General features: G+C 37.5%; 2 protein-coding genes across 2 annotated transcripts in view; one reads left to right on the top strand and one right to left on the bottom strand.

Moving 5' to 3' along the window:
• Positions 1 to 25,291: 25,291 nt before the first annotated feature.
• On the bottom strand, positions 25,292 to 55,007 carry VTA1 (vesicle trafficking 1). The gene is made up of 8 exons (XM_042815922.1): positions 54,846 to 55,007; positions 43,401 to 43,495; positions 41,372 to 41,499; positions 40,670 to 40,745; positions 38,501 to 38,612; positions 33,732 to 33,908; positions 32,375 to 32,455; positions 25,292 to 26,386 (listed from the first exon to the last, which is right to left on the bottom strand). Exons 1-8 carry the CDS (start codon positions 54,952 to 54,954, stop codon positions 26,241 to 26,243), a joined length of 924 nt encoding a protein of 307 aa, XP_042671856.1. The 5' UTR covers positions 54,955 to 55,007; the 3' UTR covers positions 25,292 to 26,240.
• A 12,129-nt stretch (positions 55,008 to 67,136) lies between these two features.
• The window catches only part of NMBR (neuromedin B receptor), a 16,197-nt gene continuing 11,244 nt past the window's right edge, over positions 67,137 to 72,089 (top strand). The window contains exon 1 of the mRNA XM_042822489.1: positions 67,137 to 67,552. Coding sequence (XP_042678423.1) covers positions 67,137 to 67,552 — 416 coding nt within the window. The remainder of the gene's footprint in view (positions 67,553 to 72,089) is intronic.

Genomic DNA, 72,089 nt, shown 5'->3' with positions numbered 1-72,089 from the left:
CAGTTAGAGGTAGTGACTCAGCAGCTCAAATATGCCCCCAAAGCATTGATCTAACATACAGGTTCTCCTGTCTCCCAAGTTCCAGGAGCCCAGCTCTCAATGATTTGCTTTTACTATCAGCCTTCAGGACTTCAAATGTCACCTTTGAGACTTCTGTTTAAAGTGAGGTGAATGGACCCATGATGAGGGCTGACGTCTCTATTTTGATAGGTTCACACTTTTCAAGTTATACCAGACAAGACATGCTAGTTGAATGGCTTGGGACCGCAGCAAAATCTACCCCCAGCTCATCCTGTGAAAAGGAAGTCTGCAACACTAGGATCCTACTTACAAATAACAGCATTAAGACATCCAAATAGTACACTATTTAAATTCCAGTGTACTAGAAGTGTTATTTGTGTATCTTTAAACAATATTACAACAGAACTCTGCATCTGAATATTCAGATGTTCCTATGGGTGTTGTTCTTCCTCTCTTCTTGCAAAAAAGTCTCCCCTCACACCCCTGCTGCTGTTGTGTAATGCGTTTTTGGAGTGTGACAAAAAAGACCACAGACCACAGTAATGGCCCCCTACTCTTCTTTCTGTCCCTCAGGCATGCAACACTCCCTCCCCCCCTTCCACCTTTTCCTTGCTCAGTAATAAGCAGTTGGATCCACCCTGCTGTGGAATTTCACACATAATCTCAGCAAAGAGACAAGCAGACACAGGAGCATAAAACAAGAAGTCTCAGGAGGTAAGAAGTTCAGAAGAAAGATACTGGGAAAATGGTGTAAATATTGAAGGTGGTTTGGTAGAAGAACGCTTGATGAATAAACCAAAGTGGTGCTGATGAGGTATAGGACCATATAGCAGAGAGACAAGAAATAGAAGTAACACCATAGAATGAGGAAAAAAAAATGCAAGAAAAGTCATAGTAGTGAGAAAAAGAAAGAACTGAAGAGGACAAGAGATTTGGAAGGAAAACAATATGTTGAAGGGGAAAATTTGAAAAATGTGAAAGAATTAGATCAATTAAAATTATAATTATTAGATGAAAATAAAACTGGTGTGGAGAAGATGATGCAAAACAATGTGGAATTCAGACACTAAAACTATTGTAAACATTTAAAAAAGATAACAGGAAATTTACTTTCCAGAGATCTATTTTTATATATTACATTTACTGTGAGAAAAATGCATGAAGAGATAACGCCCTTTGTCTCACATTTTGTAAGGATGAGCAATCTAAATCAGTAAAAGCCATGAATACACAATCACTGCATTTCTTCTCCATCATTTTATTTATGGACTTGGCTGTAGATATTATGCTAATGAGGATGTAATCAGAAAGTCTAGGAAGAAAACTCTCTAACTCCAGTGTTTTAGAAAGCAGCATTCTTTCATTTCATGACACGTACCAGACAACTTGACAAATCAAGCATGTGCTTTCAGAGTTCACATTCTACGTTTAAACAGTGAAGGCATACCTATGCAATACATTTCCTGGAAAGGGCATACATATTCATTCTTTTTCCAAGAACTCACTCATATATATCCCTTTGGGCACAAGCGGTGCAGCTGTACAACCACCTACTTCATCCCCTTTATTACTATATCCCCTTTTTTCAAATTCCTCACAGTGATCTTTGGCCAACTTTCAGCTGTTCTTCCCCTATTTGGCAAATTTCTATTGCTTTCTATGTCATAATGAGCAACAATTTTTCTTGGTACACTATAGCTCAAAACAATTTATATGAAACTCAAGAAAAGCCCTTGCACTTGGTAGCTCCCCATACATACTACATAGATAAAGTGAGGTCTGTATTGGCATTGGTGAAGCATAACCAAAACTGTTAGGCCTTCACATACCAAGCAAAGCTAAACTGGAAAATTTTACTGCACTAGTACACATCAATTCCTTTTGCTAAACTAATGTACTGGTCCTTCAAATAATATATATAGATTCCTATTTCTAAACCAGCCTATATCAAGGAAGATGGAGCTGAATTTGCTCTAGACTATCTGGAATGGCTCCCAGTACTGCTTCGTTTGACTGACACTAGGATTGAAATCTGATTTCTGTAGAATTTCTATAAATAGCCAGCTCAGATTCAAAAAGATCCAAGTACTCCAAATTCCTACTGAAATCAGCAAGAACACAATCTGCTTTCCAAATTTTGTCTTAATTTCATTACAGAAGAAATCGTTCTACCGTTAAAGCCAATCCTCAAAAAAAAAACCTCTCCTTGTCTGAGTTGTAATGACAAAATTACCTTGAATTATTGACTAAGTTACCTTGAATTATTGACATAAACATTCAAAAGACAAAAAGAATCATTACAATGTCTCCAATGATGGTTATTAATGAAACAATATTTAGAAACTGTAGAGTTCCTAATCTCTTTACTCTCAGTAGAGAAGAAAAAGGTCACTTATCTATTGTTTTTCTGGCAACTGTCAACACTTAAAATTATTAAAGTACAAATAACAGAGTGTAATAGTAACTCAAGACAACATAAACTTAATTGAAGTGTTGGATCTTGGGACAGGTTACTTATTTCAGCCAGCACTTACGCTGAAATCGGCAGTGGAAATTATTTGAAACTGCTCTGCCTACACAAGCAGAGCTGACCTTCCTGAGGTCAAGGAAAAGGTTCCCATTGACTTAACAGGCTTTGGTTTAAGTTGTAAGCTACAAAGGGTAAATGCTAGTGACAGAACCTGGGGCTTTGCCAGATAAACACAGAAGGAGAAATCGGGAATTTAAGAATGTTAAATTCCTGGAAAATACGAGTCTTTCTATCCTTCGTTGTTTTTTTTTTTTTTTTTTTTTTTTAGCTATTAATAATAAAAAAAAACAAAAAAAAAAAAAAAAAAAAAAAGAGGAAAGGAAGAAAGGAGAAAAGACTTTTCTCTTTTGTTTTTCTGTTGTTTTCACATCTTCAACAGAATGTGAGTGCATTCATGACAAAGTAATCTGTTTTGAATATTCTTTAACACACTAACTGTGACAACAGCCAAAATACAAGAACGTACAATTAAGGAGAACTGTCAGTGGTTTCAGAACACATGAGCAATTCTTCCAAACGGGATTTTTTTTTTAAAATACCAGACCGAACACTGTAGAACTCCATTGCCGGCCCTCATTTTTGTGTGCTTGTTTGCAAATAGTTTGACAGTTAATATTGGGATATCCTCTTTGACATAATAGATAACACTACTCATCTATTTATTGAATTTGGAAATGGAGTATTAAGAGATAAGAAGCATTCTCTTTATTTAATTCTGTTTTCATTGAGCTTGTAGTAAGATACGCATATAATAAACATTTTCTTTTTTATTTACCAGTTCACTAGATTCGAACTAAGAGTGTCATAGGGAAGCAAGACTTTGAACTTCCAGTACTGAAGAAAGCATGTACTATTTTCTGAGCCAGAAAGCACATTCATCTTTCCCAGTGTCAGCTGTACAAGTATGTGCAATTTACACATAATTATCTAAACTTCTGAAAATAACGTGGCATTGCGACTTTGTTCTTTTGAAAATACAAAGTTAAGCTTCCCACCAACTTTTTTTTTTTTTTTTTTTTTCCTCTTGAAATCAAGTAAAATAATTTGAGAAATACAACTAAAAAATCCCTTGACTGTAACGTATTCACCACAAATTAAAACTTAGCATGTAAGTAGTATAGTGATACACTAGGGTTGCCTTGTTATGGTACAACTGTAAGAAGTCATTCTCCAAATAGATTACTACCGTGTGGCATCTAAATCAATGCTGTTTTAGTTAATGAGGCAGAAGTTCTTGCAGGCAAGCTGGAAGTAATATTTTATGTTTTACTTTTGTTAGTTGAGGCAGTAAGTATATGAACCTTAATGAGATTGCAGGTCTTCTCATTTGAGTCTCTTGACCTGCAATAAATTTTTACTTAAATGCACAATAGATCCAAATGCCTGAGGTTTTGGTTTTATTTTCTGTTGGGGTAATAACTCCTTGACAACTCACCCTTTTTATTTGGTTTGCATAAGAAACAACAGGACAGAATGAATACTTTGTACAAAAGACTCCCTCTTCAGAGAAAATATCATGTAGTACTAACAAGATACATTTTTATTTATCTTACATACATGCATTTATATATAGTTGGTTAATAACTAATTTATTATCTGCATGAGGATTAAATGAAACAAAGAACTCAGATGCACACTAAAAAGTGTTGTATTCAGAAAATAGCATGTAAAGAGAATCAGATTGCTAATATGCTTATTACTCAAGTGAAATATTATTTTTATAAAGGAGCTAAGAATCCACTTGTGGCTATATAAATGTAAATATATTATAATTTATTATGTTAACTCTAGATTATGCTACGATTACTTATTTAAATTACCAAAGTAATAAAAACTTTTGCACAGCCCAGTGAGTAAAATCACCTAGACAAAAGCTAAGATGCAGAATTCAAATGAGGGCAATACTGTCTAATCAAAAATAGATGTTTCCCCATCTAATGCTTTATCCATTTATTTCAGTTTATATCTGAAGAAGATTAAGCCAGGTCAGAGGCAGATTTTAAATAATTCATCTCAAAGCCATGAGAAACCTACCTTTCAAAATTGCCTTCTGAAGTGGCTGCCCTTGAAGGTAGTGTTCTAACAATATAAAGCAGACATTTATGACAACTTTGGTGTCTAAAATATGATCGTTCCTCCAACCTCACTTATTGCTTACTTCTTCACAAAGGCTCCTTCCTCTTCTGACGCTTCATCTTCCATCACATCCCAACTAACCTCAACAGTGTTGTGTGTGATCCCTGGGGAGATGTGAGAGGATGCCAGCCTTGAATCCTCTGCCCTGTCTGCCAGGGCTGCTGGCTTTCTTTCCTACTGTTATAAAGCAAACAATTTTTCTGTACTGTCTTTGAGCCATAGGGAAGGAAATAGAAGGGGATCATAAAATCACCAAAGCTGGAAAAGACCTCCAAGGTCATCCAGTCCAACTGCCCACCTATCACCAATATTTCCCCACTAAACTGTGTTCCTCAGTACAACAACTAAATGTTTCTTCAACAGCTCCAGGGTTGGTGACCCCACCGCGCCCACAGGCAGCCCAGTCCAGCCCTTGACCACTCCTTTGGAAATAATGTCTAACCTGAATCTCCCCTGGCACAACTTGAGGCCATTCCCTATAGTGCTATCACTAGCTATATGGGAGAACAGGCTGACCCCCACTTCATCGCAACCTCCCTTCAAGTAGTTGTACAGAATAATAAGGTCTCCCCTGAACCTCTTCTTCTTCAGACTAAACAATCCCAGCTCCATCAGCCACTCCACTGTACTTCAGATCCTTCATCCAGACCCCCAGGATATTGCTGCAGACAACCTCCTATTAGGCGGGGTTGCTCCTCTATGTTACCCACACCAAGACAGGAAGGGACACTCCGAAAAATTATGATCCAGTGATCCTTGAGTGACACATGGAAGGGCAAAGGACAACCAGTAAGAAGTGAAGAGTAGTGGAGGAAAAGGAATAATCAGAATGGCAGAAAGTAAAGCTTACGCACAAACCCCAATGGCATGCAGTATCCTGTAATAAAGGCATTAGAACAGTGTAACAGGTGATTCAAATGAGTGGAGCAGAGACTCAGAAAAGGGGAGACCAAATATATAATTGAAATTGACCTTGGGAACCAAGGAGAAAGTGTGTTTTTTTATGTATTTTTATAATAGCCTATGTTCTCTTTTTGTGAATCAACAATGCAGTTTTTGTTAACTTGCAGTGTTTTGTCCAAAACACTTTTGAAAACTTTTGGTATTTTTTCCTTCTTTTCCTGGCCATTCCTCTGTTATTATTGTGTCCAGGTGAACTACTTCTTAAGGAAAGACATTCTTTCATTTATTTCAAGATAGGTCTAAGTTTTTTCAAAAAGTTGCAGGTACAATTGTGACCTTACCTGACACCATTGAACAACACTTCAAGGAGGGGGTAACTAACTACTGATTTTGTTAACAGTGTAAATGTTATTAATTAACATGCTGAGTTTCACACACTAAGACCACAGCTAAAAGTCTTCACCTCTGACAATCTTCATTTTATTGTCATGAAAAGTCAGTATTAATTGTATATATATGTACTCTTACATATGTGTGTGCGCACACACACAAACACACATATATATATAAAACAAATTCGTACTGTGCATCTGGATATGTCATGTTTATTTTTTTGATAAAGTTGCTTCTCAAAATAATGGAAAGCATCTTAAATGGTATTGCACTTAAAATATAAGATGGTGAGATGTTAATTATTAAATTCAGTACTGAACAACATGATATATAACTCCAAACATATCCTGCTATAAACTTTAAAACAGGAAACTGCAATTTCCCAGAACAAACATTTACTTTAGGCTTATTCTAATCAGAAATCCTGTATATCAAAGATTCACAAGTTTTCTGTGCACTCCCTTATTACAGTATACACAACCATAGGAAAAACATAGCGTATAATGATACAGATTTATAAAGGGAGTCAAACTCCAAAATAATTTTTCCTTAGTCACATTTTTTTTTTTAATTCCAGAAGAAATTATTCTAAAATGCTTACCTATTTCAACAACAGCTTAGTTGATAGGAAAAGTATTTCTTTAGATGTTTTCAGCAGCTGAGGATGATTTATGCTGCATGTACAGAAATGAAGTGATAGTACTTCACTCAAATGACCATAAAATGAGAGGAAAATCCTTGTAATGGCTGCCATAACTATATTTGTTAATTTGTTATCCACTTGTAATTTTTTCCCTTACAGAAATTTTAAAAAGAGAATGGACCACAACTAAATTTAATCACAGCAAATTAAAGATGGAAACAGACAATGTTGCTGTATTTCACTCATAAGAATGATACTGGCATCTAAATACAGACAAACTGAAGAGAAGAAATCTCTTTCATCCTTGGGAAGTGTAATAGTAAACCAATGGTATGTTTATGGAAACAATCAATAACATATCCATCACCACAATGGCTTTGGCATTTGTCCTTCTGTCTCAGTTTCCCATGATACAGTGTTAATAGTTCAAGTTCAAAATTCTATCTTCACTAGGTCCGGTCTCTCTTCCCTCAGATCTTCCAGGAGGCTAATCCCTAAGAGTAGTGAAGCATGGACCAGATCAGCAACAAAGCTGTAAAGAGTTTGGAGCACAAGTCATATGAGGAGTGGCTGTGGAAACTGGGATTACTTAGTCTGGAGAAGAGGAGGCTCAAGGAGAGGCCTTATTACCCTCTACAGGTACCAGAAGGGAGGTTGTGGTGAGGTGGGGGTCAGACTCTTCCCCCATGTAACAGTGATAGAATGAGAGGAAATAGCCTCAAGTCGTGCCAGGGGAGATTCAGCTTGGATGTCAGTAAAAATTTATTCTTGGAAAGAGTGGTGATGCATTGGAACAGGCTGCACATAGAAGCAGTGGAGTCATTGCCCCTGGAGGTGAAGCATGCATAGATGTGGCACTGATGGATGTGGTTAGTGGCCATGGAGGTGAAGGGCTGGCAGTTAGACTAGAGGAGCTTAGAGTCTTTTTCAACTTTAAAGATTCTATGAATCTATAACTTTGTTAGGAGGCTGCTACATTCAAAAGTCTTCTGCATTTTGTCAGAATGACAAACATCAGCACATGGAAACAAAAATTTTACTTGCCACGTTACTGGAAAACCATGCTCCTATTTTCTCTGCTGTGAGATAAGGTGCTGCCTTTTAGCTGAATGTTCTCTGGATGCTTTTCTCAGCAGAACCCAAAGTTTACAGCACAAAGACAGCCTTTGTATGAGCTATGGCATACATCTGAGTGCTGTATCAGTGTGCATTTCCTTCTTGAGTTTTATCAGCCAGCAAGAAATCTCCCTCCAAATTTTTTTTTTTTTTTTTTTTTTTTTTAATTAGAAATATATTACTGAAATATCTGAAAAATCTCTTTGGTTTCCAATACACAATGCAGAAGACTATGAATACTCAGACTTCCAGCTGAAAGATCATGGAGCCAACAGGCTACCTCTTTAAAGGCTGTAAGTACAAATTTGTATTATTAACATATTGCAAAAGACCTTGTTGCTTGCATCATTGCTGTTGTCATCTATGCCAGTTTGATTAAGATTTCTGAGTTAGCTATGGCATTGCGTTAGAAGATAGATCCTTACTTTGCTGAGTAATAAAATGACTAGAATATTGCAAGGACAAGTAAAAAGATATGGAGGCTTCTCTTTGTGGCTTTTTCTAGGACTAAGACCTTGTAACACAAACAGCTATCTCTGCAGGAACTGTAATTACCACCAATCTAATGCTGAAAGATGATGAAAGGACATGCAAGAATAAATATGGTTTGTTTTTTTGTTTGTTTGTTTTTAAATCAGTAGTTACTGAATGCTGAATTTGTTTGAGCACAAATGAATACCAGCACTTCACATTTATATCTAACAGAAAACAATTAAACTAAGATTTCAGTTTATGAATGGTGTAGCTAAAAGTTGGATGGATAGTTGCTTTACAATCCACAGTTAGAAAAGGATAGCTTCCCAAATATATTTAGCTTCCATTCATAAAATGAAAAAAAACATTCTTTGACAACATGACAGAGTTCAAAATTAGAATCGAAGATCTGTAATACTCCTCTAAAACATTCTTAGGCGAGGGGTTGCTTTTCACTAAAAGTCATTAGAGTCACATGAAACAATTTACACAGTTCATCACTCAAGTAACAAGTTCCTAAAAATGAGATAAATGCATTTTTTCAATAGATGCTCTGTCAAATACAGCTTTTGCTCTATAAGTAGCTATCATTCTCCTGTTCATGCTTGAATATTTCCTTTCCAAGATAATACTTCTGATCTCTGCTCCTCTCCCTGTTGTACACTTGAATTGCACAGCTGAGGCTTTCAAGTCTGAAACACTTGTGTATCTGGTTTAGTAGTTTGTGGAGCACAGTTTAAGAGACAGGAAAGGAACATAAGAAATTAATACATAGAAATAGCCATGTTTTTGACAGTAGATGGAAAGAGCTGGGAGAGCACACACAGCACTCCATTAATTCACCTTGACTTATGCCAACCTGCCTTTTGCTGGAATTCCTTTTAAGAATTGGAATTTCCTTTGGAAGAGCTTGCAGGTGGCTTAGTGCACACTACTTGACTACACTTCTTCAGTCCTTTTCTGCTTACTAAAACTGCTTGCTGGTTTGCAAGTGATTTCCTTTTTTTTCCACAACAGAGAATGCCTGGTGCGGTCTGTTACATATGGGAATGTACTGACATGGTTTTCATTAGATTTTTTTTTTTATTATTTATAAAGGACAGCACAATCCTTTCATTGTTTTGTTGATTTTGTAACACTCCACTGGACGCATAGGGTCCTTATGCACATCTTGGTTTGTATTTTTCTGTGATCTGTTGTGAAAGACATTTGTTCTGGCTAAATGCCACAATCAGTCGATATCTGTTCATTAATTTGACAATTTCAAACTCAAAAGACAAAATATAAGGGCAATTCCAACAGTACTCATTGAAAGTTGAAATTTTCTACTTAGTTATTTTTTTTTTTTAGTTGCATATAGATGTCTGCACAGAGAGACTACTGTACTTCTTCAGCTATTGAGACAACCAAAGCAATCGTACCCTAAGCACTGACTTGTTAATAATGAAATAATTTACAACTACCTTTAGGGAAGAATGAACTGTACTAGCAAAAGAACATTTATGTACTGAAAAGCCATTGGATTGATGTAACTTCCTGTATAGTTCTAATAAAATCACTATCATAAAGGCTCAGGCCTGACGTCACACTGAAAATTCTTATCAAATAATATCTTAATTACTCAAATCAACAACAGAATTTATGGGTTTGATGCTATCAACTACTCAGTAAAAACTGGAGACAGGTCAACAGAGATATTTGACTCCACCCAACATTAAAATCTGAGAAACTGTATATAAAGCACAGATGGTAAAAGAGAAAGCTTTACTACTGTCTGTCAATAACATACAAATGTTATGGTCCTCAGAGCTGCCATTTAATTTAACACATTCAAACTGATAGTTCCACAAGAGGAGCAGTGTGTAGCCAATTTTAAGGCAGGACTTACTTTTTATACCTAATCTATTATTTCCAGTTATTACTTACAATTCTTTCCTTGTAGGGCGCTGCTGGTAATTAAACCATTGTCTGCATGTCCTTCAATCACTGACATTTTTATCTTCTCTTGAATTAATTTTCATAATACTCCCATAGTAATTATAAAGAGTAGGCTGCAGTCCGGACAAAGATAGTCAAACTCAAATTGGGTTAAATAACAGCAAAGTACAGCTAACAGTGCAGTGCTGGACTGCTAAGAAAGACAGATTCTGCTGGAAAGTAGAGCAGACCATTTACACAGACTTAACAATGGTGAGCTAAGTACAACTGAGAGCTGTAGTACCTGACAGAGAAGTAGGCAGTTGCTTAGATTTTTAATGCCAAAATCCTCCTTCCTATCTTTCTGTGTTTTCATTAACTCTCAGGTTATATTGACAATATTTCTCACTCAAGAAAAAAATTTCTGCACTAGAATCAACTGTATTCCTTATCTTACCAGTATTCAGGTACCACTGCAGATAGGTTACTGTGTTTGCAAAGTTTCCAGAATAAAGCTTACAGAGAACACATCATCACTATTTGAAAGCTAAGGCAAGAAATGTACTTCAGGAAACTTTACTTCCCTAGGATAAAGTTAACTTCGGTGGGTTTTTCCACCTGTATAGAGAGAAATGAGGAAATCTATGCTGCATGAACTCTGCTGCAGTGGTTTGCTTGGCTTTAGTGAATTTGAATGGAATTTTGGCTGCATCATGTTTGAAAATTGCATTTAGCTATAATGTATCTATATGACAAGGAAATTACATCTATTATAATCAATTCTTTAGCACAGATCTGCATTGGAATCAAAGTATGAAAGCTCACAAAGATTCTTTTCTTCCTCCAAGACACTTCTTATTTTTGTTAACTACTTTCCTGAAGTGTAGGCCATCCACGCAGAAATTCTACTTTAAAAGTATCTAAATATAAAAAGAAAACATTTTTTTATTCCTGTTAAAGGAATATATTATTGAAGTACAGCTGATGCCAAATGCACATGATTTATTAGTAGAGTTTTTGTATGTAGTCTTTGGAATACATAAAACATTAATGAAAATTAAATTGGATTTGGTGTGGTTCCAAATATGTTTCAGACAGTTTGCTACTGTATAGCATTAAAGTAAAGCTCTTCAAAGGCGTTTTGATCTGATGAAAAAAAAGAACATTACCAGTGGCAACTTTTCTATGCTAGTAGAAAATGCAGATTTAAAGCATTTAAAATAGTATTCCTAACGTCAGCTCTTCCCTTACAGAGGGCATTGCCAAAATGCTTAATTTGACAGGCAAGCGTGTAACTGAGAACACCGATACTATACTGTTCAGAGGTGTCTGATGTGTTGATTTAAGCATAATCTGACTACTTAAAACAGTAAGTACAGAAATCAGTATTTAAATCAACTCATGTCAGGAAAGCACCTTAATGCCCTTGCTGCCTGTTCCAACTACCCACAGCACAAATGGCAGCAAAGCACTCCGACACATATTTCAGTTGCAGCACCAGCACATAGAACCACAGGCCAGCAAGGTTAACTAGCAACATCAAATTCCAAGTTATCACGATTTAATCATTACCAGTAGTTACGAGAACTTTGCCACTTTTGCTATAGTAATTCTCTTCTCTTGATGTTTAATAACCAAAATATGTCCTTGCTTTGCATACAGAAACAAAGAACTGCCTCTCGGCTTTATTAATTTGTCTGGATATTCAGGATTTTGACGGCATGGGGAGTGGGAAAAGGATATTTACACAACACAGCTTTAGGCACTTGATGTACTTCCTTCCCCCTCCTTGTCTCCAGTGTCTGCCAGGTTTACATTTGCTGTGACTATAGCACTTCTGTCTCCTCTGAGAACAAAACACCAGAAGCAGCCTATCACCTCTGGGTTTCTGATAAGCTGCAAGGAAATAGGACTAGAATTCACATGACAGGTTCTCAGCTAATAACTTTTAGTAAATGATATTGCTATTGTGCATATTAAGTAGAGAAAATTATTTGTGTGTACAGCCATTCATCTACTTTAAGTCTTCTACAGAGAAATACTTTTAAGGCTAATTCTGATTTACTCTATTAATCCTTTTCCCACTTATGCAAGATTTTGATGTAAGCCTACATCAGCAGTTCTGGTGAAATAACAACTGAAGAGAAGTGTCATCATAGAATATCATCTGATTTTCAGCTGCTCAAGGAATTTATCTACAGAAAGTCATCATCAAAACTATCAGTGAGATGATGAATATGAATATCAAACCTGGAGGCTGAGCATGGTCAGACAGGCAACCATTAACAAAGACATCAGTTTATAAATATCTTTCTTTCTCTGAATTTCCTAGACTTTCAGTTATGGTTCATGTAGTACACACTTACCTGAAGCTTCCTCACCTTGTTCTGAGAAGCACAGGAGCATGTCCTGGGTAAGCATCTCTGGGTGCCCTTCCTCGAAAGGGGCTTGGAGGGGTTGGATCAAAGAGTCTCCAAAGTCCCTTCCAACCTTCACCTTTCTGTGATCCTTGGATACAGAGGCACCTCTCCTCTTTGCTATATACGTAATTTAAACCGACCTGAAATCAGACTGATGTTTGGAAAGCAACATTTTAAAATAGCACACGTAAATAAAATGCAGATGTTCTGCATAAGTAGGGTCATTATAGAATGGGACATGGTGATTCTGAAAGATGTGCTTTATACTTAAAAGGAGCATATAAATAGGAGGGAGACTGACTTTATATGCTCTGATACCATACACTCTGGAGATTATCACTGTCAAGAACAGGATTGTATATAAATATTTAGCCTAATAAGACCAAGGTTTTAAACAAAAAGAGGGGATATTTAGATTTGACGTTAGGAGGAAATTCTTTACCCAGCAGGTGGTGGGGCAGTGGCTGACCAGAGAAGCTGTGAATGCCCCATCCCTGCAGGTATTCAAGGCCAGGTTCAATGGAGCTCTGGGCAGCCTGAGCTCATGTATGACAATTGCCCATGACAGGGGGTTGGAACTTTATGATCACTTCCAATCCAAGCCATTCCACTATTCTATGTCATACCATCATATATGGGATTATTAATGCTGCCCACACGGACATAAGAAGAGCTGAAAATACGAACAGTAATAAAACCAAAACTTTTAATTCTTAAGGTGAAAATGTGCAGTAAGTCCATACCATAAGTTTAATACACTTCTATGTTATGACATTTAATTTATACTTGCAATATGTTTCATTTATTTTCTCTACATAGTTCATTTGTACTGAATGAAGTCTTTTGTAGGTAAAAAAAAGCTGAAAGGCCACTGATGACAACTACTTACATGGTGCACTTGAAAATGACTGTTATGCAACCTGTGACCATCATTAGATTGTCTGCATTTCTCTATAGAATTTGCAATTTTAATGAAGAATTAAGAGATATATTTAGAATTTCCTTATTTCACAAGAACAATACAGTAATTCCCACTACACTAAGAATTTACATAAAATTCTGTTCTTAACTGTGATGATTTACAGAACATACGGTAGAACAGAGTCTTAAAAAGAGTCTTAATACATAACTCTTTGCTCAGTTGTTCTCAGTATATGAGTTGTGATTTTCGGGCCAAAAGCACAGCTTAAATTCAAACATGATAAGTTGGTGTACATAATTAGAAGTATGGAAACAAATGGATAGGAGGAGCTAGTTTAGCTTTTCTAAAATCAGACGCTCATTTAATTCCAGTCTTGTTTCATTCTTTCTTTCTATCATTTGGATAATTTCACTGCCACAAGGAAACTGCTGTGGGTGTCCTCTGTAGTCCTATAATGATGCTGAGTTCTTAGATCTTTTTCTGTAACATTTAGAATCTGACATGTAATGTATCCAGATATCATTTACCCAGATTTCCTTGCTTAATGACTCCCCCAGATTACTTAGACAGAATACATTATTTCCCAGTTTGTTTCTCTTCACCACTGATGTAATTTAGATCTAAATTATTGTATTAACATTTTTTAAGACCAAAAGTCTTGACTGTTACAAATGCATATTAGAGTGTAAATATTTTGTCAAATTTGACAGAACTACAGGGGGAAAAGAATCAGCAGAAAAATACAGGAATAGGAGTTTGAAACTGAGGAAGCAGATTAGATCATTCACTGGAGTAATCTTTCACAGTGCTGAATACCAACTGCAAGCAGACAAGGAATATGGGCACAACCACTGCTATGTGGAAATTACTCAACTCTAAGAAATAGAATTGTTGCTGAAAATATCATTTGTAATAGCGCTGTTACATTGTGCATTTGAGGATTGTTGCTTAAAATTTTTTTAATAGCTATTTTTTACTGCCAGTTATCTTTGCAGCAAAACAGAGAGATCAGTTTGTGAAGACAGAGCCTCTCCAGCACAAGCCTTTCTGTGAAGCCTTTCTTAGAATGAGGAACAATCACCACAGTGGTCTGTTTTTCTTCTGGAGACAGAGTAATTAAGTATTGTGTGCACCAGTGGCAAGTAGTTCTGGGAAGTCAGAAAGATATACTAGAGCATTATCATCAATAACATTTGTAATTAATAAATCATACCAGATGAAATAAGAAGCACTCAATATTTGAACCTTTTACTATTTTGGTTCCTTTAATAGCGATTTTCCTTTAAAATTATCAGCTTTATTGAGTTTGTGCTACAAAAAATAGAAATTCTCAATAGAAGGTCCACTAGTTGAATGAAATTCATATGAATTCACTAGTAATATATGTACAGTTTTAAATCCTTTAAACTTTATAATAAAAAATTATGTCACTGAATCCAAGTAAAAGCTGGATTTATTTGTTTGTTTTGGTGCCAATCCTGTGTTAGAAATGGTTCATAAAATAAATAATCGAAGTCAGATATGAAAACATACAGCTCTCCCTTCCGAAATTCCAATCTGTTAGGAAGGTAGGGAAGCCAAATCTCTGTCTGACCTTCTTTGCATGGTTTTGCCAAGGAAGCAGTACACAATGTCTGTTGACTCAAATATGCAGGAGTAGGAAGTCTAATTAGTCTGCAAAGAGATGGTTATTCCTTTGTAGTCTAATTGATGCTGGATATCCTTCAACATACTAATACACGCCCATTTTTAACAGAAGGGTGCTTTGTAAAGCTTTGGCATGCTTATACCTGATTCCTTTTCGAATGCATTTTGTACTGTGGTTAGAAGTACCACCCTAGGCTATCAGTCAGAGCAGCTTCCAAGACAAAATTAATACACGCTTGAATATTATTTTGTTTTTAAAATAATATTCCTATTTGATGGAAATTGGTTACAAACTCAGGAGGAAAAATATAATACACCTTTTGAATACATAAATCCCCCACAAATAAAACTATCAGCAGTTATGCAGGACGATGACAGCTAGAGTGACATGAAGTTCAAGGATGCTGCTTCTAGCTCTCCACCCCCAGATAACCTGAGATTGTACTTTAAGGTTTTGTTATTCAAGAACCTTACAAAATATAATGCAAAACTTTATAACAATGGTGCCTGCACTGCAAAGAACTGACCCAAGTATTTTTTTCCCCCTAAACTAGTCTTCATATGCAGGATTTTCATTTTGGCAAGTGTCGCCAATTTTCACATACAAAACTGTAATTAAAGAAAATGAACAGAGATATATCTTGTTAAGAAATAACATACTCAAAACCATAATGGAAAAAAATGAAAAAGACTCCAGCATTTGCCAACGTGAAATAAAGCTATATGCAGAAACTCATAGAAATATCCCACTGACACAATTTTCTCTTTCTAGTTTACAAATTGCTTGTTTTGTATACGGTGCTCAAGAAAAATACATTTATGATTATCTATAAGAAGAACAACAACAACAGAAGAAAATACATCCTTCGTTAGTCTGCTGACTCTTTGGAGAATTTGAAAGGTACACAAACAAGTGAATCTTTCCACCCATGCCTAGGACTCTTTGAACAAAAACGTGTATCTAGAACAAAAAGTGAAAAGTTGCGGAAATCTATGTTGGCAAACAATATCCAGAAGATAACAAAAAGAATTTCTATAGCATGCCAAGAACATTATGGCACAGGCAGAAAAATGCAGTCTCCAGGAAGAGTTCAGAGTGGGCTATGCCAGATGATGAATAGGAGTTCTGTTCTTAACCTAATCTTGAAAGCTGCAGATGTAGGAATGAAAATATCTGAGAAACATGACACATGAGCCTTCAGAATACATAGTGCACTCTATACCATGTCTTCCACAGACTCCAGCATTGCATGGCAACTAGACAAAATAACGATAAACAATGATGAAATTAAGTTTGTTTAAACTTAGAATCGGTGTTAAGAAACTTTAAGAGCAGTTTAGAAGTTAAAATATTCTGATCCAAGTCAGCACTAAAACTCTGAACTGATTTTTATGAGTATTTATCTGTTTTCATGATCATTTCTTCCACTTAGAGAAATCTGGACGTAGGTTCTCCTTCATCCTCAAACTATTTCCTCCCCCTGCTCTTGGAGGTTTTCCCTACTTCTCCTTTATATACTTTGCAATAACATGACACCAAGTAATATGATGTCTCTAATAACCTATTGTTCCCGTACAATTACAAGGAGTCATGGAAATCATGTTGCAACTGTGCATAAAATGGCATACAGATGTATAAACGTGCTCCACTTTGGGAGAGCAAAGCCGCCTGTCCACCAGCAACTCATACTTTTCAGAACATAACATCAATAATAATAATAAAGAAAGCTATTGACTGAAGTACCTACCATAACTGCTGCCACATTGCAGTGCAGTGGTTGGGTTTCTTTTAAAATGTTTATGTAATTTTTTCATGATTCATGGCAACTCCAGCAAAGAAGTTGGCTGTACTCATGAAACAGTAATTGAAAGCAGCCAGAGAGAGGAGTAAACAGAATAAAAAGAACATATATTTTTTTGCACATGAATATTGTTATTGCCTAATTTTCTGTGCACAGAAATCCACATGCTTATTTAATGTTCTAATTTTGTCCCCAGGAGAGTGCTAATTTCATCATCTTAGTGGAAGATCTCTATAGAACTAGATTCCTCTTCTGATAAGGAGAAAACTTGACATCTAGACACAAAATTTGGTATGATGGAATCAGACATTACTAAACTACAGGCCAGTGTTTATATGTGGAATTTTATTAGCTTTCTTTTCACGTACAATCTGTCCAGGTCATTTTCTTCCCTCCTTGCCCATTTTGATGACACAAATTAAAATCTGTGGTGACAGGGAAAGAAGAAACAGAAAAGTCATTATTTGCATTCAACAGCTGAAGGCTTGCAAAGGATTCCAGGATTTAGTGTGATCATGAATCATGTGGGCTTTTCTGAGAATCCCAAAATGCAAGTTATGATTTGTCATTTGGTGGCAAGTTTTACTTTTAAGCCAGTATCAGATAAAAATCCATGTGCTAACATTTGAAGCCATGCTTTACAAGTGTGAAGTATGTTGAAAGACAGTTTTAAGTATAACAGTAATTACAGAATCACAAAATGGCCGAAGTTGGAAGGGACCTCAAGGATCATGAATTTCCAACCCCCCTGCCACAGGCAGGGCCACCAACCTCCCCATTTAATACTAGACCAGGTTGCCAGAGCCCCATCCAGTCTGGCCTTGAACACCTCCAGGGATGGGACATCCACAACCTCTCTGGGCAGCCTCTTCCACCACCTCACCACTCTCTCTGTAAAGAACTTCCCCCTGACATCCAGCCTAAATCTCCCCTCCCTCAATTTAAAACCATTTTCTCTCATCCTGCTGTTATCCACCCTTTCAAAGAGTTGACTCCCCTCCTGTTTATAGGCTTCCTTTAGTTACTGAAAGGCTTCAATGAGGTCACCCTGCAGCCTTCTTTTCTCCAGGCTGAACAAGCCCAGCTCCCTCAACCTGTCTTCATAGGGGAGGTGCTCCAGTCCCCTGATCATCTTCGTGGCTCTTCCCTGCACCCTCTCGAACAGTTCTCTGTCTTTATTGTCTTGGGGGCTCCAGACCTGGGCACAGTACTCCAGATGGGATCTCACAAGAGCAGAGTAGAGGAGGACAAATCACCTCCCTGTCTCTGCTGGCCACTCGTCTTCTGATGGAGCCCAGGATACCATTTATTTTCCGAGCCACAAGGGCACACTGCTGGCTCATGTTAAGCTTTTCATCCACCAACACCCCCAGGTCCTTCTCTGCAGAGCTGCTCTCAAGGACTGCTCCTTCCAGTCTTTACAAATGCCTTGGATTCCTCCGGCCCAAGTGCAAAACCTTGCACTTTGCTGTGTTGAACCTCATTAGGTTCACCTGGGCCCATCTTTCAAGTCTGTTGAGGTCCCTCTGAATGGCATCCCTTCCTTCTACCGTGTCAACTGCACCACTCAGCTTAGTGTCATCAGCAAATCTGCTGAGGGTGCATTCGATTCCATTGCTGATGTCATTGATAAAGATGTTAAAGAGCACCGGTCCCAAGACAGACCCTTGGGGGACACCACTTGATACCGGCCTCCACCTGGACGTAGAGCCATTGATAACCACCCTCTATCTGTGGCCTTTCAACCAATTTCTTACCCATTGAGTGGTCCACCCACCAAATCCACATCCCTCCAATTTGAAATAAGGATTTGGTGGGGGACCACGTCAAAGGCCTTGCTCAAGTCCAGCTAAATGACATCGGTCGCCTTTCCCTTGTCCACCGATGCCATCACTCCATCACAGAAGGCCACCAGATTGGTTAAGCATGACCTTCCTCTGGTGGAGCTGTGCTAGCTGTCTCAGATCACACGCTCATTCCTCATGTGATCAAACATGTAGTCCAGGATGATCTGTTCCATGATCTTCCCAGGCACAGAGATGAGACTAACTGGCCTGTAGTTTCCCAGATCCTCCTTGCTCCATTTCTTGTAAATGGGAGTAACACGACCCTCCCTCCAGTCGTCGGACACCTCACCTGGCAGCCTTGACTTTCCAATTATGATGGAGAGCAGCTCAGCAACCACCTCAGCCACCTCAACCCTGGAATGCATGCCATCCATCCCCATACACTTGTACACATTCAGACTCATGAGGCAGTCTCAGACTTGCTTTGCCCTTACAGTGTGGGGGGATTTACTGCCCCTGGTCCTCATCTAGAGGTTTAGGAATGCAGGGCTCAAAGATGCAAGAAATATTGGAATCCTGGCTGCCAGTGAAGACTGAGGCAAAGAATACAGCCTTCTCTTCATCTGTTGAAGCCAGTTCTCCTTTTACATTTACCAGAGGAGGTACGCTCATTTTGGCCTGTCTCTTCTGGCCAATGTACCTTTAGAATGTCCTTGAGAGTGAAGATAAATCCCCTAGAGACATAAATATTCAAGAAACTATCCATTTCAAAATGGAAAACTCACTGTACAGGTGCTAAACATGGTTTCCTTCAAGGGAAGATTCCTCTTTGCAAGATAAATTTTCTTCAGGAATTAAGACAGACACAGTGGATATGCATGGTGCCGGATATCCTCCTGGGAGGCCTAGAGAACTGTGTGACAATAACATTGTACCACTAACCTATTAGAATCCTGGAAGAAGTTATTTAGCAAGTCTGGCAAGTGCTGTCAAACTGACTGTCTTCTGTTATAAACAAAAACACCAAGTTCTTATTTTAAGGCTCCAGTAGACATGGTAGTAACTGAGTTTGTTCATAAGAACAAGCTTCTTCTGCAGCATTTAGCACTTTCTGTCAAAGTTTCTAGATTTGAGCTTTTGAGCCAACCGATAGTGAGTGGCAGTCATTAAGATATTTGTTTTGAAGAGATGATGGAGGAACCTATCAAGGTGTAGATGGATTTAAAATATTTTCCTGACAAAGTACTAGGTGCTTGCTAAAATCTCAGGAAACGAGTTTAAATCAAAAGCTTGACAAAGAATTTCAGATCTTCTCAGGTCTTTTTTAGAGTGTCCTACAAATATCTTTCAAAGAGACAGCTGTTTTCAGTCTCTAAAAAACATAACGTCTGGAAAACTCAGAATTTCCATCCTGCTTTTCACTTCTCTTTTCTAAAGGTTTGAAAATGAAAGAGCTTTAAAGTTGGAAGTCATAAACCGATGTTTTCTCTTTGTAGTTCAAGAGACTCTACATTTTGCGTAGCTGAGGACTAAAAAGACAATGTAGATCAAGATCAAGAAATTTCTAGTCAGGAGACTAACAACTTTTGTCATTGAGAGGGAACAATTGCAGAAAGTATTTTCTCTTATTATTCCATCTAAGACTGGAGCTATAGAACAAAGAAAAAAAATAGGGGCTTGTCGCCAAAATTTGCATGGCAACAGATACTTGTGGCAGCACCCAGGAAGACTCATCAAAGCAGTCAGAATAGGTAAGATGATCTCAGAAAAGATGAACTGTGATTGATCAAGAAACTGTGCAGTTAGGACTTAGATTTCAGTAGCAAGTAGTCTTGATACTTGATACTCATTTCCATGGTCAGATTCTAAAGAATTTTGCATAGCCAAAAAATGAAGCAGCAGGAAGTTTAATATACCTCAGTGGGCTTAGATTCTATGAGCTTAGTGATTTGATCATATATGCATGGTTCAGTAAACTTATCTACATTTACAATCATTTACAAACAGATTGCTTCCCAAAAAGTTGACTGGGCAGTATCAAATATTGCAGTCACTATGAAAAGTGGCTGTAAAAAGAAACTTTCACATTTCACACTGTATCTCATACAAGTTTCAACAAGGGATCGCTAGTGACTATAGCAGAGTTTGCAGGAAAAACTCATAGAATCTCAGAATGGTTTGGGTTGGAAAGGACCTTTAAGATCATCTAGTTCCAATTCTCCTACTCTAGGCAGACACCCAATAGATCAGGTGGCTCAAAGTCCCATCCAGCCTGGCCTTGAATGCTCCCAGGGAGAGAGCATCCACAACTTCGCTGGGCAACCTCTTCAGTTTCTCACTGCCCTCACAGTAAGGAAATTCTTCCAAACATCTAGTCTAAGGTTATCTTTTTCCAGTTCAAAACTATTTCCCCTTGTCCTATCACTACATGCCCTTACAAAACGTTCCTTCCTAGCTTTTCAGTAGACCATTGGAAGACTACTATAACTTCCCCCTGGAGCATTCTTTTTTTCTGGGTGGAAGAGTTCTCAGCCTGCCTTTGTAGGGGAGGGGTCAGCCTCTAAACATTTTTGTGGCGATCCTCTGGACGCACTCCAACAACTCCATGTCCTTCTTGCATTTGGGGCCCCAGAACTGGATGCAAGAGTGAGCTTCAACGATAGCCCGTTCAAAAGGCTGATGTTCTGACTTACATAGTTCAGAGTTAACAAGAACAGAAGTTGTCCTCTTTTATATGAACACCTCTATACATGGCAGGGCTTTTATTTGCAGAATTTATGCATATTCCTGCAGATGTTGCTGAGAATAAATATTTCTTAATTAATAGGAGCTGTAGTTACATATAACTGTACCATAAAACATACAAAAAATACATCAAGAGAATATTGTCCTTTTCAGCAAATCTAGTATGAACAGATTCAGTACGCTTCATCATTATTATTTTGTTTATGGTCTACATAAAATCTTACTATTTCCAAACAGAAAACGTAAGTGGAAAAAAGCTGAGTTCTGTCTCAAAATATGCTAATAAAAAGATTATGAGATTAAAGCACACATTGGAAGAACTAGCAGTATACCAGATTTGGCTCAATTAAAAGCACTGCAATTGTCCCAACTAAATTTTACTGATCAAGCAATATGCCTCTTGCTAAAGCTTTGAACTGAAACACTTATGTACATGAACACTTATCCCGCTTCAATAGAACCATTCACACAGGTGAAGTTATTCTCGCAATTTAAGAGGAGGAAAAAGGTCAGATGAGTGTAAAGCTTCTATTATGAAAGAGATGCAGTGATCACGAGCACCTATATTTGTAAAAAGAAGCATGCAGATTTAGTATCTATACTGAGTAAGGTATTTTTCCCAAGACTGTGCTGATACACTTGATTAACTTCAGCAAAAAAGAAATAATTGTCTTTTTTTTTTTTCTTTTTTCTTTTTTTTTTTTTGTCTTAAACACAGCTGACAGGCTGTGTTTTTCACTATTATAAGCAAACATACACTGGGCATTAAATCCATAGGCCATAACTCAAGCAGCCAGAAAAACCTTCTCAAAAGCTCAGGGACTGACAAATTGAAATTTTAACTCCAGTTTCACTTCAATCTTGTTATGCGATCTCAATTTATACATTTAACAGGATGTCTTAAATTAATACTTTGTCCCTAATGCCTTAAGAAAACCATTCCATAACTAGACTCAATCTATTTTCACTATACAACAATTTTCATTTCCTTTATCATCTCAGTATCTCTACCTTGCATTCCTTATTAGTTATCAGATTCCATCAACAATGATCAGAATCAAACACAGCATTTTAAAGAAATTTACTTTCTAGACTGAAACAATTTCACCTAATGCATCTATTCAAGACGAAAATACAACATCTATTGTACAGATGGGTTAACTGAGCAAGGAAAGTTGGCAACTTCACTACCTGTTAGACGGAGGTCTCCAAACTCCAAGAGATCCATTTGTTGAGATCTGACTGAAGATATGGCTCTGAGAAAAGTTGATTATCACACATCCTTCCACAAATACTGCTCCCAAATATCTTCTGATGCTCAAGAAGAAAGTACAATCCCTGTATTTTCTCTATAGCCCACATCAGTTGAAAACTCAGATTTGTTAACCCTCCCAAATTACATGAGAAAGTCTAAACATGTGGGCTATCATTGATACTTAGCACAGCATCAAAACACAACAATCTCCCCTCTAAGGGAAACCACAGAATAAAAACAGAGGTGGATAATGGGGAGAAAAAAAAAGAGAAGAGAAAGCCCAAAATCGTGAACAACATTTGAAGAAGTAACACGGATCTCTTCAGGTCTCTACATCATTTTCGAAAGGGGCCACCCAACTCTATTTTAATAATATAATAAATATGACTTATTTTAAATGAGTGCATAGGTCGCGAGGATGAAAGATCTACTCCTCTCCATTTTCATCACGCTGAGTTTATTTTTTTTATTTTACAACTATCCTTGGTCTTTTCAATCTTACATTTTCCTCCATGCTGCTGTACAAAAAATGATAACAATAACAAAAATGTTTTTTCTACACTTCTGTCACTTCCACACTTCTGTCTCTTCTACTCTTCTGTCTTCTTGTAAACTTCTGCCTTTTCCAGCTTCTATCCCGTCTCTTCTAAGGTTGTAAAGACACTTTATAGCAGTCACTTCTAATGTTCCCATTCCATGTGGCATTCTAATAATCTCTGATTCTTTTCTGTGAATCATTTCTGTGCCCTATCCCATTTTGCAGTGACTCCCCCCCCCTCTTCATCTGCCCCCATCAGCATATGCCTCCACCCTCTTTCAAGTTTGTTCTCAATGCTGCTATTTAACACAGTTCCCATTCTGAGGTCATTTAAAACATTATATTCAGAACCATCATTGTTACCAGACTACAACAGTACTCTCACAAACCAAAAAGAGCTCCACTGGAAACACAGGATTCTTTTCTTGTTGACAATGAAATTTATTAAGCAAACTCATGTCTTCTCCAATTCTCATGTTTGTGCTTCAGAAACTTCACTTTCAATGGATAGCTATTAAAAATTTCACCTGAAATGACTTCAACCATTTGAAAAGTATACCTCCAGTATCATAAAATTATAAAATTTGAAAAAAATCTCCACCATTTCACAAAGAGTAACCTGCTTTGCAAGACACGAATCTTGCAATACAAAATGGGGACTTTTCCTGCAGAAATATACGTGCACAAAGAACCACAAAAGCTGTTTAAGTAACACTGAACAGATTTACTAAAATTCTATTTTTTAAAAAAGGAAAAGTGGAACATCAGACAAAGCTTTTTTCTTCCTTCTATAAACAAGATTACCATTCAGAGCTCACAATCCAAGTGGGAAAGGCCAGCACATGTAGGTTTTAGTCATCACTGAAGGAGAAAGGGCAGTAAAGCAGCAGAAACAGCATTCTCCTTTAGATACCAATGCATGCATTGGGAACTGGCTGAAGAGAAACTATGGGTTGATACTCTACCATTCAGAGTAGCTGTAAAACAGTCAACACTTAGGCAAGCTCACAAGATAATTAACAATGGGGCCATAAATTCCACAGCCTAACACTTATTTCAATTTGGAATAATTGCAGGCAGTCCACCTACATTCTCCTGCCACTTTTAAATATCTACAATTTTTGAACAGTTCTACAACATGGGCTTGAAGTTTCAGGCTATCTTGCCTGCCACATTTAAAACTAACCCAGAGGCGGTACTTAGTGGAATAGAAATGCTATGCTGTAATTTACTTTAGGCATCAGTTAAGATGGTAAATACTCAGAATGTGTTGCATCAAACATAAGCACCTTCAATCTGTAGCTTCAAAGAAAATTTGGGTGAGCTGTAATAAAACTTCTACATTAAAAAAATAAACGGACAGGACAACATAATTTTATGCAAAATATAATTTAAAATGCTGATTTAAGTATTGTGGTATGAAAGTGAGCATTTAGGGTGTGTTTGAACTTACTGTGTTCATGCAAATTTTACATGATCAATCTTCTAACTACTATTTTATGTTCAGAAATAGTGATCTTATATTTTCTCTAGCCAGATACTCTTTAACTTTTGTATAAGCATTTTTATCTCCATTCCAGTCAGAGAAATACTTTGTTTTTATAGGCTGAAGGTTATACATTTGTAAATGATCACTTACGGCTTTTTCATGGCTTACTTTTTTCCTCTGATGATTCTCCAGTTTTGTAGAGTTTCAACATAAACATGACCAAAATAGTCCTTTTACACACTTTAATAAATGCTTCAATTTAGTTATTAGTCATCTTCATATCAATCACTATGAAAAAATTAATTTTAAGATGCTGCAAAAACAGTGCAGTTACAAATGATGTGCATTTGATCCAAGAGCTTGGAAAGACAGACATATCAGACAATCCGACGTTAAAAGATATTGCATAAATCACACATACTTTGTGGTGTACTCAATTCCTATGTCATGCCAGTTAAAAGACTACTAAGTCCTTCTTTCAAACTGCAAGGATGAATTCTTAACAACCAAGAGCCCTAAAATAGCAGGAGCACACTTAAAAAAAGACTCAAAATTCTATTTCCAAGATATTTTAATTAGTTCCCAAGTCCAAATAGCCTCTACAACATAGCAGACAGAAATAATATTAGCTGGGAATACAAACTTCTAGATCACTAATACCAAAGATGAACCAAATGGTTGAACCATCCTTCGATTCAGTTTATTAAAGAGATGAGACATCTATGAAGTAAATCTCCCTAAAAGTTCACGCAGTTTAGCATCTCTGTCCCTGGTTTCAGGATCATCTCCACTAAATATCAGTACTTTCTCTTTGTTAACCATACATAAACAAAATTTCCAGTGTTCATGCAAAGAACCAATGATCAAGACTGCATGCAGCAGTCCACTCGGTGGTGGTTGGGTTGGAATGCAATCAAAATTACTCTCCTTGATGTATCAAGAAATGTTTTCAATGCATGTATTAAAATAATATACAAATAACCTCAAGTCCTGTTTAACTTTATGTCTCAGATGATACTCCAATAATTTAGGTATGGAAAAAAGTCCTTCCCACTGTGTACGTGCCAGTCTTCTTACATGCTTTCTTTTCTGGAGGAAGTTGTGAATTTTGTTACCATTTTAAAGCTATTTAAACTTCTTAGATAATTGGTTGAAAAAAATGAAAGCAGAGCCAGAATTTCAACAGAACATTGTAATGTTCAACCTTTTTGCGGATTTGATATTTCCCAGACTGATAATCTAAATATTGAAATATGAACTCTACCTCTTAATCAGTGTTCACAGTACATTCTTTAGTATTTTGCTTACATCAAACAACTGCATTCATATGCTCCTAGCTCCACTTTTTTTAAAATGAAGAGTCCTACTGACACCGAAAGAGTGATTTCATTACCATAGGTGATTAGATGGAGAGCTTCTGTATATTTCCACTCCCCTAACAGGTACAGTAATAAGCTGTTAGTTCTTCAGGCAAATGACATGAATCCGTTGGATTAAAGGCTTTATTCTTTGCCCGTAATCAGTAACTTGAGAGCCTTCTGTAGATTCTGTACAGCAGTGCTCACATCTTCATATTGCAAAGCACTGCCAGCATATTTGCAGTATTTTTGAGCTCTGGCAAAGTCCTCTGGAGTCAAACGGACTTCCCCTGCAAAAACATAATTACAACATTATTATGTTTTACTTACATTTGCAGTAATATTAAAAAAAGAAAGATGATACTTGTGGTAATATTACGAACATCACTTCTTTGCTGCTGGTATTTTAAGAAATCAGAGACCCTTTCAAAACATTGTTCTTTTATATAATCCAGTGCCTTTCAGAAGTAAGTCAATACCTTTGAGAAAGATCCGCTCTTTAGCTAAAGTAGCAAAAAAAGAACATTTTAACAATAAGATATCTGTAATCACATAAACACCTGCAACAAACAAGGAAAGTGTTTTTTGTGCTACAATATAATTAGTTTGCGCCCTCCTTCAGAAATACCACAACCTTAGAAACTGTTCCCTCTACACTGGAATAGATTTTCAATTTGTGGAAACATTCTCACTGAGATGTTTTTGCACATATTATATTTTTGCTTTATCCAAGTAATGTTCATGTTACAATTTTAGGTAAGTTAACCAGAAACAGCATTGATCCCACTACATTTCCCAATTTTTTTTTTTAATACTGGAAAAAAAAATTCTCATAACGAAGTATAAAACAATTAAGTGTCATTAGAATATTTCCTTGACATAATCACAACACATGTATTCAGTGTTCTAAAAACAGTAGTAGGGACTTGGTATAAAATTGGTTAAAGAAAGGCCTAGTTCTCTAAGTGTAGCTTTTTCACCTTAAGCAAGGACATGAATATACTTCAGTGCATTTTATAAAGTACAATCATAGTTAGCCAGATTTTTTCTTTCAAGATAAAACTCTTGTCAGAAATACTGTGAGAACACTTACTGAAGTATATGAGTTCTTATCAGGAAATATCTTTTCTATTTGCTTTCTCCTTTCCCAATCTTACCATTTAAAGACAGCTTTTGAACAAATAAAAGGGAAAACCCGGGAATATTAAAAACTAGACTGGTTTGCTGCTTTTTAAAACAACCATACCCCAGTAAAAAGCAGGACGGTAAGTGCTTTCAAGATTAATTTTATCTTTTTAATTTATTTATTTATTTTTAATGCACACTAGAAAATCATTTATTTTCCCTTCAATAAATAAATCTGACCACAAAATAACTACTGAGCACTGAGGCACATAACAACTCGGTGGGCTCATTTGCACTGCAATGTATATTAGTTTACTGCCAAATAAGTGCAACCACATTAAAATCTCTTAAAATACACAAACATGGGTAAATACGCATGAGGGAGGGCATAAATACGAGCAGCACACACTTCGGTTATTTCTAACTTAAATAAAGTCACAGAACTAAAAGCAGCTGGGGTCAATCTGTGACCACATTACTGAACATCTTTAAGAAATCTGAAAGACCAAGCTCCTCTCAAAGTAGCTTTATGCTGTGATGCCAAAAGAAACTAAAAAATCATTCTTTAAAACCAGGCCAAGGCATCAGTCCACTATTCAACTAATTTATTGGAAGGAAGCCTAAATTCACCAGTCTAATCTTATTTTTGCAGTATGAGCTCTACTAATGTTTTGCTGGCATAACGATTTATTTATTATGAAATCTAGTTCAAATGCTATTATGACATAACTTGAGGGAAAAAAATCAACTTCAATTTATAAACCGAAGATTACACAGTGTTGATCTTTTGACGTGTTCAGTGGCCTCAGCTCCTATTGAAGTCAGCACCTCACAATGGACAGGCAGAATAGAAAAACAGCTGCTTTCTAAAATTTTCAAAATAATGCAAAATTTAACTACAATATCTGTACTAAAATTGAAAGTATCACCTCAAAAGAAAATAACTTTGGTTCATACATTCATACATTGTTTAATAGCTTTGCAGAAAAGGAACAACACCCTGGGGGTCTCAGCGGCCATGAGGAACACATGCCAAAAACATGATCTTGCAGACAAGGCTGGCTAATGGTATCTTTATCTGCACTAGGAGGAGCATTGTCAGCTGATCAAAGGAAATAATTATTTCCATCTACTTAATACTGGGGAGGAGGCTACATCCGTGCCCAATTCTGGATTCCCCAGCACAAAGTGAGACATAGAGCTAATGGAGAATACAGTGAAGGGTCATGAAGCTGATAATGAGACTGGAGCATCTTTCATATGAGGAAAAGCTGAGAGAGATGGGACTCTTCAACCCAGAGAAGAAAAGGGTCAGAGGGATCTTATCAGTACAGATAAATAAATGAAGAGCATCAGTAAGGAAGATGGAGTCCATAGGCTCTTCAGGCGGTGTTCAGTGACTAGAGCAGAGACGACAGGCACAAACTAAAAAACAAAGAGTTCCAATGTGCATATTAGGGAACACGTTTTTGACTGTGAGAGTGGCCATGATTGCCACAGGTTGTCCAGAAAGATTGTGGAGTCTCCCTACTTGGGGATCTTTAAAAGCCACCTAGATATGGTCTCAAGCAACATGCTATAGGTGGCACTGCTTGAGCAGGGAGGTGGGACCAGATGGACGTAGAATTCCCTTCCAACCTCAACCAACCTGTGAGATGGGAAAAAGTATACTGCACTCATCCTGAAACTCACATCTGAAATCATTAGTAATCACACTTAATTCTGAACTGACAAATGGAATCCGTAACTAATGTTAAAAGCCATTATGTTTTAGTTTAAGAGAAACTCAAAGTAAAAACAAAAAGTCAATTTTACTAGATATGCTGAAAATTGTGTTGAGAAAGAAAGCACCTTCATATTAATGTATTTTATATGACGTATCTGCATCTCCCTGATATCCTTTCCTATTCATATTTTCCTTTTCATGAAATTGTCCAAATACAAGGCAGCTGGTTAAAGAATATTTTAATAAAATCAGTGTAACTTGTAATATAAATACAGTGATGCCAAATGTAATTAATATTTATCAAAATCTGATGCTCTTTTTCTTTCCTATTAAAGCAGGTAAGACATTCAAGATAATTCCCCGAAGAATTTTTCTTAAGATCCTGAAAATACATAAAATGTGTTTATTACTTCTACTCTGTGCATGGAAAAGCAAACATTATTATAAATGCAACCAGAAAGGACAAATGGTTTCTCTATACTATGCCACCTGTGGAAGGAAGCATACACTAATGTAAGAACATCTTATAAAAACTCTGTGTAGTACAATTATGAATGAATTTAGTGTTAGCAAAATCTAGAGTTAACAAATTTTTAAAATGAATTAGACCAGAGAATTTCATGAGCATATATTACAAAGTTCTAAATAGCTCTGCATTTTGTTAGCAGACATAGTGTGCTATGCTTAATTGAATAAGCTTTGATATTTTCGAAAGCCAGTGTAAAACTCTAAAATCTGCTCTCACAGGACAGGGCTCTTATTGCAGGATTTGTGCTAACTAAAATCAAAGGAATACTCTAACTAAATTTTCTTTTGATAAATATTCTAGTCTTTTCCACATAAGCATTAATCAGATTGCTTCTCCCATGTTATGGGTTAGAAAGAAAATATGTAATTTATTTTAAAAATATACATTTGATCTTCCTACCACAGAGTCTTCCAGGAGTATGTGGAATATCCTGTTTGGCTATGTCTATACTAGAACATTAAACAGTGCCAGGGAATGTGTCTCAGAACTTGAACTTGACTCTGCACTGTTGAACTGCTGGAACAGATCGCGGTTTGGTTTTGGCCTATGACAACTACCACTTTCCCAAACAGTTCCTGGGTAAGATTCATGGTTAGAGCATGCTAAAGACCATTCAATATTGGCAGCCTTGATTAACTACCTTGTTTAGAAGGTTTAAAAGTTTAATAGTATGGATGTGAGTTGTTCTGTGCCATCTGCTCTCAATGTCAAATGTTCTCAGGCATGTTTAATTTATACAGATATTTATACAGATATTTTGTCTAAATTGTGGAGCAAACTGTTGTATTCTACTAGCTGTATGGATCAGCTGGAGAGAAACAGTTATCTCCCTTTCTCTCCCTAAGGCAACTTCAGTTCCATAGGAACAGTGCTTATCAAGGTATAACCTCGATATGCAGCCAAGACAGCTATAATGTATCTTGCAATTCAGCAACTGGAAAGGGTCCCCCAGTTTAGCAAGTCTGTTGTGAAATACTGGCATTTCCTGATCTACATACAGGAGAAGGAACAGGCTGTAACAGAGCACAGTATTTTGGGTATAAAAGGGAATCCTTAGCAATAGGTGGAGAATGACAATGTTGTTCTTACTATTTGAAGGGAGGATGTTTTGGGAACATCAGGCATGTGTGGCAGGATGGAGACAAGCAAGGAACCATGCCTTCCATTGCTCTCAAAATCCTTAATTCTATGCATGCAAACAAAATTGTTACTATATAAAATCTATATACCTTCTCAAGCTCTTGCATACCTGAGACACTATTTTCTAAGCTTTCACAACCATGGATTTGCATGAGCCTTATGCAGGGTATGCATTTCCAAAACATTCTCTAACATCATATGCTGTTACAAGACCCAAACTTGTAGTGACACAACAAGAGATGTACAGAGGAGCAATGAAGGCATGCAAATACTATACTAGATCAATTTACAGATTCATCACTACGCTTAGCAAGGGTATCAATATCCTAATTACAGCTGAGCAGTTATTATAAATTATCAGAAGCACAGAGTATCTTAATTCACTCAATTCATTTTCATTTGTATTTATGTTTATTGAATCAAGTTATTACAGGCTAGAGGGAACAATGTACTGATACACTGTCCAGACACCAAATAATGTTACTTCTAATACTTAACAATGATTTAAAATTTAATTTAAAATCGACATTTTTGTCATTTAGAATTAAATATTCAAACCAATAAACAACTATGACCAGCATTTTCATAGTGGTTATCAAAAAAACTTTTTAGAATAACTGTCTAGATTATCATGATCAGTTGATTATGTATGAAAGCTCCGCCGCCAAACTTGCTTTTTAAGTAGCAGTTCTTATGGTAAATATTAAATAAAGCCTTTAGCTGTTTTCATTAAGTAGCGACCAAAACTCTCACCACAACCCCCAGAATTGCAAAGCCATCACCAAGATTAAATGGTTCAGTGACTGGTTAGAGGTTTTCAATAAAGTGAGCTAACTGTAACAAGAGACATTAATATGCCAGACAGAAACAATAAGATGTACCTTTCATTATTCAAGAGAACGCTAAAAGCAAATCTGAATATTTCAAAGATAATTATTGTCATTTTTCTTCTTAAGACATCTTTGACAAAAATAGCTCCTTATTATATTAGGTCTTCACATCCTTAAGCATTCTTATGACAAATGACTAAAGTCAAGTTAAACAATGAATTCCTACTGTTGCATTCCACTGATTAAAATGCTTTTTCAGTGAAGCTGCCATTTTTAAAGACAGAAGTAAAATTCACACAATATAGGTTAGTAGTGACTCTACATCAAAGAGAAACAACATTAAAAGGATAAAAACCTTGATTCAATGGTAAATCAAAACAAGATCATAATGCTTCACTGTACTATTTTGTTTAATATAAAGTTTACTTATAATCAACATGCACTGCTGGTACAGAACACAGCAAGTACACTGCAATAAAAAACACCACTGGAATGTTTTTCTTGATTATTCATTGAAATGAACAAATAATTTACAAATTAACCCTGAAGAAGTAATTGTAAGGAAAGAGAATGTGTACTAATTACCAAAAATAGAATTTAGAAAGGTTATCGGGAATACAGACTTTGTTGAGTACAGCAAACCTTATCTCAGAAACAACAATGGAGAAAGCTAACACAATGCCAGCTTATTGGCTTGAAAAGTAAAAAAAAAATAAAAAAATAAAAAAAATCAGATAACACTATCAGAATATTTAGATGATGTCCATTCTTTTTAACATTTATGAACTGTAAGCATTCTGGTAACTTTATTTCTGGTGACTTTATTTCTCAAAATTCTTTTAAGTGTTGCAAATTAAACTATTAGGAAGCTGGAGGAGGCAGGGAGAGGCACACTCACGCACAGGCAATACAAATGCCATCATCTTACCTGCAGACTGAGCACTGTAAAGGGAAGGATCTACTAGAGGAATATTTTGAGGAGAAGGTTGAATGGTATTAGTTGTCACTCCTGTAAATTAATGCAGACAATTGGAACAGGGTTATTTCTGTTTGTAGACTTTAGTAGTACACCAAAAAAGTATGAAAATCAGAACAGGTAAACTTAATGATTCAGTGATTTTTAATTTAAGCAGTAGATGGCTCCTAAAGTCTTAAAGTTTGTAGCTAATAATCTTAAAACACTGTTGACCAGGAATGTTTTATAAAACAGCATGAAGAATTTACAGGCTCTCACTCATATTATCAGTACAGTATTTCACAGGAATTTAACTTTCAAGTGTTAAACAAATTAAGAAAATATTAGTCCAAAAATATGTGGTTTTCCCTAGTGTACTGAGAAAAATCTGTTAAGGAACAGTATGACTGAACTCTTTTAACTGGAAGTTTATATGCCACCTCTTAATACTACAGAGAAGCTATTTTTAAAGCCTCATGTCTGCCATCTTGTACTTAGCAGCAAGCTAAGTCCTCCCTAATTCCTTTGGAAACAATTGGTGAGAATACAGAAGCTAGATTTGAAAGGGAAACATTGGTGCTAGAAGAAATAACACAGTGAGGTTAAAAATAAGTAATGCAAAAAAAAATATGTATTTCAACAAGAAACATATTCCATAGTTTTCAGATCTGGCAAAAAACAAACAGTAAAACATTTACTTAGACAGAATACAGAAAACAACACGCCTCCAGATTTCCCCCCTTCCTCCTCCCTACTCCCCCCCCCCAAAAAAAAAAAAAACCACAATAAACAACTATCTGAAGGATTTCCCTTTGATAAAGCTGAAATAAAGAGCATCCTGAACTTTTAATAGGGTGAAACATTCTTAAAATTACATTCTTTAAATAAGGAGAGGAGATGTGTGAGAAATCCATCTTGTTCTTTTAATACAAAAATACATCTCAACAATCAAATGATCATCAAGATTGAAACTAAGAGCTTCTCACTTGCTAATCTTCTTATTATTATATGGCAATGGGAGGTGGAAAAATTGTACGTTCACAAGTATCTAAAAATAAAATCTTTTTTTTTTTCTTTTTAATGCAGCTACTGGAAACAACTTTGGCTTTTAAAGAACATGTTTTGGGGCCAAAATTGATAGAAAACAAGATGGAGGTGTCAATACATCTATCCGTATATTTCCTATGGCATTTTTACAGTATTACTGTATGAGGTTGCTTTTGACATAAAACATCTACATTATTTTATTTTATATCTGATGGAAAGAAGGCTATGATGGAGTTCGCCTCTTAATAAAGGCATAAATTCTTTGCATGTGATTGTCATATACCTGTGTTATGAGGAACTTCAGCTGGAGTATTGGCTGGTGCATGGGCACCTGGTGGAACATGTATGCCAGTGAAATTACTAGTTGGTGTGTTGTTAGCTTCATACGTAGATGATGATGATGTTGGTTGATTTGTTCCACTCTGGTGAGAAGATGACCCTGCCTCTTCTCTTTCAAGATCTGTCAAGATGACAAAAAACAGAAATGAATCCAACTCTTTTGTCCAAACACTTGAAAACTTACATGCCTTTAATAAACATTCCTAGTTAGCAGAAAAATGGAAACCACCACAATGCAATATAGAACATTCAATAAACAAAATCACTTATTTTTGATTCGGCAAAGTTAAAAGGAAATCTGTTTTTGAGAATGAGGGAGCAGGAAAAAACATGCTTTCACTGTACACAGTATCACAACTAAAATAAATTACCCCAAATTTCTTATCCAGACTTTAAAACTCTTTTTTCTGACCCCTACGGCCCTCATCTGTCTCTTCAGTTCCATTTTTCTCTCAGGACTTCTTCCACATCTGCAATCCCTTGCCCCACACTTGCCTATGTCTTAAACTACCTTGTGATCTTTTCACCAAAGCATTCTGAGTATCATCTTCAAAGTTCTTCAGTAGCTAGTTCACAGTTTTTAGTTACTCCTGCAAAAGCTCAAAGGTACCCAACTCTAGTTAATTTTCACTGCCTCCTAATTTCCTCATCAAGGATTGCCTAATTTCAATGCTACTTTTTTTTCCTCTTCTCCTTCCTGGTTGTCTCTTCCGGCCCACCCTCCATGTCTGGACTTGTGTATCCTCTGTTTGTGAGTCTGGAAGCTTTTTCCTAATCCAGGCCAGTCTAGAGACTTGTAAATGCCAGCTTCCTATCCACACTGGATCTGAAATACAACTTCAGGAAAGTTCTCTCTGCCTTAGGATTCCCCATGTACGTGGAACCTTTGGAGAATTCTGCTGTAAAAGTCTAGCAAGCCTAAGTACGTGTAAACTCCAATTTCATAAAAGCTCAGAACTTGGGCCAAACACAGGCAGATTTTCTTAGAGACAGGAAAAGCCCATCCCTGAGAAATGGGAAAGAAAAAACATCCAATCTCCTGCCAACTTCTTTCTCCAAGTTTCAAGTCCTCACAGAGACTATCCATCTCATTCTCTCTGATCTCTTTTCAGAAACAATAATAGTGACTGAAATTAATAAAATGAAAAATAAAACTCAAAAAAACCGAACAACCATAGGCAATATTGGCCATGGAAGATAGGAACTCAATTGGTTGAAGTCTGGCAATGTTAGAAAAGTAAAAAAAAATAAAAATGTTGAAAGTGTTTGCTATCCTTAATACAAATGCCTGTAAGAGGTAAATCCACAAGTGGGCAATATACTTTTATTCAGGCATATGCATGAAAATCAAGTTCAAACGTTTGCTCATTGTGCAATTATTAAATGTTGAACAGTATTAAAAGTAGCTTTGTTTAAATTAATGCTTATTAGGTATTTAAAGTGCCCAAATGTCAAAGTGTAGTAAGTATTCTTTCTGTAAAGTAAATATTTAAAGTATTATTAATCAAAGATTAAATATTAAGACCATGTTGACTTATGTCCTTGCAGTATTCCTTAACAGTTTTAATAGTAGTGGTAAATAAAAGGTTTTCAGGCTGGTGGAAAAGAATTTTTTAATTCAACAATTGCTCATAAGTTCTGTGATAAGAATATCCATACAATTATTGAGAAATATGCACATTTCCAGAGAATGCATACTAAAAAATTAGGGAATTAACATCTCAAAAAGCAGTACTGGCCTGTAAAAGAGTGACACAATTGCTTTGCATTCATTTTCAGCTCCAGTCAAGTCTCTTGTCTTGGACCCTCATCAGACTTTGTGCTTGGATCCCAGTATAATGGATCCATGGGATCTTCAGATTTTCCTCAGAGCCACGGTACACTCACACTATCTTTTTGCTGTTTGATTAATTATTAAAGCTAAGACTTTCTGGAATAAGGCTGATATCCCTGGTTCTAAAACAAAATGTCCAAAGATAATTCTACAAGCATAAAAGATTCTCTAGGTATTTGCTGTTAACCATACAGATCAAATCTATTAAATTTCTGGTAAATTTCATTGCCTCAAACTGCTAGCAATTTTGGGATAAAACCTAATTCACAGAAATAAGCAGAAGGTAGGCATGCAGAAGTGGAACAAACCTCAAAAAGTTAACTTTTATGCTTTGATATGAACTGTGCCAGAAGCTGAGATGTTTAACATGCTCAGAAAATCTTCAGTGAAAGCATTCAATTCTCCACTATTTTAAAAACAAAATCTAACCTGAATTACGTTTCTATTATTTTACTATACAAACACACACTGAATTTGGACAAACACATTTGGAAATTTAAAATTAACCTCAGCAAAATATTACTATCAGACTATTTGTCTTAATAGACTGTTTTTTTAATTGTTACATATATTTTTTTAATCCACATTGCAAAATACAGAGACAGCAAAATTCAATAATTGATCAGATTGGTAATTAAAATCAGAGACATCTGTATTTTGAAACAAGGAGTTTAGAGGCTGACAGGATAAGATAAATAACTAATCCACATCATCAGTACATAGAGACACATGCTTTATATGAGAAGACTGTATGTTGAGTGCAAATGTTTCGCCCATTTTGTCTTGATTGGAATGTCTTATTTATATTACAAACTATTATGCCTTATAGTATACAGACTTTGTCCAGAGTAATGAAGCACTAAAAGTAACTTAAATTCAACATCCCAGAGCACTAAATTGAAAACTAACAAAATTTACTTGTGAAGAGTCCAGAGATTTATAAACATACATTTTTTGCCATCATCTACTAATTTTATTTTGAAAACATTTTATTTTCCTCATTGTCCTGTAATGTCCTCTCCAGCTTGAGAAGTTGCTAAAAGATGTAGAATGTGAGGTTCTTTTTGGAACGCCACTTCTCTGTCTCCCCTTTGTCTTTTTTTCCCTATCATGTTGAGAAAAAAAACCAAAATCCTTTTACAGCTCACATACTTTTCTTTCAACTAGTTGGGACATAAAGGTTTCCTGAAACTCTGCAATATAAATGTAAAATGTTATATATTGCAATGAAATTGGTTCAATATTGCAATGAAATTGGACAATACATTTCACTGTAACTATACTGAGACTACTCAAGAAGTCTGTCCCATTAGAAATTAAAATTTCAATTTTCCCATTAGGATAAACTCCTTTTCGATGACCTGGGGCTACTGCTACGTGACCTTTATATGTACTCTACAACTTGTATTCCAAATGCATTAATAACTCATGCATGTCATTTTAAAGTTTCCATGGTGGCAATCTGACAAAACATCCATAAATCCAGCAGAACCATACAAAGCATGCCTATGTTACTGTAAAAACATCTCCTAGAATTACAGTATAGTTTTCAAGAATCACAAAGAAAATAACACTTTGGAAAAAAAAAGGTAATTTGTCAAGCTATAGAGACCTTCTTTCACTCTGTTTAAACATACTTTTTCCACTAGCAAAGGAAGGAAGAGAATGAGCAAGCAGAAAGGAATGGGGAAGGTCCAGTTGTACACTCAAACAATGTTTCTTTTCTTCTAACGATGCACAAAGTAAGAACTGACACTTTGTTTTATATGCATCTTTAATAAAAAAATAATTAGCAAAACTTTTTTTTTAATCTTTGTTGTGTAAAGCATTATGGCCAACTACACTATAGAAGTAAATTCAAAAAATGAACAGCAAGAGGTATTTTCATTTACCTGCCCTGAAGATAAAAAATTATCTTAATATATGAAGTATAGCTTAACAAATAGAAAGACTTTGCTGAATTGGATATATTGTAGACTTCCTATGAACACTTTTGTAAATTTTAGCTCATTCAGCTAAAATTTAGCTTCTTCGTCTCCATGTTACTTGGCAACGAAAGCAACAATCTTCACCTTTTCACTTTCAATGATCTGCGATATGGACTAAGGTTATAAATCTGAATTCTGTTTTCCCTCCAATAATACTTTATTCTGCAGTTCTGAATAAGTCAGCTACTTTGGCCTGTACATTAAGAAAATGACAAAAAATACCGTCTATTGCTGCTGAGAACCAGTTATCGTATACAAGTTGCATAAATAATTTTTTTTTTAGACAAAGAGATGTAATCTTTGCTTATAAATATATTTTTCAAAATTAGAAATCATTGTACATAATCTGGTGAGCTTTGTAAACATTCCTATAGCTATGAACTTAATCACTAAAAATCACTCATTTAAAGCTTTAGCATCCACTATCAAAGACTTTTTGTCATATCTTCTCCACTGTATTCTAAAGAAATTGGTGCAATCTGTCTTACAAAGATGTGGTGATGTTTGCACATGTAGTTGCGCCATAGGTCTTGCACTGCGGCTGCACCACCAGTTAAAAACAAACAAAAAACTGCCTTGAAAAAGATCACACGTTGAAGAAAGACTAAGTTTGATAATGCTTGATTTGAAATATAGCTATGACAAGACTGAAACATAAGACACTGCATAAGATCTCCATTCCAGTGACCAAATATGAAGGGTATCTTTAAGTAAGGAAAAAATGATAACCAGTAGCTTGGTAGTCAAACTGTAACATACTCTATTTGATCACAAAATATGAACTTGCATCAGCCAAAGCATCACGTAGCCAGTTCACTACCAGGTCAGATTTATCTCCTCTACAGAGGAAAGAGCCCTCAGCTTTTAAGAAGAAAAAATGGAAATACATACCAAAAGTCTCTCCTTCCATTCCAATAGGTCCAGGCTGAGGAGTCTCTCCATTTTTCAAGCAGTTATGAATGTATGCTGCTTTCCACCTGGCATACTTTCTGTGCTGAACATTCTGGGAAAGGGAAATGGCCAGTTATTTTAATCACTCACTTCTTTGACTTAATGTATTCACGGAAGTATCATAACAGGTTGGTACAATGGAATATATTTTTTCTATTGCTTCTCCTTCCATTTCTGCAATAATTTTGAATCTAGGATATTCCATCCACTTGTGCATATGCAAAAAAATTGCAATTTTTTAAAACCTGTATTTTTCATCCAGACAAGAGATTATTAAAATGCTGGCACTTGAAGCTCATTTAAGGGTAATGCATGTGAAATTAATCAGTGAATTAAAACATATCTAAAAAGAACAGCTCTAGTAGGATCTCAGAATCTAATGAAAATGCAGAGATCTTCAATTAGTACAGTATGTCAGAACAAGGAAATCAATAACACAAACATCATCTAGTGTGGAAGACAGTGCACTGCATAGTAATTACTGATATTTTTTTTTACATGTATCTCCATAAACTTTATTATTTTAATCTGAAGTAAATAATCATCTGAAACAGAGTGCAAATTCCAATCACAGCGTTGGATTTTTTAAAATTACATTATTTTGAATTACAAATAGGTATTTGAAACCATTAAAACAGAAAGGTTGGTGTAGTTGTGGACTAATATGGTATGTACAGGATATTCTAGATATAAAATATTTTAATATAATATCTTTATAACACTACTTAAACCAGATGAAAGACATCAGCAAGAAATAATAGGCTGTTCATTGCAAGGTTGAATGTGAGACATCTTTATATAGGATGTCTAGTCTCTTTATTCCAAACAGGGCATTAAAGAGTTTGGGACCAACATAACCAGATCTTGTCACGGGCTTAGAAAGCTAAAGAACTTTTGTTTGTAAGGAAATTCTACTAGCGGAAGAAGAGAATCCTATAGCACTCATGCATACAAGAAATAAAAATACTTTTTGATTAGCTATGCAGATTTAGTTGGCCTGACAAATATTAAGCACTTATGTGATCAGCACTTGCTGATTCTATTGCAAACTGTGAAGTATCACTGTATTTCCTTATTTATTTTTCAAGGTTTTATCCTTCCTTTGGCAGTTTTTGAAAATTGTCTCCACCAGTCACAGAATTGAATCACAGAATTGTAGGGGTTGGAAGGGACCTCCAGAGATCGTATCCAACCCACAAGTCCCCAGTCAGTAGTAACTTTCCCTATTTTTTTCTCTTTGACAGAAGTTATCAACAATACCCCTACATTTCCAAAGTGAGTTTCTTATTCAATTAATTTAGCAAACAACACTTCCATTTTAATTCTCAGAACAAGGAATACTTTATTAAGAATATCTGCTCTACCATATCCAATATTAATTCTCCTGTGGAACACAAACAACAGAGAGCTGACGAGACAACTAACTGAAAAGTTTGCTTTAAAACTTTTATTAAGTACGTTTTAATAAGAGGAATTGCAATCTTGTTCATCAGTTCTGGAAAACTTCTTTGACTGCACATGTTTTGCTAAAGAATACTAAAGCAAATCTATGCTTCTTTGTTAGAGAGTATTTTTTAAATATTCATGTCCAAATGGTCAGACTTCAATCCTTTTTTTTTTTTTTAAAGTAAACTCATGCCCTTCCAACTTAACATACCACCTTTTAATAGTAAAATTTATTATAACACCAAAAATATCTATTTTAGCTAAAATTGTATATAATTCCAACTCAGTAATTAGCATTAGAGATCTTGCTTGTAGGATGAAAAGGGGAAGGTGGAACAGGTAGGAACCTTGCAACATTTCTCCCTATAATCATTCTCATTTGACATAATCCTGTGTTCATGAGGCATTACTGATATTATTAGTATATTTTTAAGACATGAAGCATCTTCTAAAAGACAACTGTTATCTAACATTTCATATAATTTGAAATGCTTACGACAATTTCTTATGATTTAGTAACATGAATTTGATTACAGAATTACAATGTATGTTCTCTGAAGCTCATATTCATGAACTATTTTCAAAAAATTGCAGAACTATAACAGTAACTTGAAACTGTGCTAGGAAAAGCAATCAACTTACACCAAAATCCCTAATACTTACCTCTTCAGAGAGCTCCCCAAATACTGTCAGAACATCTATCAGGAGACTGGCAGTGTAAAAGGACTTTATCATGTTTCTGTAAAAAAGAAAGCATTTCATTACCTCGGTAATATCATCTTCTTAGGATTACTTTTTGTCAACTGGCATTTTAGATTGGCTAGTTTCAAATCGATTGTCACTAATATTTTCTTTTAATCTGATGCTACAAGATTTACTTCATGATGTCTATATTTAGGAATATACTGAGAAGTCTCATGATCACTATGAAGAATTCTTCAGCAATTTTTAAGGCAGGTCATAAGTTCTGCACTTAGTTTCTAATTTGGAATGTTCAATATAGGACATTGGACATCCTGTATTACCTAGGAAAAAGTCCAGCCAAATCATCAGTGTGCTGCAGTGACCACTATAACTCAAACAACACGCATCATCACAAACATTTCAATATACAATTTCCATATATTTAACTAAGTTCAGTATCAGTCTATGTTCAGTATTATGTTTTAGAAGGTTCACCAGTATGTGAGCAAACCACTTCAATAACACAAGATGAAGGATACCAGTTAAATGGTCAAGTTAGATACCAAAATAGTAACAAATGGATTTTTCTGAGAGATGAATGCCCAATTCCTGCTTGCAGCCAAATTAACAAGAGCTTGGATAGATCTTAATTCTTACAACAGAGCAAAGATTTTCACCTACTTATGAAACTGCCCAGCTCTGTCTTCATTGTCTGCATATAAAAACATTTTCAAAGCATAATTCTCCACATGAGCAGAACCAACAATTTCCTGAGTAATTGCTTCATTATCACCAAATTGTTTTTTCATCTGAAAAAAAAGGTTGAAAAAAATACATTCATTACATTATTAGACCCTAGCACTTTAATCTAAGTCAAATACAAGAAGCAGCTGCTGATTTAGTACAACTGAAAAGAGAAACCATAAACACTAATTATTTTTAAGATCTCCAACTTCTAACATAACAAATGCTAAAGCACCATGCCAAAGAGCAAGTACGTTGTTTTAGAGAGAAAAATATTAAGTAGTTCTTCATACTATCTTCTAGTCCTTTAAAAGAAAAATTGAATCTTAAAACAAACACAATGATATGTAACCATAACATTCTGAAGGAATAGCTACGGATATTTTTCCCCTTACTATCCAAAAGACCAAGTGTTCTGAAGCATGTATCACAATTAAGCACAGTTCAAATTATAAAGTACGGTTTGTAAAGGTACTGAAGGGCAGAGTCATTAAATATCATCTCTTTTGCAAAGTATTTCACAGCAGTACATTATATCTTTCACCAAGTCCAAGCCCCACCTTAACTGATCTAGTGACCTATGGATTTACTGGAATTTTCAGTCTAAGCAGCGTACTTCATTTGAAAGACCTCTTTTCAAATATGCTGGACTACAAGAATCCCCAGGCTTCCTAATAAAAATCAGCAAAGCAAATAACCCAGTAACAGTTACAACAGGTGGATTTACAGCTTCTGAATAGGCTTACTGTTTGAATATAAGGAAATCTCAGGTCATCCTCAGAGGACAAAAACAGGAACACTGCATGATATTAACCGGTAATCTTTATTTTGCCAAGATTTAAAAACAGTATCTGAATGGCTGTTATTTTTCAGAGTGAGCATGAGGAACATTCAATCATGCAAGCTGTATTTCCACAATATTATTCTCTTGTCAACTTTTTAATGCATAGAACGTTTTAAAAAAATATTTCAGTAGTGAAAAAATAAACTTTGTAAGGGGTATTTCAAATCTGTAGACTTTTGTCAAACTCATACTCAATATACTTTTCAATAATTATTCACTTTACAAATTATAGTGCACAGAAGAAAAACAAAATTACACTTCATAAGTTGCAGGATATATATATATTTGAAACAAAATATTTAATATTTAATTACACAGATTTAGAATAGTATGAAATTTTTTGTAAATAAAAACATTGAGTAATTTCCACATGTGTCTACATCATTTTATTCTCTGCTACTATATAATTCAGGATCATTTGCAGTTGTAAGTTTCTGTCTTAATCCATAAAATAATCAATTACAGCAAGCCACAGAAAGCTGCAAGAACCATTAGAGCAGATCTGCAACACCCCTTTGTGCCCCCTGCTGGTACAGGCAGACTGAAACTGGTTGCTATTAAATTACTGTAGAAGTACTACTGACACATTAACTTGTCAATATGCTCAGGCTTCCCAGCTCTCAAAATGCTTCATTTTACCTGCTCCAAAGCATTCTGTCCTGTTTTCCATCACCTGGCTACATGAAAGGAACTGATGTCTTAGCACCAGCTGTCACAATTTTATCAGTAATTCAGGGATTAAATTATAGGTTTTTCTAATCTTTCATAATTTGAACAGGAGTAACCAAATACTGAAGGCAGATTTGTTTGCTGCAGTATCAAAAGGGATAATATAAGCCTTCAACAGGAAGTTAAATTTATGCTCATGCATGCTTACACATGCACATACATACAAACATACATATATATACACATACACGCAGTTTTACCTCCTCTCAGTTCTCCTGCTTATTTATTATTACACACAACCCACATTCTTACAGTACGTCCTCATACAGAACAGTTGCACCAATGAATGCTGACAGAGAAAGAGCATTTGGAGAAGCCTCATTAGTCATTAAAATACCATGAATATTAAAATATCATGAACAATTTCAGAGGACAACAATAGATTCTACTTACAGCTTCCAACTGATCCATAAGTTTAGATAAAAATTTGCGGCATTCTGGGGTTTTACTATCAATCTTCATCCCTGTTTGCATTGCATACAAACGACCTTAAAGTAGACAAAACACAGAAGAAAAAAATCAAGAGTGCGTGAGTAGCTAAGGCAAAACCCACAGCTCAGTAAACAAACTGCATTCCCCATCATATCTGAAAGACAGACTCAACAATGAAGCAATACACGAGTACAGTGAAGCTAAGCACTGACAGGTAGATATAGTCAAACTTCCAGAGATACGTAGGTTGCTTCAAAAGTATTTGTCTTAGTTTCAGCTGGGATGGAATTGTTTTCTTTGGAGATAACACGCTGATGCTATAGTTGCTGCTGAGCCAAGGCCATTTGCAGTGAAGGGCCTATGGAGCTGGAACGGAACAGAATTAGGGCAGCTGAATTAAACTGGCCAAAGGGATATTCCATACCATATGACATCATGCGGAAGGAGTTCTGAAGCAGATAGGGGCTCATCTCACTCTCTTTTGCTGCTTGGGAGGCTAGGTGGGCATCAGTCAGGGATGGTGAGCAATTGCTTGTGCATCACTTGTTAAACGCATTTCATATGTACATGTATATACACATACACACACGTAGTCAATTATTTTTCTTTTCCTTTTCTCTATCTTAGTAAATAGTTTTATCTCAACCCAAGGGTTTTGCTTTGTTTTTCTGATTCTCTTCCCTATCCCACTGGGAAGGGGGGAATGTGTTGACTGTATGGTGCTCAGCCACCTGCCTGGTTAAACCACAACAGCATTCCTCCTATTTATTTTCATGGAAACTACAGAGACAAAGAGCACAATAACACTGATAGAGCCAATCCTCAGCTACAAAACTATTTTTCAACATACTCACCACCATTAGCCATGCATCTTCTACCAGCGATGAACAAGAACCTGCATGTCATGCTGCACCAGTGGAAGTGATCCACTGTAGCCACCGCTGAAACACATCACCCACTGCCTCACTGTGCTCACATCCACAATTTGGTCTCTCCAGAAACATTCAGCAAGTGTTGATGAATGTCAATAGGTGTCATTTTTTCTCCATTGAGGAATTCAGTGACACACCTTTGCTTCACATGCATCTCCACAACAGATGTCATTTTCAGGCTGCCCCTCTGCTGCCATCTGATGCACAGCAACAGTATAGTCAAGAAGGTTCAACTTCTACTGCCATACCACCAACATCCATCTCCATTGCATAGGTCAACATAACACAATAGGAAGCATTGCTTTTGAAGCAGCTCTCACATCAGGAAATACTATTTCTGAACATATTCCTACAATGAGAATTCCTGCTGATTTCAAATGGATGACTGTCCGTATCACCATGATGCAATACTACCTGCTCTACTAAATAAACATTATCCTCCTATGCAACTCTTTAAAATATAAGCTTCGAGTCAATTGAACACAAATGGCTTTCATACAACTCTCATGTGTGTATATACACACACACACACATACACACACACACACAGTGTAAAAACATGCCTCAAAAAAGGAACTTAATGTAGAAGGAACTAATTAGCTTTCTAAGCAAACCTGATGTTTAAATCAGACAAAACAGCCTTTACAGACCTTTCCCTATGTGTAAAGTTTCCAGGCTTTCCTATGACTTTAAGAATGAATGATTACCATCCTCTGATTAAAACAAATGAACAGAATTACCAAAAGCTATGAATTTAATGTAAGCACACAGCAGAACTTTATATGCTTTGGAAAATAGCAGATAAAGCCAAATAAGCATTATTTACTACAATTAAAATACACAGACAAGGATAACATACAGGTCATTCAGTAACCAAGCGGAGAACATTCTTCCACAAAACCACTCTAATTTAACTCTCATGCTTAATGGTCAAGGAAGTCCTGCAAACTACTTTCAAAAGCAGATCCTAATGGCACATCCTAATGCCTCTACCCTTCAAAGGATTTGTGCTAGGGAACATTAACTGCCTCACAGCTTTATCACCTCTTAACTTTCAAGCAGCTCATCATACAGAGATAAAAAGAAATGGAAAGAGCCTATCTTCTTCCTCCCAGGAAATATACGTATAAAACCATCTGCGCCTAACCTGATGCTTCCTGTGAAACAAAACACTATATCCTCAAAAGTTTGCCTGCATTTTCTGTCCATTATTAGCTTGTCAAATAAAATAAGATCTCTATATATCTCTATCTACGTCCTGCTTGTAAGCATCTCAATTTAATTCTTTTTTCTATATTTTGACAGTAGTATTTCATGCTTCATATACAACACTCAAGCCAAATACATTCCTTATATAGGACAGTAAAGCTGAAAAACTTTTGAACATTAAAGCTGTTGGGTTGTCCAATCATTTAAAGACAAAACAACAACAACAACAACACAAAAAAACAACAACAACCCAAATCAAAACCAAAGGACTTGTGCTCTCTAATGCCCACTCTTATGTTAATAATTGGTGAAACAAGAGAGTACCTTTCTACTCAAGTTTTCCATAAAGAATAACCATTTAAAATTCTACTGCAAGTCAAAATTCAGGAACAAATTAATGCCATGAAGAACTGAAAGAACTCATCATGACCAATGAAAGTTTTTGCTGTGTAGTTATTATACAATGCTAATATTAAATTAACTACTGATATGTAGCTATTTATCTTCAGGATGTCATGTTAATATTTACATTATGCAGTTGATATGTGTAAATTTGAAATTATATTCTAAAGAAATCAAAACACAGAAAGACAGAGATTCATTTTTAAAGGCACTCATATTAATTTGAGTCTACTGTCAACTAAAGTACCATAGTCATACAACAGTGCTTATAATCTTCAATTAAATTCATTTTTATGTACATATTTTACTGAATGCTTCTCTGAACACGTTTCATTATATGACTTTATAATATAAAACTTCAGAATTTATGTAAGTACGCTAGGCCTACAGACTACCCAGATGAGTTATTTCTCTTTGACAGATACAAATATCAGACATTTTCAGAGAACAGTAAACTAGTAATAGATTGTTATGCTTTATGGTGACTCAATTTTGCAAACCCCTGATCATTACTGAATACAGATTTCTGTAATACACTGAAGAATGTCTTCATACCTCTTCTAAAATGGAACATGGAACAAATCCTCCTGGGAGAGATCACACAGCTTGTCCATGGGATCAGGCCCAGCCAGCTCAGGTTCATGAAAGGCAGGTCGTGTTTGACCAACCTCATCTCCTTCTACGACTAGGTGACCAAACTGGTAGATGAGGGAAAGGCAGTTGATGTAGTCTACCTAGACTTCAGCAAAGCCTTTGCCATGGTCTCACACAGTATCCTTCTGCGGAAACTGGCTGCCCATGGCTTGGACAGTTTTACCCTCCGTTGGATAAGGAACTGGCTGGAGGGCCGTGCTCAACGGGTGGTGGTCAATGGAGTGAAGTCCAGCTGGAGACCTGTTACAAGTGGTGTCCCCCAGGGGTCGGTACTGGGGCCCATCCTGTTCAATGTCTTCACTGACGACTTAGATGAAGGGATTGAGTGTACGCTGAGTAAGTTTGCAGAAGACACCAAGTTGGGAGGTGGTGTTGATCTGCCTGAGGGCAGGGAGGCCCTGCAGAGGGATCTAGATAAGCTGGATCGCTGGGCTGAGATGAATGGGATGAGGTTTAACAAGGCCAAGTGTCGGGTTCTGCACTTTGGCCACAACAACCCCAGGCAGCGTTACAGGCTTGGGGATGAGTGGTTGGATGATTGTGAAGAGGAAAGGGACCTAGGGGTGTTGGTTGATGCTCGGCTGAACATGAGCCGACAGTGTGCCCAGGTGGCCAAGAGGGCCAACGGCATCCTGGCCTGCATTAGAAATAGTGTGGCCAGCAGGAGCAGGGAGGTGATCATCCCCCTGTACTCAGCACTGGTGAGGCTGCACCTCGAGTACTGTGTTCAGTTTTGGGCCCCTCACTACAAGAAAGACATTGAGGCCCTGGAGCGTGTCCAGAGAAGGGCAACGAAACTGGTGAGGGGTCTGGAGCACAGGTCTTATGAGGAGCGGCTGAGGGAGCTGGGATTGTTCAGTCTGGAGAAGAGGAGGCTCAGGGGAGACCTCATTGCACTCTACAACTTCCTGAAGGGAGGTTGTGGTGCAAAAGGGTCTGGCCTCTTCTCCCAGGCAAATAGCAGGACCCGAGGAAATGGCAAGAAGTTATACCAGAGGAGGTTTAGGTTGGATATTAGGAGAAACTTTTTCTCTCGAAGGGTGGTCAGGCACTGGAATGGCTGCCCAGGGAGGTGGTGGAGTCGCCGTCCCTGGCAGTGTTCAAGAGGCGCCTGGATGAGGAGCTACGAGAGATGGTTTAGTAGCTTGTGGCACTGATAAGAATGGGAAGGTGGTTGGACTGGATGATCTTGCAGGTCGTTTCCAACCTTGTGATTCTGTGATTCTGTAAAATGATTTTATATAAAAGAATTCTTTGTTTCCATATAAATGGAAATCTTGAGGACCAGTTTCATCATTATAAGAACTACTTATTTGAATCTGTTACTCTTCTGTTATATACACACAGAATTCTTTTTCCACATTCATCAATGATATATCTTTCTAAACAGTGAAAGCAAGGTAATTGTTTTCGTTGATAACATCCCATAAGGTGTATTTACAAGACTGTGGCATCTTCCTACTTTATAGGCAGACCTGAAAAGCCAGTTCTCTCTTCTCTTTGGATTTCAGAGGCTGAGAAAAACCTCAGAAACTCCTTGCACTCCAGTGAAAAAAACAGAAGAGCTTTGAATACTATGAGAATGCAGCTCAGAGGACAATAGTTACAGATAACATTTTCTTTTTCTCTATGTAAGTTGGCACTGTGGGTGACTCCAAGCAACATTCTCTACCTACATCACTTTCCTATTAACAACTCTAGAATCAAGGTGTCAAAACTGGAGGCTGGTAATGACTGGCATCCCCCAGGGACGTCAGTCTTGGAACCAGTGGTCTTCAAAATCTTTATTAATGACCAGGAGTGTGGGATCAAGTGCACCCTCAGCAGTTTCATAGATGATACCAAGCTGAGCTGTGCAGTTCATACAACAGAAGGAAATGATGCCATTCAGAGAGACCTGGACAGGCTTGAAAAGTAGGCCCATGTGAATCTAATGAGGTTCAACAACATCAAATACAAGGCATTGCATTTGGGTCGGGGCAACCCCAAACATAAGCCAGCAGAGTGTGCTTGCAGTCCAGAAGGCTGACTGTATCCAGGGCTGCATCAAAAGAGCGATGGCCAGCAGGGCAAAGGAGGTTGATTGTCCTCTGCTACTCTGCCTTTGGGAGGCCCTAGAGTACTGCATCCAGGCCCCAGAACAAGACAGATACAGAACTGGAGTGGGTCCAGAAGAGAGCCATGAGGATGACCACAGGGCTGGAGCACCGCTTCTATGAAGAAAGAACGAAAGAGCCAGGCTTGTTAAGTCTGGAGAACAGAAGGCTCTGGGGAGATCTCACTGTAGCCTTCCATTACTTGGAAGGTGCTTATAAGCAGGAGGAAGACTGATTTTTTGCATAGTCTGACAGTGATAGGACAAGAGGCTTTTAAACCAGAAGGGAGCTTGGTAACTTCTGATACTAAATTTCATCAGTTAGAAGCCAATGTGCTGAAAAGTCTGATATAAAAAGATAATTAAAACAATGCTTTGTGGCCGCAAAAATTTTCAAGATTTTAAAGCCTAAATAAAGCATTCAGAGAATGCAGCCACTCTTGAAAATAAGTGAACTGTAACTGTAATCTCTATTCAGCTCTATATCTATATCTATAGAATCTCTATATCATCTTTGTGATGAAGGTTTAGAACACCAAAGAACAAACACACAAATACAATTACTAGGGCTTTTATAGATCAGTGCATAAAACAGCTTTTAAGTGCATAATCTGCATTTACAACCCACATTTTTTGTTTCCTTTATCCAAACCAAGCAACAAAAAAGATCTTCAGGTGGCCAACAAAAGGAGCAGATGCATAAATAAAGGGACAAAAGAGGCAAAGACAACAACATTCTGCTTATATCTAAATGTTAATATTTTAAGCAGAGCTAAAGTCACTTCCAACTTTTGACACACAAAGACAGAACTGTTTCACCAATCATTAACTAAAGAGGGTTTGCACTCAGTTTGCAGACAGGACATTTATCTTCAAATTCATAAAGACTTGGCAAGCAGTCATTCTCAGAAAAATGTTTTGCCAAGGCAACTACAAAATTTATGTCTTGATTTGTTGCCCTTAATCTTTGTTCTGTAAATACTAAGTGTGGGTGTGCTGGAAGGAATTATACAGCAAGCTTTACAAAAACCTCTCTGCTTTTATTTGTCACGAAATGCCATGTTATTTTTCCTTTGCTAATGCACAGCACAATTTTAGAGAGAGTATTTTGTCTTCAGTATGTGCTAGCCATTCATTCCTAACACACATTAAGTTATTTCAGATTTATATTTGAGTAACAACTGAAACTCCACCCACTCCCACTTTAAACTAGCCATGCCAACTAAAAATACTGGAGAACAACACATTGATTCCATATTCTCATTTCTGTCCTATTATCTAGCTTTTACCTGGTCTACCAGGATTTAAAGATTATTGTTCTTTTCCCCCCAGCTGATTATCTTCTAATACTGAAAAAGAAGTTTATGTCGGGAATACTCTTAATATTCTTTCCACTCACTTATCATACAATTATAGTAAATATTAACAAAATCATTTATATTAAGTTTTCTTCATTTTTGAATTCCAATTAAGAGATGAAGGCATTTTTACTCTGCAGTATATATTATTCATCCATATTCTACACCTTTCTCTTCATGCCATCAAACCACTGACAAAAGAAAAAAGTTTGCTAACCGGCACAGAAAAGCAACAGCCTCAATAGAAACGTGGGCAGTAGGGGACATAAAAACCATGAACTTGGATTGTACTCAAAGAATTTTCATAAAGAATGCATCAAATGTAGAAAATAAATTATTCTTGCTTTCATGAACATACCACTTTCTGCATGAAGATTATGAATAAATGCTGTTTCTCCATGGCCAACTCAAAGTTTTTGAAGTAAGAGACATTAAAATAGATTCAAGAGCATTGAAAAGTTTGAAAAGTTTTACACATCCTCTCCATTATATGATACTGAAGGAAATTGGCGAAAGTGAAGGCAAGTATTAGGCTGTTAGCATCAACTCAAAATCTGAAACTTTCCAGAGAATACAAATTACTTACTTATTTTCAAGTGAAATTAGTTTAAGGAGAAATCTAGCAAAGGAAGAGAAGTGTGGGCCACAGGGAAAGAGGCAATAGCACAAAATTTCACTAAGAAAGCCTTTGTATAGCTTTTGCTCTCAGTACTTTCTTCTCTCTTTATTCTAATTAATATAATGAAATTAAAATAAAAAAATTACCTCGACTATAAAATCTGTAGTAATTGAGATCTCAAGAGGGCAAAAGTAGAAGGCAGACACTTTGGACCAGTTGTGCTCAAGTCATACGGATAAAACAGCTTTTAGTGATTAGATCACAATTTGAAGCACTTCTGCAGAACGTCTTCCAGTTTTATTAAAACCAGAAGAAATCTATTTTACGCACACAAACTACTCTGTGAAGTGAACCAAAGCACTCTAAAGGGGCATGACTGTGAATTACGTTTTCAAAATGCACTTGTGCTTCCTGACCTTACCTGCCTACAGCATCCTGTGCTGCGCTAGAAGCACTACCAGTAGGCTCAGGGAGTTGATCCCTCTCATTTACAAAGGACTAGTGAGACAAGAGTGCTGGGGCCAGTTCTGGGCTTCCCAGGACAAGAGGTAACTGAAGGGCCAAAAAGACGATAAAAGGACTAAGAGCATCTTTCTTACCAGAAAGAGCAGAACTGCGACTGCTAGGTCTTGAGAACGCTCAGGGTATCAGCTATTGCTTTTCTGATTTGAGAAGGGAACTTTAAAAAAAATTAACAGTATTTTAATCATAAATTAGACAGCAAATCTATATTCCCAAAGTTCTGACTCTGTCATATTCCATATACTGTTTTGTCCTTTTTTCCTCCTATAGAATTGTGTTGTTTAGAATTGGTTTACATTGAAAAGAGTATTTCATGGATGTCTGATTAAACCTGAAATTTACAGTCAAATTTAACAGATGGGTATTTCTACTAAGAGCTGAATGACTTTTGATTTAAGACTAGCTTTGGGGAGGAAAAAAAAAATAAAAAATCAACAACAAAAACCCAAATACTTCCTTTGCTTTTCTCTCTCACAGAGTCCCATAAAAAAAACAAACAAACAACCATCAACACAATACCAATATTCTTCAGATGGACTTTTATTGTGCTTTTGTATACGAAGAATTTGAGAACAGTGGGGTTTTCTTCACACCTTTTTGGATAGATCAAGTCTACTGATTTGCATTACTGAATTCTGAAATGTACCATACTGAAGAACAAAAACAACCACAGTCCTGCTTTGCAGAAGCTACTAAAATATGATTTCATGCTGCACTGACATTGGGTTTTAGGACCCAATGTAAATTGCACTGTAGGTTGCATATCACTTAGCACCTATGTTTTTTTTGGCAACTCACTGGTGCTGTCAACGTTTTCTTTAATTAAAACATCAATGAACAACAAGTACGCAAGTATTAAATAAACAGCACAACCAACCATCTTTGAAAAGATTTACTAATCCAACACTACCGAATGCCTGAATAAATGGCTATTAAGAAAATGTTTGCTGTAAGTATATATGCAGATGTTTTCAGAAGACAGAGCTACCTCTCAAACCATGCAGTCCTTCAAAAAAGTAACTTTTCAATAAACTGTAGCACAGTTTAGAGACTGCTTCAGTAATTAGGCAGACAAGGCATTTTTTATCAAAGCCTGCCTCCTTGTGTTTGCACCACAACATCTTCAAAGTAAAGAGTCACACTCACTTCAGTTTTGTTTCTTTGTTGGTTTTTCTTTCTTTTTTTTAAAAAAAACTTATTTTACTTACTACAAATCACATATTCTTTTGGCTGGGCAATCTATGTAGCCTAACTTCCTGGTATCCCCTTATACCTATTCAATCAACTGAAAACATGACCTTGACATGAAACACCTACAGTATGACTTTAATCAATAAAATAATAAGAACTGTGAAAAAAGTGTCAGGTGGAACAGCACAGATATTAACAGAAAGCGTTGATTATAACAGTCCTGAACACTTCATTAACTACAAATTTCTGATCTAAGAGGAGAATCATCTTGTGAGATTATCGTGTACAAATCAACAGCTAATTGATGGTATGTGAATTTGAATGCCCAAAAACGTGGTGAAGCGTGAAGGGTTTGCAAGGAATATGCAGAACCACAAGAAATAAAACCGGATCTTAATTTCAGCAGTATTTCTAGAAAGTAAAACATTAAGTGTGGTAAGCTGCACAACAGCATCCATGTTATTCTGTAGTATTTTATTTTTCATATTGAAAACAATATGGTTGCCCAAAAAACACAAAGCACCCTTACTGCTGCTATCCGTATTGTCTAAAACAGAGGTTAACAACTATCAAATCATATTTTCTTTAAATTAACACAAGCCAGCAATATCAAAATGAATGAATTCTGCTTTCTCCCTACGCTTGTTCTTCAGCTTTACACGAGAACAGCTGTTTAAGCAGCAGTGCAATGGGCCCAGCTGAAATATCTTGTTGCTGTCCACCATACAATTACATAAAGATTTGCCTCAAGTATCTTTAGAGTAGGAATGTGAAGCCAGAGTAATACAATGTCTTCCTTGGGTGGCAGTTCTGGTTTATGCTAACTTAATGCTTCAGATGAACTCAAAAAAAAAAAAGTGAGAGAAAGTTTAAAGTGATATATGCCAAAGAAATGTGCAACTGCCATACAAATTCCAATCTACAAAAATACACCTTTGGCATCAATAGATGCTGAAGATATACAGAATATTAACATGAGCACTAAGTAGTTCCTTCTGACATTTTATTGCTGTGGTACAGACAGTAATATTTCAGGTTGGAAATACATCTTACCAGAATTCAGTTCCTTCTAGTTTTAAATCAGCTTCTGTAACAGCTCTTACTTTCAGAAATATACAAGTAGAATTAAAAAACACATACCCAATACATATTCACACTCAAAACAACAGTGCCATGAAGATGTTATCATTAGGAGGAAAACTTTTGGCTGTGGATGACCCACTGCTGGCAATAGTCCAAAACTAAAAACACCTTAACTCACATCTCCAGTCTGACAGTTGCATTCAACATATTACTGAGTTATAGATGTTCCCCCTCATGCAGCAGCTGTGCAAGCAGCCCTCTGGCAGAACTGCAGCACTGTCCCATCACATGAGCTTGCACCACAGAGTCCTGTCAGCTGCCTGCTGTACCTCACCTCCAGTCTGGCCTTGCCATATACCTGTTTCCAGACACACACAGCAGTGCTGTGCTGGTGCATTCCAGCACACAGGTAGCTTTTCTCACACAATTTGTTACTGAAAATATATACACCCCCTCTGAAGTGTAATTCAAAAGCTCAAAACAAAGATGTTCTGAACCATTTTTCAAGTCAGAAATATTTCTTTCTTTTAGCTCTATGTAAAATAAATATATTGAAAAAAGAAAACCACATAAAGACTTCTGCTGACTGCAGTTTGAACCTATTTATGACCTGTTAGCTTTAGGGATCTTTCAGGCGTTGTCATCAACTGTGACACAGATGTTGAAGGTGACTTAGAATAGTCTGACATTTCCTGGTAAGAGGTGTAAATCCTTGAGAAAGGAAGGCTCACAGCTCACACCCTGACAATCAGTGGATTAGACGGGTTAGTCTGAAAGACTTACATAGGAGAGAATGATTTTTGCTCTTCTCATTGCAATGAAATTAAATAAAACCAAGCCACTTCTCCCTGCTTCAAGAACCCCAAAGAAGTATCAGTACTAGCCTGACAGAAAATAAACATCATTAAGGTTGAAGACTCTCGATTCCAAGTTGCTTACTCAGCAACAGATCATGCAGGAGGCCTTTTCAGCAGGACAAAATCTCTGAAAAGACCCCCGGGTTAGTTTTGCAAGATATCTGCTAGAACTGTCTTAAGGCAGAATGCATTTGCTCTACATACGTGGGCACAAACACCTATCAGGCTTCAGACCTATCTGCTACGATGCTTATCCCTCAGAAACAGAAGAACAGCGCATTGAGGCTTGCTACCGGGAAGAGCACGGCACCGCCCCCAAAAGGAGGGCCCGACCCGAACCCAGCGAGCCCCACCGGCGGCGGAAGGGGAGCGCTGCTCCGGGACCAACTGCCGCTGCCCGGGGGGAGCGGCGGGGTGGGGCGGGACGCGACCAGCTGGGCCTGGGGCAGGCGGGACGGCGCAGCGCTGCGACCGCAGCACTCACAGTAATACGCCACCACCGGCTCGCGCTTGTCCAGCTCCTGCGCGGTCCGCAGATGGTGCTGGATGCTCTTGAACTGCGGCGGCAGCGGGGGAAGCGCCGTGGCTGCCATCGCGCGGCGACCACAACAACAACGGGCAGCGCCTGCTCTCGCTCCCGAGCTTGGAGCCGGTCGCTTCCGCTTCCGGCGCGGGGAGTCGGGACGCGTGCGCGGGGCTGCTGATGGCGCTGCTCCCGGAAAGAGCGCCCCCTGCTGGGCGGGAGGCGTGATGCGTCGCCTTCTAGCTCACGGCGGCCCAGCCCATGTCGGGATCCTGGTGGCCCTAGTAAGCGTGCCCGGAGGACGAGAACATGAACAAACGTCAAGGAGCGCTTGTAGGAGTGTAGTGTAGAAGCTGGCTGGCGCAAAGCAGCTGTACATTTGACGCAAAGGCAGTCACGCCATTTTCTGGGTGTACTGAATGTGTTTCACTGAAGATGATGGAAGAAGCAATTATGGCTACTTGTTAAGTGAGAATTGAAGTGGGTGTGATGTCTGGCTAGAGACTAAGCTGACTGCCAACTCATGCGCCAGGGATTGCGCTGAGTGCTGCTGGAGGAAATGAGGCAGGAAAACAATGAAAAAGTGAAAGAAGCACTTACAGTTTTTGTGTAAGCCACAGAAATACTTCTTAGGGTGTTCTGGGAGACAGACTTCATTCTGTAAAGAAACAGAATCATATCAAAGAAACCCCAGGTTTATTATGTAATTCCTTCCATAATAGGGAAAAAAAGGATTCGGGATCATCTCAAGTAATTGCTAAATACTTGAGTTAAAATCAGCACCATGCTGAAACACAGGCATGCTATGAGTCTCGGTGGGAGTGAGGGTGGAGGGAAGCTGATTGAAAGCAATATAAATGATGACAAAACTGGTGCAAATTTGGCAGAAAGAGAAGTTGAGAGACATTTGAGAATGCAGTGAGTGCCAGAAAACAAATGGCAAATACAGGAAAGAGGAGCATTGGCAACCATGGGGAAATGGTTTCTTTATGTGGAGATAAAATCACCATCCATGTGTTCCAGAAACTGATGATGGAATTGGCCACAGAAAAACATTTGCACTAAAAAGCAATAATGCACACTTTGTTTGCCAGTGAAAAAAAAAATGGAACTGAGGAATTCGAGAATTTTCATTTCGTAGGAAATCTGATCTGAGTTGGAACAACTTTCAAAATGTTCTTGACTGTGACCATCAAAATAAACATACAGCGATGGGTAGTCCAGCTTCTATACACCCCCAAAAGGGTCCCCAGGCATTCCCATGACAGACCTGGCTGTGCAATACTCCTGGATGTAATAGGAAAGTCCTTGATGAGTTGGGGGCTCTGGCACTCTTCTGGCCTTTCTGAAGTGTTTTGAAATCTGCTGCAGAAGCATAACAAGGAATGGAAATATACTGACAAGATTGTGATGAAGTTATTTTAATTTTGTATGAATGTCTGATTGAACATGATTTTAGTACCATTTGTCACCACATAGAAATAAATTCTTTTTAGTAGCAATAAATATAGTGTTCTGTTTATAAGTAAAAAGATCTCTTTACCTGAGATTACAAGTTTAAGTTGCAAAGAATAACTCCAGATGAATACTGATGTATACAAGAAAAAAAATTAAGCCTGTATTAATTAAAGCACATCATATTATGCAAACAGAAGTTAGCACAGGGATTCTTATTCCACTTGAAATGCTTGCAAATACCAAATAATTTATTTGATATTTATTTGTTAATATTTATTTTTATTATTGCACAAATTTGATGGTGTTGGCTGGATATATATTTTAGGCATCATATAACTTATTTCCACAGGGAAAAAGTAACACAACATTAATGTTTTAATACAGTGAATATACTGAAATTTGTCTTCATCATGGTCACCAAATTAAAAAGAAACCACACGTCTGTTTGGGGCCCACTTTGATGTCAGTGGTGCTACAGACATTTAAATTATACTTCCAATCACATAACAGGGACTACTTTTGTGGGTGGGCATTAGAAGACTCTCACATCCCAGCATTTTTTGGAACTGCTTAACAGCTGGTGCTAAAAAGTTTTATTGCAGTTTTTCCTGAATTTTCTAAGTATTCCTGGAAGGACTCAAACACTGTCACCTGCATCTCAACTTCTTACGCTTTTACAGTGACTGTTGCTGAAAATATGTATTTTTTTGTTTGTCTGTTTTACAGAAGTTAAATTTCATTCAAGAAGCAAAGCTATTCTTCTCCCCTTAAGCGTTACAGGAATCAGGCTGTGTTTAAAGACACTAATAGATTTCATTTAACATTTCTGGTTCCTGAATTGTTGTTAGCTAGTGATGAATCTCACACCTGGAGGAGGAATGCCCCTTGGAGAGGAACAACCCCAGGCACCAGAACATGCTAGGTGCCACCCAGCTGGAAAGCAGCTTTGTAGAAAAAGATCTAGAAGTCCGGGTGGACACCAGGTTGAATGAGTCAGCAATGAGCCCTGGCCACTAAGAAGGCTGCATTCTTGACTGCATTACACAAAGTTTTGCCAGCAGGTCACTAGAGGTGATCTTCCTCCTGTACTCAGTAGTGGTGAGGCCATATCAGTAACCCAGTTTTGGGATCCTGAGCACAAAAGAAACCTCAATATAGTGGAAACAGTCCTCTGTAGAGCCACCAAGATGATCAAGGGACTGGAGCACCTCTCCTGTCAGAAGCTGAGAGAGCTGAGTCTGTTCAGCCTGGAGAAGAGGAGGCTCTCTGGGATCTGGGATCAGTGTACATAGATACCTGAAGGAAAGATGAAAAGATGGTGAAGACGTGTTCTTTTCAGTGGTGTCCAGTGACAGGACAAGAGGCAATGAGCTTAAACTGGAACACTAAAGGTTCTATCTAAGTACCAGGAAGCACTCCTGTACTGTGCAAATGGTGGAATATTGACACAGGTTGCCCGGATAGATTTTGGAATCTCCTCTTCGGTGATCTTCAAAATCTGCCTGGACATGGTCCTGGGCACCCTGCTCTGGGTAGCCATGCTTGAGCAGGGTTTGGACCATAGAGACTCAGAATTCTCTTTTGATATCAATCATCCTGTGATTCTGCATCTAAGTCTCGTGGATTATTGAGATCCTGAAAAAATATTTCTCAATTCAGACAGGAAAAATGATGAACAAGGAAGAGGAGGAAACCTTTTCTTTTTAATTTTTGTTTTCTTCTCCCCCTAAGAAATATAAGGTATTTGAAAAGCAAATGAAAAACAGCTGATCATTAATACTGTAATATGTCTATATTGTACACAAGAAACTAACTCGTCCTTTCTTTCCATTTCTGAAATCTGTTTTTGTTTTTTTTTTCCATGACCTCACTTCAACACAAGGACTAAAATTACTTCTAAGTTTTAAATATATATTAGTCCTTATGAAAGAAAATACAGCATGAGAAAGTATCTTGTTCCAACCTAGAAAAGTGCTTCGTGGAATAATTTTAGTATGCGGACTTCATTTTAATTGCTACTCTATCAGCTTTAGACAGAGCAATTGCTACTCAGATAGGGTAATATCGATGAATGTGCTGTCACCACAATGGATTGCAGCAGTGGCACTCGGCACAAATGCTTGTACACTTTCTGACATTCAGAGAAGGAATTTGGAATAGCTTTCCCCGGAAGGCCAATAATCTTAAGAACCAGTGACAAGCACATCCAGTTGCATCTGTTGAGAAAAGTAATGTGTTCTACCAGGTTGTCAATAAAAGTACATAAATAATCACCTTATCACAAAGACATTCCTCTAGAATACAAAGCAGCAGGCCATTAAGACATGTTATTGTCTGAACCTTTGATCTATACCAAGAAACAAAGATTATTCATATAATGAAGGGCTTTTTAGATGAGGAGTAATTGTCACATAACTACTCTACAGTAGTAATTGCAAACATGGTTCTCTTCTGCAATGCTGCATGGACGACAGCAGATGCATGCTCCAGGCACCGGTACAATCACCAGCTGGAATGCCTAGAATACCTAATGTAGGAGAGACATATGGTTGTCAGGTCATTTACAGCTGCGCTGCATCAGCTAAAATGGGCATATATTGGAGTATTTTGAAAGCCTGTTTCTAACATATATCAAATGCATAAATGCTTGGGTGGCATAGTGAAGGTGGAAAACACTGGTATGTTTTAATTTGAAAAACTCAGTTGTTTTCTGAAAGGTGAGGATTGTTGTTACGAAGGACTGAAAGCACAACTCCACATTCAGTCACAAATGAAAGATCATTAAAAGGCAAATATTCATGAAGAAGCTAAGTGATAAGTAGCCCAATCAGCTACTACTTCTTATATTGAACAATTATGTTTAATGTTTGCAGTTTATTGTCTTAATAAACAAGAGAATTGCCTGAGGAGTTACAGGCTTGAACTGGTTGTAACTGAGAAAATTAACCTCACTCTGATCTGATTCACATCTGAAATGAAAGACCTCATTTCCATAAACAACAAAGACCAAAACACTGAAGAAAAACATGAGGACTGATCCAAAGAAAAGAGGAACTGGCCAATTACTGCTGGAGGCCTGAGCTGCATATTGCAGGTCTACTCAACACATGAAAACAAAACTGAGCAAAATTACTGTTGGAGGCCCAGCTATTACTTGCTCTTCATCATCATCCAAAATATTTATTTTATCCTCTCTGTTTGAAAGGGAAAGAGTTTGCCAATGAAGGCAGCAGTGGCTGTCTACAAAACGGTGTCTTAGAACATTTTACTATTGCTACACATTTTATATAACCAGTAACATATCTAATCCTTTATCAGTTAATCTGTCAGTTTCATTGCCTCTATTGGTACACTGCTGTTGCAGGAAGTACTAGACAAAACTGAATGCTTCAGAAGAAAGTCTATTCATTTTGCTACTGTATCCATTTACACCATGGCAAAATAGCAACCACCATGCCACCATGAACCTGAAGACACTTGTTCTTGAAAATTAAATGTCCGCTTCTCAATAGGGATCTTTCTAGAACTCAGGCGTGTCTCTTTGGGTGAAACATCTGACCTGGGAAGCTCTATTGCCTGGGAGGGAGGGCAGGTACCCAACAAGGATCAAGGACTGTGGGAGCTCTGTGTCCCAGCTTGCTTGGCCTTTTGTCCCTGTGCAGATCCTCGCTCTCTGTGACCCTCAGAAAACACTGTTAGAAGTGCTACTGCCAGCTTACCTGCTCTTGTCCTGCTGCCTTCCCTGCTAAACCTTTCTCCCCCAACTGGAGGGACTTGCAGGCCTTCTCAAGTGCCAGTGGTTACCCACTGACTGTGGGGGTTCCCTGGCTCTGCTGCTTCCCTGCCCCAGCTGTGATGATAATGGGTTCAATTTGCAGCATCTGGAATTTATAAATTAAATAATTTAAAAAATAATTTTAATTAAGTCCCATAAAAAGGAAGGATATAGCCAAACTTGGAAGCTGTTGGTCCACGATTTTGTATTCAAAGAAATAACAGCAATTTAATTGAGACAAATAAAATCCAAAAGAATGTTATCGCAAATAGCCTAATTGCAGTAACTGTTATTAGCAATTTGTCAGCATACTCCATATGTACAGTTGAAGAACTCCAGTAGAACTCCTGCCATTGCCAAGTTCTGCTGATGGTCACAGCCACGTAGTGAAGCATGAGAACAAACCTCCACCTGTTAGTTTGGATCTAGTGAGAGTTTTGTTAGAATAGTGGAGATAGAAAGCTGGAAAAAGAGAAGAAGCAGCTCAGTGCTCAGTTGCTGATGCTCAGTAGCAGGACTGAGTACTGTTGAGGCCACCAAATCTGAAGAGGAGCTCTTACTCTTTTGCCTCAAGATTCATGAAGGAGAATCCTCTGCAGATGGTTGCAGCATGACTTCAAGTTCCTGTAATAAAAAGTATTGCCTCTTCCTCAATGCATGCTCAATACACAGGGAAACATAGGCAGGAAAAGGGAAGAGGTGGGAGAAGGGCTTCCTTTCACATGTAGATTTGGCTGCTTGTCAGTAAAAAATACCACAGTGACTATAATAACTGTGTGATTAGGAAAAAACTGTTTTAAGTCATCAAAATGTACTCTGCAAGGGGAATCTGCCCTGTATCTACTGGTGTAGCCGAGTGCTGTATTATGAAGGTGGTGAAAAATGCTTCAGTAACTGTGCTATTTACTACACCTCCTTTATCAAGCAGTTAATTAAAAGTCTTTTTGTCTCACAGAGAACTGTAAGAGGTGTTGTATTAGTAGTATAACACTGGATATCTATTTTTTAAAAATATGACCCGATGCTTCTCTATGTGTAGAAAGCCTGAGGCTTTTATGTCTTGAATGAAATAAAAGTGATAGTGTCTCACAGAGGTATGTGTTCTGCAATAAAATACTGTGCTTTTTGGGATGTATGATGAACCTTCCCATTTAAAAAAATGCAGCAACTACTAGTACTGTCCATTTTTTTTTTTTTTTTTTTTTTTTTTTTTCTGTTCATAATACATGTGGAGCTTAATTCACATCCAAAGCAATGCTTATTGTTTCCACACTATCATAAAATTACTAAATTAACTCATCACGCTGCATGTTTTTTTTTGATATTAGTAATAGTTTAATCATTTGATTCCTCTGAAATGTCAGTTGCTGTTGAAAACTTACCTTTGAATGCACTTCAAATAATATTTGTGTTGGTATTTCTTATGACTTCTTAAAGTAATGTTTAAAAAACATAATAGGAAAATTACTAGTTTTTTTGCCACAATAGATCTTTCAATGCTTTTTATTATGCTTTGTATGTAGTAGCCATTGTTTTCACACTAATCGATGAACACGAACCTACAATAATCACAACATTTCATCAGAGAAGCATTTGATTTTATTATATTAGCAATAAATAAGGACACATTTTGGGTAAAAAACTGAAAACTGCACATTACAAATGCTACTGTATGTCGTCAGCTGGGGACAAAATAACTATTTGATTGGGTCACCTGATCTAAGAAAATCAAATAATTCCCTGTGTGACCACAGAAGAAATATGGAAGCTTGGTATCTGTACTGTAATAAAGACCCTAAAAGAAGAGGTAGCTGGCAATGCTCTGTTGTAGTTCTGGAAACAGTTAAGGAATCACAGAATCACAGAATCACAGAATTGTAGGGGTTGGAAGGGACCTCCAGAGATCATCGAGTCCAACCCCCCTGCCAAAGCAGGTTCCCTACAGCAGGTCGCACAGGTAGGCATCCAGGCAGGTCTTGAACATCTCCAGAGAAGGAGACTCCACCACCTCCCTGGGCAGCCTGTTCCAGTGCTCCGTCACCTCACTGTAAAGAAGTTCTTGCGCATGTTTGTGCGGAACTTCCTATGCTGCAGCTGAACTGAATAAAAAATGAAGTTTGGAGGGGCTGTGAATTAATCCCAATACAAACATATGGATGTCTGCGCTTCAGACCCCACTGAATGTGATGATGAATGAGTCTGTTATAAAACTGTTGGTTTCTTAGAAGTGGTTCAAATGCATACCCTATGAACTGAAGCACAGAAAGCTCATCATCCTGCTAGGAGCAACTGAAAGCAACATTAAGAGGATGATTTGAAATGTGAGTAGTATAAGCTGGCACTGTGAGTCTGAATGCAGTCTGCTAAGGCAGCTCCAGCAGTTGTTTGGAACTTGCTTGACAGAAAATCATTATTTGTTTTGAATTTGCAGGAGCAGCTGTCTGTTAGTTGTCTATTACACACAAATAAGGTAGAAGACGTTGATATCAGACTTGTTCCCATCTGAGACTTCAGCTTGTCTCTTACCTGAAATGTGTTAATGTGTTGTTTAACCTTTTAATGGATGTAAGTTCTATTGAATAATCACAGTTAAGCAAATAGAAACAAAATGCTTGCTTAAAGATACTCTATTGCTTAGAGTTCTGCTGTATAGGGATGAACTGTCACTTCAACGTTAAGCACTCAGTTCACTGCTTTATTAGTGAATTTAAATGTAATGGCACATAGTGTCATTATTAGATAACAGACACAATGAAAGAAGCCTTATCTCAGATGAAAATAAATTGGTGCCATTAAGATTTTATCTATCAAAGAAGAACTTGAATGCTTATGTGACGGGAAATAGCCTCTTCTGTCAGTTTACAGGGTTCTTCACGCAAAGCTTAGCAGCAATGGGGGACTCTGCTAGCCAGAGGTTGGTGCTCAATGGAATTCTGACCAGAGATGGAGGTTGCTTCACATTCAGCTAGAGCAGGAGGCTCATGGTGGCTTCCTTGTTTCCTCCCGACTGGCTTATGTTTAGCACAGAGGAGTGGATAGGAGAACATGCTTCTTGTGGAACTTGTCAGGATGCAATGGCTGGGAGCTGACACGGACAGGCAAAAGAGAGCCTAGGTTTATGCAGGCCTCAGACATGGCACTCAGTCTGGGAGATGTGTGTCATATATTAAGCTTCTTCATCACAATTTTTTAATTATTCAGAAATCCATGTAATTTAAAAGGTGTATTTTGCAAAGTTAAGAAATAAGCACGAAGAATCTCTCTCTAGCTTTCTTTTCTATAGTCACCATGTTCAATCATTTAGCCTTAATGAAGAGAAGTTTTCATATTTGTGACCGTTTCAGTCTTGCCTGTAGCCCTGTGCCCCCTGTACAGAGTACTGCTGACAGACACAGCTTGGCTCTGATAAAACAGTATAGTTACTTCTTCTGTTATCTGGATTCTCAGAAGGAAAAAGGGCTGCATGGCACATATCTGACATTTTTTCTACTAATTAGCTTGTACTTAGAGCTTGTCTCTGGGCAGCCACAGTTGAATTCAGCATTTCTCTTTTCAACATACCCAGTTTGCTAGCTCATGACATTTCTAGCATTCTCTACACAAATCCACAACAATTCTTTTTAGAGTACTTCCCACAGTAGTTTTCCCAGGGAAACTATTGGCATTGCCTGTGAGATAATTAACATTCATTATTATTTTAACAGTAAAAGAGTAATAGGTGCTTGATGTTTAGATGCCTCAACTTAGAGTTTGAGGTCTGGCCTTAGAGCTGTAGCCTTAGAATCTAAACTTCTTCAAGAGCGTTTTGTATCTGGACAGAGATCCCTTACCTCCATCCTCTCCTTTTTCCTTTTTCTGGCTACAATTCCCAGTCACTGCTTGAACACCATTTCTGCTGCACATATAGCAGCACTATCAAACCATTATCTGTTTTGAAACCTGGAGAGAAACCTAGTAATTTATTTCTGCCCTTCAAGTGCTGGGCTCTTGCTTTTTAAGTAAAGCCTCTGACTCAAGAAGCTGGAAGATAATGGAAATCCCTGCCAAAACAAGCTCAAATTAAGAAGGACTGAATTCAAGTAACAATAAAGAAGACATGACTTACTTATGATTATTAGACATTCAGCAGTCTAGGAGAAATCACTCTGTTCCGCATGTACACTTTTTCCAACTATATCTGCTGGTTTAGTGTGTGGACTTGTAAAATTTTTGTGATGTGCAAGTCTGAAAATAGCCCTGGGATTATTGAGTACCTCATTCTGCCCAAATATGTGTGAAGGGAGACCTTTTTTGTGCTAGAAGCACAAAAATCTCTCAGTAGAGAGATTTGTGAGATGAAGAGAGATTCCCTACATTTGGGAATTACTGATAAGGCGAATTTGCCTCCCACATCTCCCAGCTGTTGCTGTCTCTGCCCTGTGGTATCACAGATATGCTCCCTCTGCACTGCTTGATTTCAGTTTGTGCAGTTTCTTTCCTACTAAGCAGGCATACATATCCTGCTCCCTTTCTCCTTTGCTCTCATGCCAAGTTTTGGATCATAGCAGGAATATGAGATTAGCTCTAGACTATAATCTCAAATATCAGCCCAAGAGATTATATTTTTTCTTTTGTTTGAAAAGAGAATGATGAACAATCTGCATGCGAGGATCTGAATTCTGGCTGTTTTATGTCAGGGTCTGTGGAGCATTTCCCTCTCTTTTTTGCCTCTGCAGGAAATTATATTCATGCTGTTTGAGTATATTCTCTTGCCTTTACACAGACTTCCGCTGAATGACATTAGAAGCATAATCTAACTTTCTGTTTCCTTTGAGCTGGAGACACTCACAGTCGCAAAAGCTTATTTCCTTGCTGTTTGGCTTCAAATACAGAGTAGATAAAATCCAATGCTGTTGAATGCCAGTAACATAAATTCCCACTGAATATGGTCCTAATTCTGTCACATTAGGAATTCCATCTTTTGGTCTGCAGGAAAAGTAAAGTGTACTAGGGTAGGAGAAATTCTTCTGGAGAGCATCAGTGGGAGTCTAATTGTAGAGCATCAAAATCCAAGGGTTATTACTTCTCCCAGTGGAAGCTGCAAGTGAAGTTTATGCCAACAGAAGCTTCTAAAATTTTCTTCTGTTAATATTCATGCAAAAATATTCAGGCTTTGGTGCCTTGGTTAAATTGAAATTAAAGATGTTAAATTTAAACTAGCATATTTAAAGAATCATATTGATTGCTCACATATAAAGCAATTTCTGAACAAATAAGTGAAAGGACCATAGCTCATATTAAGGCTTACAGGGCTAAAAACATGGACTATGTGCATACAAGGGGAACCAAAAAGAATGATTCAGGCTGTTTGCAGGAACATGAATAGTGATGGTTCTAGAAAAGTTACTGTGCACTCAACATAGTAGAAAATACCAGGAACTGTGACATTTCCAAGTTGACAGTAAGGCTGCCTCAGAGGGAGCGTAGGTGAATTTAACACAGTGTGGAGGAAAGCAGAACTTCCTGTACCTTCTAAGAAACGAATCAACATTACATTAAATATCCATTTACACAACTGTAATACATATAATAGGAAGTTAGAAATATCACAAGGATCGACAGATATAGACAGCTGTAACTTTTCAGAAGAAGTAATACTTCTGATAATCTTACTGAAAGGAGATTTAAGTTAAATCATTGATATTTCTAAAATTTGGTTGCTACACTAGACAATATGTCATGGATAGGCCTTATATTACTGCACAGATCACACCTTTTGCAGTTGGTATTTCAGTGGCCAAACTCATTCTGCCACTTCAATAAGATCTCCATCCATTCATTATCTTTCTCCATACTCTTCTTACAAACCCATAGTGTTTCAGGATAACTATTTTACTTATGGGAGAAAGCAAGGTCTCTGCAGTCTTCCATACATCCTCCTTTCTGAGAAGAGGAAGGAGAATAATCAGTTCATCAGGATGTTACTGTCAAATGCTATTATTCATTTGTGTCGTGAAAACCTGAGTCCTGTCTTGCAGCATAATTACCTAAACTCATAGCTTCTGCTGGAAACAGATGGAACTGTTTGGAGAGCCAATCCATGTGTATGCCCAAAGAAGTAATAGACACTTCCTCAATGAAAAGCAAGAGACACTTTGGGCAAATACTGTACACTTAATAGAGGCAAACATTCTTCATTCTGATATACTGTTTGCATAGTAAATGATGGATAAAATACATCACCTATCTCTCATTTCCCTATTTGAAGGAATGTGAAATACAACTTTGCAAAGTAAATCCTAAAACTTTAAAAACAGCAGATGGCTCTCAGTAGGATCTTTTCATAACCTGCAGCTGGACGAAAGAATAAAATCCCTTCATCTCCAAGTGCTCCTGTCACTCTGTGTTTCAAAGTGCTGTGGTTTCAGCAGGGTGAGTTGGGAAGATCCGTGCCTTGAGGACGGCTGCCCTCCTTACAACGTCCGCCTTGGCGTCTCCGGGAAGGGGCGAGCGCACAAACGCGGGCGGAGGGCGGGGAGGCTCCTCCCAGCATCAGGTATACGCTGGGGCTGCGGAATAAGAAGCGGGCTCGTTCCGCGCTTTGCTCGCGGCTCCGACACCACCCGCGGAGCGAGCAGCACCAGCGCCGCTGGACAGCTCCACCGCGGGCGCGGGAGGCGACTGCGCCGCGCCTCCGCCGGCTGCAGCTGCTCGAGGCGCTCCGTGCAGGGCAGGCTGCTGTCGTTGCTGTTGCTGAGCCCCAGGATCTCACCCTCTTGTCTTCCCGGAGAAGAGCTTGTCAAAAGAGCTGAGGGGGAGTGGCACATATTGTCTTCTTTTGTTGTTGTTGTTGCTCTTGTTCTTTCTCTCTTCTGTGCCCGAGAACGGTGTGATCTCTGCAACTCAATGGAGAGAAGGAGGGAGGAAGAAAGGCGGAAAGGACAGGGGATAAAGTTGTTTGACTTGCAGAGGCGTGAAGATTTTTAATGTCTCCCACTGCACTTTACGCTGGAACCCTCCAGTCTTCCCAGAGGTCGAGGATGGAGGCAGAGCTGCTGCCTGAGCTCACAGCACTGCCCCTCGGGGGCAATGGAAGCATCCAGCTGGTGCCAGACACAACCCTGCTCCCTCCGGCATGGGGCATGGCCATGTTCACTGTCCGCTGTGTGATCCCTTCGCTTTACCTGCTCATCATCACTGTGGGCTTGCTGGGAAACGTCACCCTTATGAAGATCTTCATCTCCAACAGTGCTATGAGAAGTGTGCCCAACATCTTCATCTCCAGCCTGGCTGCTGGTGACCTGCTCCTGCTGGTGACCTGTGTGCCAGTGGATGCCTCCCGCTACTTCTCTGAGGAGTGGCTCTTTGGGGAGGTGGGCTGCAAGCTCATCCCTGCCATCCAGCTCACCTCCGTAGGTGTCTCTGTCTTCACACTGACTGCCCTCAGCGCTGACAGGTAGGAAAGCTGGGCTGTCTGTTTGGCTAACCCAAGCTGACAAGAAAGGTAAGACACTCCTCTGACTAAGTACCTTTGGGTTTCAGTCCCCTTAGTTCCACCTGTGAGTTGCCCATAAGTCTCCTTCCCTCTGACTGATGGCATGTCTGATATCAACTTAAGTTAAAAGGTTTCTGCAAAAGGGTGTGCATGTGGCTCCATCTTCCAGGGTGCCAGAAGCAGGAACTGGGGCTTAGCCCTGTTTTCGGCATCTCCGGGATATATATATATATTAAAATTTTATTTGTTAGAGGAAGGTTTTAGGTTCTAAATGTGATCAGTGTCAAGCCACAGTGATATGTCAACAGGCAGTGAGCAGTTTAAACTGAGTCAAACACAGGTGTATTTTTAATAGATTTATTTCTTTCTGCTGAGAAAGTGTGTGTGTGTGTCTTTGTGCCTTAAAAGAACAGCAGGTTACCCGAGGTGATCATCTGAACTGGTTCAGCCTCTGAGAACTTTGAGACATTAAACTGTTCTACTGGAGTTGTCACTACTGAACTTTTGATTCAGAAAGTCCATTTTGTCTTCTCTGGAGCTTACAGAAAAATGAGGATAGGGAGAAACAAAACCAGAAGGAAACATCTCCATCTCTACTGCTTCTCATATTAGGAAGAAACAAAGAGCTGGACCCCAAACTTTTCTTCCCAATTAATGTAAATGGATACATTAGGGATTTATAACAAATGAGTAGCTATTATGAGTTAGACCATTCTTCATGCCAAAAAATGCTAAATCTTGCATTGTAATTTGGCAACCTTAAACTAAATTAAATTATCCTGTCTTATTTAACCACTTTTATTTAGCCAGAAATGAAAATGTTAAATTCCTTCTTCATAGGAAGTACCCCTTTTGCTTTTGTTGGATTGTGTTATGGTGCATAAGGTAAAATAGAAGTTTATTAAACTTGAAGTTTAATAATGTGTCTTCAGACTTATAATAAAGTTTCTTCAAAACTTTAAATCCTTTTTTTTTTTTTTAATATAATTTAGCTGTAGTTTTTCTTTTTCTTAGCCAGTGCAATAAATCATGTGATTTTTAAATTTTTGCTAGTAATCTAACACTACTCTTCAGTGGCCATCAATTTCAGTGGTATTTAAATCAGAATCTAAAATACTTCTCTTTAAAGCCTATAATACATGAAAATTGATTGTTTTCTTGAAGAGAAGCATTCAAAATGTGCTTTAAAGTGAATGCCTGTAATGCCTTGATTATCTCAGTTAAAGAATATGTCAAAAATTGTCCTCAGAGAGCCAAGCAAACCTTGCATTTTTGTTTCTGCTCTGTTTCTACTGTTTAAAAAGTATGAATGTGGTATATTATTCAAAATGGGAAGAAGCTATTTGAAGAGGAGATCATATCTCCAGTGAAGTATAATGAGAATGAGTTTGATATTTAAGTCTTTTTTCATTTACTTTTTATATAGCTTTGAAGTTTTTTTCTTTTTTTCTTTTTTTTTTTTTTTTTCCGTTTCCATATTGTTTTATATTCTTCTTTTAAAATCAATAAAAATTCTGGAAGCAATAAAGCTGAATCTATTTGTGCTGGACACATTTAGAATTGCATATCCTACCAGACAGCTACAGATGGTATGATGTGACCATATAAGGTCTTGATAAATACATTCCTCTACTAATTTGAAGTACATATTACATGCAAGTATCAGAAATGGATTTATGAAGAATTTAGCAACTTCGTTTCTTTAACTTCTGTAGTTATGTTTTCAGTTACTGACAAAAACAAAACAAAAAAGTCAGGAAAAATGGCCACTGGCTTCAGAAAACAGTGTCTTTTATCCCAGGGGACCAAACAAGTGAAATTGGAATGGCTCTGAGTGGAATTTGAATTGGATTCAGTTATACTGTTTTGTACAAGAGAAATTTCTCTTGAACTGAAGAGGAGGTATTGGTGTGAATGTTTTGTTGTTATTTTTTCTTCTCGTTGTTGCACTGATTTGTGGCAAGTTACTAAGCTGTATCATCTTTACATGATTCAGATATGAGGGAAACTGTGCAGACAATTATGTTGGCAAATGGGTAGAGATGGCAGCATCCTGCAGCTAAGAGGTGATCATAGAATCATAGAATTGCTCAGGTTGGAAAAGAACTTAAAGGTGATGAGGAGGAGAGGCCTGGCAGGGGACAGTGCAGTCTCCAGATAGGCAAAAGAAGATGCAAGTTGTTGGTAGCTGTGATATGGATATAAGGTTCCATTACAATCTGGTACAAATTCTGGTCTGATAGGCAATAATGGATTTGCAGTGATCTCTTCTTTCACAGCTAATGCTCCAAGTACACTGCAATATGCTATCACTGAAGTATTTCCTACTTTTTATTCCCTACTACCAGAGAACTATATATAACTCCATACACTGACTGAACAAAAGAAGAGGCTTATAAATATTTACAGTTATTTACAATGTTCCTACATGAGTTAAGATAAAAAAAAAAAAGATATGTTGTTTTCCACAGGGTATTTAACACTTACTGTTTATGTGGAGATTCAACCTAGTCAATTACACATACGGAGTTCAGTTAGCAGTAACTGGTACAGTAGAAACAAAATTTGAGCAATCATTGCCTACAAACTGAAGCTACAAGGAAAAAAAGTATAGCATACATTGTGTACATCTCTTTTCTAAACTTGCTTAATTTCATGACTTCTTGTCACAAAAGTGTCTCTCAGCATCACTTGTGCTTGCTGCGAGAGGTGTGCATCTTCTGTCTGGAATCTTCACTACCTGAAAGTGAGATTATTTAGGGGTCTTCTTGTGTACAAATAGTATATGAAATTTGTAACACTGCTTCCCAGACTCTCCTAGAGTGTTAACAGATTACATTTATCAGTATGCAACAAATCATCCCAAATTTGCCTGCCCCCATCTCAGGACCAGCTTCTGGTCCCATCTCAGCCTTGAGCTCATGTGGGCTCTGGGACTAGCTGCTGGGATGGGCAGTGGTGCCCTTCTGTAACCTCACACTTCACAGACTACAGTGGTGGTACTCTCAGTGCAGTGCGTTGGCATCAGAAATGGCCACGATTTCCTTCTCCGGCAGGAGATGATGCCCATCTCTGGTGTAGAATGTGATGCAGATGCAGAACGGCTGATCCTGCTGTACTCTCTCACTGCCACAGATGAAATGTCTGCAGGGACAGTGCCCCTTCTCCTCATGACCACGGTTTTTTTTTTTATTTTCACAATCACACAGAAGCTAAACCATCTTTTGAAAACTTAATTTTAAAAAACAAAACAACAAAAAAGCAGAGCGTAGATTACAGAAGGAGAAAAACTAATAATTACAGTTGGACGACAAATTAAAAAAAAGGACTAGGGGACAAAAATGTAGAAAGCAAAAAAAAGGAAAAAAAAAAGACAACCAAGGGCCCTATAGGGGCAAAACACCTCCAATAGCACTCAGCACAGCCTGAAAAATCCTGCAGATCCAGAGCATAATGGGCAAGGATGCACTTTACCTAGAGATGTGTCATGGGAAGGCATGGACTGCAGTCTCGAGCAAAGTTCAATGGATGTGAATGTGGATGTCCCAGGACTTAGTATGTTCTTGTATGAGTGAAAATAAAGAGGTGAAGTTTAGAGAGTTGGATTATAGTATGGCATGCAAGAAAAAGTGTGCCAGTATCTCCTTACTGCAAAAAGAGCACAAATTAGCATGGAAACTGACTTGAATTAAACCATGAACTTGTTAACTTCTCAAGGGGATGCTTTTCCACTTCACATCCATGATGGGACATTAAGTCAACTCAAAATGTAAACTAGGGCCACGGGGCTCCTCACCTTCTTCTCAGGATAAGAGATTTGTAATACTGTGCTTGATGATGAAGTAGAATACCAAAATGATGTTTCCATAAAGTGTTGAGAGGTGGCTGGAGATGCTCAGGGGTCAGCAGATTAGGAAGTGCTAAAGGATGCACATCTGGCTATTGCTGTTTTATTTATGTTAGTGAAAAGCAATTGCATCCACAAAATGCCAAGAGACTTGGGGTGATTAGACTTTGCTGGAATAAATAGCAGCCTTACAACAGTTTTGGATTAGTTTCATTCTCTTTGGCTATAATTTATGCTTTATTCTTTTTGTGAACTGTAAAACTAGGATTAAATTTAATTCTGCTACTTTTTCTAGATTGAACTTTCTTTTTAATGAAGGGTGTAAATGTGTTAGCTCAAACACAGTCCTGCTGCACTTTCATGAAGACTGTGAAGCTGAACAGTGGAGCAACTGGCCCCTCTAAAATTTAAACAGCATCTTCTTTGTGTTCTTCCTAAAAAACTGATCTTTGATGAAGCATTTAATTGAGTAACCAAGTAACAGAATTATTTTTATGAGTCCCATGACTCCTTCCCTACATTTTAAAAATGTAAGACTAGAATGCTGGAATGAGATGCTTAAAAAAATGTATGCTATAACTTTGTATAGCTAAATTATTTGATTGATTTTTTAAAAAAATATTTGCTTTAATTTTGGAAGATTGTAATTTC

This window comes from Centrocercus urophasianus, unplaced genomic scaffold, assembly GCF_019232065.1.
Source record: "Centrocercus urophasianus isolate 14NV4802_14NV808 unplaced genomic scaffold, USGS_Curo_1.0 seq_10, whole genome shotgun sequence".
Classification (NCBI taxonomy): domain Eukaryota; kingdom Metazoa; phylum Chordata; class Aves; order Galliformes; family Phasianidae; genus Centrocercus; species Centrocercus urophasianus.
The sequence above is the reverse complement of the archived record's forward strand: the minus strand, read 5'-3'. Positions and strand labels throughout refer to the sequence as shown.

What these genes read in the sequence shown, in the direction of transcription:
- VTA1 (XM_042815922.1), bottom strand. Translation starts at nt 54,954, where the DNA reads ATGGCAGCCACGGCGCTTCCCCCGCTGCCGCCGCAGTTCAAGAGCATC. An exon ending in TTATGGATCAGTTGGAAGCT is followed by an intron (nt 41,500 to 43,400) that starts GTAAGTAGAATC and finishes CTTTTTTTTCAG; the next exon opens with ATGAAAAAACAATTTGGTGA. An exon ending in TTACAGTGCTCAGTCTGCAG is followed by an intron (nt 26,387 to 32,374) that starts GTAAGATGATGG and finishes ATGTTTTTGCAG; the next exon opens with GGGAAGTCCGTTTGACTCCA.